The 72,089-nt window shown below is 34.2% G+C and overlaps 3 protein-coding genes across 7 annotated transcripts in view; all 3 read left to right on the top strand.

Annotated features, from left to right (window-relative positions):
• Positions 1–5,903, top strand: part of LOC111642292 (adhesion G-protein coupled receptor G6-like) — a 7,069-nt gene extending 1,166 nt beyond the window's left edge. The window contains exons 5-21 of the mRNA XM_023388626.1: positions 1–19; positions 85–297; positions 363–647; positions 714–882; positions 949–1,127; positions 1,966–2,067; positions 2,137–2,264; positions 2,918–3,043; positions 3,110–3,216; positions 3,289–3,682; positions 3,776–3,937; positions 4,022–4,146; positions 4,495–4,757; positions 4,832–4,901; positions 4,963–5,156; positions 5,227–5,336; positions 5,401–5,903. The exon at positions 1–19 is cut by the window's left edge and continues 169 nt beyond it. Of these exons, the coding sequence (XP_023244394.1) occupies positions 1–19; positions 85–297; positions 363–647; positions 714–882; positions 949–1,127; positions 1,966–2,067; positions 2,137–2,264; positions 2,918–3,043; positions 3,110–3,216; positions 3,289–3,682; positions 3,776–3,937; positions 4,022–4,146; positions 4,495–4,757; positions 4,832–4,901; positions 4,963–4,993 (2,373 nt within the window). The 3' untranslated portion in view covers positions 4,994–5,156; positions 5,227–5,336; positions 5,401–5,903. The remainder of the gene's footprint in view (positions 20–84; positions 298–362; positions 648–713; positions 883–948; positions 1,128–1,965; positions 2,068–2,136; positions 2,265–2,917; positions 3,044–3,109; positions 3,217–3,288; positions 3,683–3,775; positions 3,938–4,021; positions 4,147–4,494; positions 4,758–4,831; positions 4,902–4,962; positions 5,157–5,226; positions 5,337–5,400) is intronic.
• Positions 5,904–17,991: 12,088 nt separating this feature from the next.
• Positions 17,992–40,765, top strand: LOC111642262 (protein ABHD4-like). Of its 5 annotated transcripts, none has more exons than XM_023388594.1 (8): positions 18,036–18,189; positions 18,396–18,519; positions 22,803–22,963; positions 26,483–26,767; positions 30,608–30,868; positions 32,642–32,756; positions 36,488–36,674; positions 40,159–40,765. In XM_023388594.1, the coding sequence occupies exons 3-8, from the start codon at positions 22,822–22,824 to the stop codon at positions 40,327–40,329; spliced, it is 1,161 nt and encodes a 386-aa protein (XP_023244362.1). In that variant the 5' UTR covers positions 18,036–18,189; positions 18,396–18,519; positions 22,803–22,821; the 3' UTR covers positions 40,330–40,765. The 5 variants fall into 5 exon arrangements, with proteins under 5 accessions (XP_023244384.1, XP_023244355.1, XP_023244362.1 ...); XM_023388601.1 differs by having other exon boundaries at positions 18,055–18,073; XM_023388587.1 differs by lacking the exon at positions 18,396–18,519 and having other exon boundaries at positions 17,993–18,189.
• Positions 40,766–44,124: 3,359 nt separating this feature from the next.
• Positions 44,125–67,849, top strand: LOC111642254 (Na(+)/H(+) exchanger beta-like). The gene is made up of 12 exons (XM_023388577.1): positions 44,125–44,546; positions 47,812–48,272; positions 48,353–48,606; positions 48,676–48,893; positions 48,964–49,163; positions 50,459–50,548; positions 50,623–50,696; positions 52,014–52,220; positions 52,291–52,456; positions 62,154–62,382; positions 62,464–62,607; positions 65,557–67,849. The coding sequence occupies exons 1-12, from the start codon at positions 44,327–44,329 to the stop codon at positions 65,964–65,966; spliced, it is 2,673 nt and encodes an 890-aa protein (XP_023244345.1). The 5' UTR covers positions 44,125–44,326; the 3' UTR covers positions 65,967–67,849.
• The last annotated feature ends 4,240 nt before the right edge of the window (positions 67,850–72,089 follow it).

The following is a 72,089-nucleotide window of genomic DNA, read 5'->3' as shown; positions in this document are numbered from 1 at the left end:
TTGGAGCGTAACCATACAAGTAAGTAGCCACATCCGGTAATTAATGCCTGAGGATTTTTGGTAACGACGCGCGCTTTCTCCAAGATTACGGCTGGTGGATCGGACTTCGGAGATCGGACGAAGGATTCATTTGGGAGGACGAAGGCGAAACCGTTCGGTACGTGGATTGGGGGGCGGATACGGATTTCGGACCGAATTACACGGCCGGATTAGTGAAGATCGTAAGATACCGCATTTTCTGGTCTCTGGACGATCCAGAAAAAGATTACTTTGGCATCTGCGAATCGACGGTCGAAGGTACGACCGCGAGAGAAATTTATATTTAGGCCAATTATTTAAATTTAAAAGCGTAACTTTTGTAGATTCTAGAGTTTCCTGCGAAATAATCGTTGTTTCCGAAGGTGTATTCAAATGCCTTTGTAGTAAAAGTTATTACAAAAGTGTCACGTGGTATAAAGATGGCGTTATCGTCAATGGAACGAGAGGATTGACTACCGGCGGCGACGAATATTTAACCGTACGAAATTTACTTTCTACAAATACGAGCTTAGCCCGGGGTCGACTCCAGGGCTATTATTGGTGCCGGGTGGATCAGAAGCGACCTTTCGTCTCCGTCGCTTCGCCCCGGATACTTTTCACCTTCAAAGGTAAGAAGATTAACGTTTCTCTCTTGTACAATTGTCAATAAAGACGATTAATTAAATACGCTTTAGACGTGTGGACGTTCGTCGGCGAGTTCGATTCTTCTACGGACTTTCTTCGATTAGATCCGAGCACGGAGGAATATTTTATTCGATGTCGGAACATCGGCGAAAAGATCGAAAAAGCTTTAACTTCCGTCCGACAGACTGCCGTACACGTACATCGACTATCGGAGACAAAGTGAGTGTGTATTTATATATACCTATATTACCTTGTTGTAACCATTGATTTCCGCCTCGGTTGCAGGGGTAAAATAAAAGTAAACTTTTTCATCTACACGCGCTCTTCGAGTAAGAAGAGAGAAACAAAAGTGGACGAAAATAAAGAGAAGTTATTAAACGAACTGCAGAACCGAATGACCCGTAGTTCCGGTTTATTATCGGAATTGAAAATATCGCCGGAAAGTATTCGAATAAAAAATACAGGTAGGTCGTTTATTAATTGACGGCATTTGACTTTTACGCGTACGTAATCTTAGGCCAGGAACACACATGCGTAAAATTGTGCGGCAGAAAACTGAATCAGAAATCAGCTTTCAGTTCAGTTTCTGTTTTACGCTTTTATGCCAGAACACACATACGTAAAAATTCTGGCCGAATAGGAAACACCACTGCCATCAACAGTACTAATTTTATTAATTTTTTCCTCTCATATAGGCTATCTATCCCTTTGTACAGTACCTTCCATTTTTTCTCCGCTTCCACTATTATAATACAGAAAATTTAAATTAATAGACTCGTATTCCGAATTCAAATAAAGAACGTGTGATCTAAATACTAGGTTTATATATCGATTCTACTAGACCTACCTGTTATTTGAAATTTTGCACCTATAGCCAACCATAAACGTTGTTTAAATACAGTGTCTTTATACATGACACTGATTTGGTCGAACGAATTCAATAAACTCCTCTATTTCATTTATTTTTCGTTTTTTCGAGACCGTCACAATTGTAGGGTTAACCCTCATTGCCGCCATTGTTAGAATAAAAACCACGTGTCTACTTTGACGTCACAGGAAAGACTTCTCTTTATTGGACGAATTTTGGCGTAGAAATTTTTCGGAGTAAAAAGTAGAGACACGCTCTACTCTTTTTTCAGTTATGTTTCGGCCAAAATTTCAGAAAAATTTTTACGTTTTCTGTTTTATGCTAGATTTTATGCCGAATTTTACGCATGTGTGTTCCTGGCCTTATATCGAAAGCCTCCAAATAAAAATGATTTAATTCGGAATTGATAAAGAACCGTAAATTTTCCTTTTCAGACGGTTGCTTTTCGACGACAACGGAGGTGGGCGACAGAAACGTAACTTGGCCTAGAAAAAATTTCGGTGAAATCGCTTTACCCCTAGAAGACTGCGTGACCGGTAAAGCTTACGTTTACGCTCTCGTACTCGTTGTAGCGCTACTAAATGCTATTATTTTTTGATAATTAGACAGAGGCGATCCCGTGGTTAGAAGGTGCTTGGGAAATTTCACTTACGGCGCTTATTGGGGTCCCGTGGACGGAAAATGCCGGGGAGAACTCTCCGTCCTCACTCTACAATTGAAAGAATTATCTACGGTAAGTAAGCGCTGCCAATTCTTATTTCTTTTTAAATACAATAAATTAAAGAATTTTTTATACAATAAATAATTGTAAATATCCAATTTTACTCGAAATAAAAAAAAAATATTTTTTTTTAAGTGGAGAGAACTCTCGTGACAATTCAACCTGCCGAGTTCCTTTTCTCCCGTTCTCCCGCAAAGTGGGAACCCATCCCTCCCACTCCAGTTTTCTTCTGTGAATCCCCTCCCGCTCGCTCGGTTCACCGGTTCAAAAATTTCTCGAGGATCACCGATTCTCGATGGCGTAAAGATTTCGAATTAAGTATTTTATGCGTATAGAATAATAATTTTGATAAATTAAAAATTTACACTTACAAATCCATCTTTAAATTGGATATACGAGGACGGAGTTAGAGCAAACTCCAATTAAGCTACAGTTGATTAAGCCTCTTACCGCTTTGTTTTATTTGTTGGTTTTTGTTGACAAAGGCATACTTGGCCACAGTGTCTTTTTGAAAAAAAAGAAAATATTACAATGGAATAAAAATAAAAATTATTTCTCCGTGTGGTTATAAATACAAATATATAGCCTAAGGGTAAACGTATATAATTGGATAATTATTATCGATTTTCTTTACTAAAATATTATTTAGTTTCTTAAAATTTTAGAGCGATGAAGTAAACGTTACCAAAGAGTTAAGTAATTTAGTAAACGAGTGGCCTCGAATTCGAGCAATCGACATTCACTACGTGGCTACTTGCTTGGAGAAAGTTTCCACCAAACCAAATTTCCAAGTAAGAACTTGTGTTATTTTTCTGTCTTCGTGTCGGCCACATTTTATTACAGATGTATAGTTTCAGAATCCACAAGAATCGTTCGAAGAAATCGCCTCGACCATCGACAATTTAATGAAGATGGACTCTTCCGTTTTGGCCTCGGCAAATACGAAAACCAACGCTTCTTCCAGGTAAGGTCTTTGACAAAACAATTGTCTGTAACAGACAAAAGTTGTCGACAACAGATTAATCTCGATATCCAGAATTACAGCTTCGCTGGAGAGTATGCTAGAGGCCAATAACGTTTTTATAAATACAAGTAACGAAAATATAATTATTGCTTCTCACCCGCTGACCTCGGAAAATGTGGAGGTCGGAATATTTCTACCCCTGGATACAAACCGGGTGAAGAGTTTACACCAGGATACATTATTAAATGACGAATATAGAGTAAGAATACGTCTCCCTCCGGACGTGTCGAAAGAGAAAGCTTCGTCTAACGCCACTTTTAATTACGTCGTATACGAGAACGATGCCATGTTCTTCACCCACCGCACCGATCGAGCCGTAGTCAGTGACGTTCTGTACGCCCGACCGACCGGAGCTCCCGTTCGTTTGCCTGCCAAAAGAATAGAAATCGCATTTCGAGTGTTCACGGTAAACTTCCGAAGGGAAAATATCCCGCATAATATAATATATATCTATATAAAGCGGAAGATGAGCCCTTATAATGTTCTCGTCGGCTCGCAGGTTCCCGGTCAAATACCCCGCAGTTCGAGGTGCGTTTTTTGGGATTATTCCGCCAACCGTAAAATGGGAGATTGGTCCGATCTGGGTTGCGAAATAACAAACCGAACCGCCCGTCGAGTGGTATGTCATTGCGATCACATGACTAACTTCGCCGTTTTGGTGGTACGTAATGGATTTATTTGTATTTTTAAAATGTATTTCCAAATATTACGACGACTGAAAATTCTGCAATTTCAATTGGTGTAGAATTTACATCCGGATTACGTGGAGCGAAAGATACACGCCGTAGTCTTGGATATTTTCACCTACGTGGGGTGCGCGCTTTCCATAATGGGGCTCGTATTAACACTAAGCAGTTTCGTGATGTTCAAGTAAGTTAAAGTTTGCCAATCGATTTAGTAGGCTATAAATGAGATTTGGAAATTTACTAGGATAGCAAAACTTTACTTAGGACATTATGGCACGAGATTAGAAAAATAACGAACTTTACCGGCTTTATACATAACGGGGGAAAGTATGGCGATACGTAACTTTTACGGGGGGAATTAGTTAAAACATTCTCATCGCCGGGGAAAAATGTGGGCGTTGCGAGGATAACAGCTATAAGACAGGCGGATAAAATGTTATTAAAAGAATAAAATTACATTTTACCGATTTACAGTGATCATTTACGGTTGTTAGTTCGAAAAACTATAATCTAATTCCGAAAATATGTTTAGAAAACTGAGAAAAGGAGTGGTGAGCAAGGTTCTGTGCAATTTGGCATCGGCCATATTGTTAAGTCTGATCGTTTTCGTTTCGGGAATCGATCAAATCTCGTCCAAGAGGGGGTGTATATTTGCGGCCGCTCTCTTGCATTATTCGTTGATGGCCTCGTTCTGTTGGATGTTGATAGAGGCCTTGCAGCAATATCTGAAACTAGTCAAGGTGCTGGATACTTACATCCCCAAATTTATGCTCAAAGCATCCGTTTTTGCCTGGGGTGAGTCTTCAACTAATTATTTTTTTAATTAAAATGCGTATTGGCCCCTCTTACAGATATACATATTCTCCTAGGAACTCCTTTACTCATCGTGGCCGTAATAATGTCCGTCGATTATAAATTGTACCACGGAGGAAAAAATTAGTAAGTGATAATTTATTAGGAGAGACTCGAATTGAAATTAATTAAATTTTGTTTTTCCTAGTTATTGGCTTCAAATAGGAGCATTCTATTAAGGATTCCTCTTGCCGGTGGGAATAGTTATGCTGGTCAACTTGGTGGTATTCTGTTTGGTCTTTTATTCCGTCGCCTGGGCGAAAAAGCCGAAGCTGAAGACGGATGACAAGAAACTGGTTTTGGTACGGGTAAGGGCGGCAGTTTGCATTTTAACCCTTTTAGGTAAGCGCATTCTCATTCGTCGTTACGCTAAACGTAATTACGGTAGAAATAAATGGTAACTATTACGTAGGACTGTCGTGGACGTTGGGTTTCTTCGCCATAAGCAGCGCGAAATTAGTGTTTAAATATCTGTTCACCATTTTCGTCACTCTTCAGGGATTCGTCATCTTTCTGCTTCAAGTAAGTTCTCTTTAATCGTCGACAACTAGAAATATTCTACAATTGAAATATTATAATTTCTTAGATCGTCTGCAACAAAAGTGCCAGAGATTTATGGATAAAGCATTTTCGACGAAAACGCTCTGTCGGCGTAGAAGATTCTGTCATGTTCAGTATTATCAGGAAAAACAATCGATAACAATTTCTTTAAATCTATTTTACTGTATTAAAACGTGTTTTGAGATTGTGTATTTCGCAGTATTTTTAACTTTTCATTAATGTTTGAGAAGGACGTATTTTCTAAACGGGTTTCATACGCACCGGATGGGTGGTCGGCGGCCTGCGATCGGCTCGTAAGAAATCTTTGCGTTGTATCCGATTTCTGCGTAATATATACCGAGTTTATTATAATTTGCGATAAAATTTAGTGGCGTAACATGTAAATATCGCTCGGTTTACGTGTAAAGCCATAAATAGACGAGTAAATTTACCCGTTACACTTTTATACGAATCCGAAATTATAGAAATGTAAACCAACCTCCTCGTCACCTTTCTCAAACACGTTCATTAAAAGTTATTGCATTTAATCAATACTATTAAATATAATGCAAGATACCAGTCGTGTAGTAACGACAAATTCATTAAAATTGATAATAGTCGATGCCATGACTTTTTCTTATTATTCTTATTTTCTTTTGTTTTACTAATAATCTGCTTGTTTATTTTACGGTGAAAAAACGTATACGTTGATGTGAATTTCTATACATTGTCGTACTTCTGTCACTGTTATTACAAGTACAGTGTAGTAAATCGCTGCTTTCCACATATTTAGGAAAAGTGTATCTAGTACCTTAAAAACAAAAAATTCGGAATTCAAATATAAATAACATAACGCATGCATTCGTTACTGTAAAAGACTCCCTCTCTTCCGCCACCAGTTTACCCCTCCACCGTCGTCTATCCTCAAAGGTAAAGTGCAAATAAAATTACATTTTTTTATCAATTATTATTCTATTACGGTTATTTATAAATTTACAACTACAAAACGCATTTTTCAGTGTTTTCCTTACTATAGTTATTTTGTTTTAATGTACTACTTAGCTTTAATTTGAGTGTATTTTTCGTGTTGAAACGAATTATTTGGTTTTACATGTAATCGTATGGGAAAAATGACTCACTTTACGACATTTTCACGATACGATGTCAGTTTCGGAACGGATTAATTTCGTATCCTGAGGTACCACTGTAATCTATTGACATTATTGACAAATTTGTGAATATAGGAATTTGTCAACAATGCCAAATTGTAAATGAGCCTATTCGTTGTATTATAAATGAATAAAATAATTGATTTCCGCGGGTTCTTGCTCTTTTAATATCGGGTCAATAAACTGATACGAGAGAAATAATTTATATTTTAAACCAACCTCAAAGATTTATGGAAATCTTTACATTTTCGATGATAAATTTTCCAGCATAAACCATTAAATTAAATTACGTTTTCAACATAAGTTAAAACCCACGAAGCCATTTAGAATTAAAACGGTAATGTTTATCTTAATTTCTAATCGAGAGTACAGTTCGTCGGGAATATTTATTTATCTGAATCGATAGACGATAACAATGTAAGTCAGCAATACACTGGCGATGGTCAAGATTAGACTTTTATCCACGGCAAACATTCCCCGAGCAGAAAAATTGGGAAATTCGTGCCAAGTTTTCACGTAGAAGCGAAAAGAGTATTCTTGTATTTTGTCGGCGTACAACGTGGATCGTTGATATTTAGCGGAACAAAGAGACTTTCCTTCTTCGGAAATACACGAAGTAGCAAAACATATCTGGGCGAACTGAATAAACGGATAACAGGAAATAAGGAACACTTTCGCGTACTGTATTCAGGTATCGTAGTAACGGAAATTCAAAACCAGTCCGAAGTTGACCATTATGTTTCGTCCCACCAAAACGGTCCACAAGAATAACTGCAGAGAATAGGCGTTACGAATCTCGTTCAAGTATTCAATTAGCTCCTGGGTTTCCGTAATAATCCGAGAGATGCTCTTGGCGTTTTCCTTTCGTTCCGTCGTCTCCCGACGAAGCATTCGAAAGGCGTGTGCCAATTCCTGGCAAATGGTTTCGAAGAAGAGAAAATTCAAATTTTGTGTGGTCATAATTACCACCGAATACAAAAAGGTGAGAAACGAATAAAGAATGCACCACGAATTTTCGCTTATTTCTTTATAAATGAATTTAATATTCATCTCCGACGCGAAGTCGCTTCCAAAAATTACCACGGCGGACATATTACTTATATTAATTAGAAGAAAATTAAGCAAAATCGCCACCACTCGGACCGTCAGACGTTTCTTATCCACTCCGCTGCCGCCGGAAATTCCGTGAACGTTGCGAATCAGCCAACCAATTTTCACTCGGTCCAGATGAAATCGATAGTACGTGACCGTAGAGATTATTTCAGTGGAAGTAAAAAATCCTCTCAGGCAAATTTTAATGAAATCCTCTTTATCCGTGACGTTCTTGATTACTCTGAAAGTGGAAACTGACACCAACATTATTTCCAGGACTAAAATCACCGTGGCTCGAAAATGGAAACCTTTACCTTCTATTTTTAAACCGACCAGAGACATTGTGATTAATAACGGATTCCACGTTTTCATGTGTCGAACCTCCGCCTGTAATTTCATTTGAGAATTCAATTATATTGTCCGGATATATAAAAGTATGACGAATGTTATTATTAGAGGAGAAAGTGGTATTATGGAACACTGCGGGTATTATGGAACCACCCCATTTCGAACTGATAATAAAGGCGAACTATAGCGGAATGTGGCCGAACTGAACTAGGCAGACATCCATAGCAAAGGGTAAACCCGTTTTACTTCGGTTAAACAGTTGTCCGTATTTAATCAGCGAATTTGTTTTTTTCAAAATTCGCAAGTTTTGAATGCTAAGTGAATTTAATTATTTTTGAAATATAAATCGCGTAGTTGTAGGTTCACCGGTGCACGTATTTCGTTCCAGAGACTTAGGGGTACGTATTAATCTGTGTGATGTTCACGTTTTTTAAATTTTGGTCTCGACAGACATAAGTTAATTCGAGATGGCGATGCGTGAAATACGGACCCCTTTGGTGCTTTTACAGTAATATGGAACTCAACTCCTCCGAACTTTCTATTTGCAAGCAGACATTCGTCCGGAGCAATTTGGGAAAAAGACACTAGGTAGAAAGTCTGAAAATATCGAAAAAGAGCTGCCGGAATATATATTGTTGATGGAGGTCATATTTTTCTATTATAAAAGCATTTTTGCGATAAAATGCATCGGAGTAAATAATTTGGTAATTATTTAACATTTTTTGTCCTTTCCTATTTGTTTTTGGCTACATTAAAGCATTTTTTTGAAAATATACAGTAAGGTTCCATATTACCACCCGATTTTCTTTAAGCCTACTTTCGGACTTTTTGTACAAAAGCCTTCAAAAACCATACTTATAATTACACTGGCGAAAAATCCAATTAGGAACATTTAGTTTACTAGTTACCGGTACTTTTCGCACAAAAAATGTGGGTGTAGTTATGATACCTTGTTTACAATTCACTAAAATGTAATTGGGGTTCCATAATACCACCTTCTCCTCTATTATTACTTTTCGGAATCGCGCTTCGAATTTCTCTCGCGAAGTAAAGTTACGAACTCTCGCGACTTACGACCAAAGTGAAAACTTCATAAATGTTTTGTAAAATTGATGAAATGTAAATGCCATTCAAAGAACTAATTATGTTTTTCCCGTTATACTTGAGGAAAATCAACAACAGAAAGCAATTAACTGAACAATGGTAACACTGTTTACATTTCTATCGCAAATATTAATAAATAAGAAAGTGACGATGTGTTTACATTTAATGTATAAAAATAATTTGTATAAGTTCTTAAAATTTGAGGGTGGAAAACTGGCCTCTATTTTAGGCGTTAGAGACGTGGAGAAAACCCGGAAACCGCGTGGCCAGCCCATCCGAGCGATGCGCGAACCCAGGACCGAACTCCCAGTGTTCGGGCGACGAACACCGCTTGGCCACAGGTTGTACTTCAGCGTGTTTGACGTTGATAATAAAAAAATTGGTTTAACGGGTTATTTCGAAATATAAACACGTCTGTTATTGTTCTGGCTTTTCATAACACCGTACTGGCAAAGTAATACAAACACTATTATGTCTATTCGTGTTCCCGAATGCTGGTGTATTACTGGAAGTAAACAAAGAAAATAATAAAAAATTTTCAGAAAAGAAATTCACTTTTTTCAAATTTTTCCTAAAGCCAGTGGAAATTTCGGTTTGTGTACTACAATAAAATACGCGATCCTTCATTTCTCGACGGACATTAGTGTCAGTTTTCGACTAAAAATCTCAAATATTCGTACACGCAAATGGATTCAAATACAAAGCAAAGTATGGAAATGAAACACTTGAAAAAATGGAATTTATTATTATTCGTTATGTGTATTTTCGATTTGAAATTAGACGGTAGGGGATTTCGTTTTCACGGCATTTCTTGCAGCAGCGGAATTGATAAGAACTGTCTGACGGTCCGAATTGTGGCCATTCTGCTTCATTTTTTTCTGTTTAATACGTGTAATGCGTTAGCCGTTGTCTTTTACGGGAGTGATTTCGCATCGGATTTAAATATAAAATTTATTTACGAAGAAATAAGCGAGAATTCTTGGTGTATTCTTTATTTGTTGCTATCCTTCTTGTATTCGGTTGTAATTATAATGATACAAAATTTGAATTTTCTCTTCTTTGAACTGATTTGCCAGGAATTGGCCAACGCCTTTCGAACTTTACGTCACGAAACGGTGAAACCGAATGGCAAAGGGAAGAATATTCCTCGGATTATCGCGGAAGCCAGTGAACTAATCGAATGCGTAAAAGAGACTCGCAACGCGTATTCTACGCAGTTATTCTTATGGACCGTCTTGGTCGGAGGCAACATAATTCTCAGATTTGGTCGGTTTTTGAAGTTCCAAAATTATAACACTTGGATTCATTACGTGAAAATTTTTTTGATTTCGAATTTTCTGTTTTTCCAGTTTGTCAAAATTTGTTTCGCCGCTTCTCGTGTTGGGGAAGAAGGCAAAGCGCTTTGTTCCGTGATAGATCAGAAATCCAAATCGTATTGCAATAAAGTTCAAGAATACGCTTTTCACTTTTATATGGAAACTTGGCACGAATTTCCAAATTTTTCTGCTTGGGGAATGTTTGCTGTGGACAAAAGCCTCATTCTCACCATCGCCAGTGTATTGTTGACCTACATTGTTATCGTCTACCAATTCAGTGACGTCAAATAGTGTTGAAGCAAATTCCTGTAGTATTCGGCACGACAGTGACTAATTTGAATTTTCCAAAAACAGTATAATTAAAGAAAACATAAAATTTTGTGTAATTAGTTTCTGAATTCGTATACAACGTTTAGGAATTTAATATATCGTTTTAACGATTACAGTCCGAAATGTTAATTTCGACATACCGAAATTAGGTGAACACATTTTTGGAGGCGCTTATATTTTCAAATTTAATGAGTCAGCACTACTAATTGAGTGGTCTGAATTATTTCTTCTAACTCAAATTTATTAGTTTGTGTTTAATTCTTTTAACTGAAGAATGTATGAAGACGATAAGAATCCAAAGAACTTCATTCCTTTCTTCCTTTCAACCGAATAAGTGCGACGTCGTCACACGGCGAGTTCGAGAATCTAAAACTTTTTATTTTTGAGCCTTAATGAAATCATTATTTCTTCATTAAAATATTCTGTTTATTCCTTCCTTATCAAGGAATTGAAGCTACAATTTCTGTTCAAGTGTGTGAAATTTCTCAGAAATCGCCTGCGATATGTACGAATTATTTAAGTTCATTATTTGGAATAGAATAAATTTGTAATTTTATGCTATAATGTTTGAAATCGTAATTGCATTTCCTAATTATAGATTGTTTTAATAGATAATGCTGACAATAAAGTATTTTTTTGGTGCAAAATAAAATATGTAGTATATTAAGACTATGTCTGACTTTACAATACCGTAATCTTTATTAGTAGAAATGACCAGCAAACATATGGCAGTAATATAATACCTGCACTTCGTAATTTCTCCGGAATTGAAAATTTGATCTAAATCACGCGAGAGCATTCACCGGGAATCTTCCGTGGCTGTAAGTCATAAAAATCCAGCGACGAGTCGCGTAACTTTACCGGCTAAAAATATTAGCGTTTAAGAAACACCGAGTCACATTAACACGAGTGCTAATGGCGTTAGGCATTATACGTTATAAAATTTTATTTAAAAAATAACTTTTATATTATTAATTGTTATAAAAGACAAATAGCTTAATTTCTAGGATAAAGATAAAAATTTTTTTGAATTGCAAACGTCAGAAAGGACTAAAATTTTCATTAAATTTGACCTCGCTTGAGAGGTGGCACGTGATATTCTCTATCTCCTTACTCCTTCGATCTTTACTCGCTAAAAATTACTAGCATCCATGCCTCTTATATACAAGTTTCCGTGCGAAATTTATTCTATTCTGAAATATTAAAGGAACTTATCACGAGCGTACACGTGTATCCACTATTTTTCTTTGTTTTCTTTTTACTCTTTTGGATTTAGATTTACAGAAACAGTGTTTTCTTAATCATTAAGAATCTATTTAACTCGGAATAATCAGCAAAAGGTAAATCTTATGATTTTATTCTTGAATTGTAAACAATATAAAATGAGTCGAATAAATTATTAATGCCACAACGCATTCGACTGTTCTCCACCATTTTGTATCTAGCTGTTTCATTTTGGAAAAGACTGGTAACGGTTGTTTGTCAAACTATGGTATACGAGATGAAGCGTGAACGACTCGCCCACATACACCATACTGCACATTCTTACCTCTAGAACAATTAGAGTAAAAATTATAAACAAATGGTTTTTATTCTTCTTTATTCTGTTTTTTATCTGTTATTAAAATACCGAAGGAGTGTAATAAAGTAATCGCTCTTTATAATGTTCGTTGAGTAGATAAAAATCTACGATTTTACTACCACATAACCCATTGCATAGTAATTATGCACAGTAAATGCGATACATTCAAACATAAAAAATTTAATTAGTTTTAATTTATGAAATATTAATTCATCTGTAACACATCTATAATAATATAAAGAATTAAAAATTTTATGCTGTATTTCATGTTATATTTTATTAAAATTAAAATAACTTAATTCTTTATTGAGTAAACAACAAAGAAAAAGTTCAACGTCGATCCAATTTTAGAGATACAGTCGACCCCCTATAACACTGTTGATTTTTCCGTTTTATATGAATTACATGTTGTACGAGTCACTTAAGTTTTACGAATACGTGAGCCGTTTACAGCCCGGCACATGTATTTGTAAAATCTAAGTGACTCATACAACATGGAATTCATATAAAACGGAAAAATCAACTGTGTTATAAGGGAGTCGACTGTAATATAAAACTTACTTTTTGTCTTCTTGTGTCTTTCCTCCAGAATCGCCTTCCAGTTTATCCGGTTTGTCTGTCAAGAATAAATTTTCCAAAATGCACATTAAATTTGTCATTCCTTTAATATCTAAATATTAAAAATATTAATTAACGGTTGTAAAATAGAAAACTGTGAAAAGAATTAATGTAGTCGAATAAACAATTCCAAGATGGATACACGTAAATACAACTGGTAAGTAAATTGAAGAATATTTTCGTGCAAACTTAAAAGAAATAAATGCAAGGAAATAAAACCGGAATAACTTTTCTCATTCTTCTTGACTTCTCTCGTGTAGTCGTCTACATATTAATTGTACGAAGACGATCAAGAACAGCAGCAGTATCAGAAAATTGTTTATACAGTACTTATTTGAGCTCGATACTCGTTTTCTTTGCTATTGTTCATAGTGTTACAGTATTGACACGCTAGGGAACAAACGTGATTGTTGCACGTAAGTATTGTATTATTAAATAAATTGTTACAAAAAATGAAATATAATAGTTTTATAAGGGACTAGCTGTTACCCGCGACTTGGCCCGCGGAGGTTTTGCAAGCAAACCCCATTAATATTCAGTATTTCAACAACAAATATAATTGTTATATAACCTACCGCCGAGAATGATGAGAATTGCCGAAAATCAAACAAACTATTTTCAATTTGATCAATTTTCTGGAACGTTTACAATCGTTTTATAATCGAATCAATATGCAATAACAAATTCGAATTTAAAACGGTTCGAACATTCGGTTAAAAATTCGAAATATATAAAAATGTTTATAACAATGTCTGAAATGTTATTAATTTAATACATTTAAGTACTTAATGAAGACTAAATCGCATGTAAAATAGTAACAGTAGAAGCCGTTTTTCCGGTTAAGCCTTAAATGCTCTCCCTATCCCGCCGCGGGGGAATTTCGAAAAATTTCTTCTAAGTGTGCGTTTTCGTGACGTAACCTAACTGTGTACCAAATTTCACCTCTTTAGGTTCAGCGGTTTGTTCTGGGCGATAATGAATCACTGAGTCAGTCAGGACAAGCAATTTTATATACATAGATAAAAGTATAACAATAAAATTATCCAGATGGAAGGAATTTTAAATGGAAAAGGTATAAAATTACTAATGTGGTAATGAGTTTACGTGTGGCGTGGCTAAGTGTACAGTTTTGGCGGACGTACGCAAAATTTCAGAATTACATTTCGCAATTTATCGAGTTTAAACTTTAAACCTCGACTTATAAATTAATAAGAAACTTTTAATCTTTAGAATTTAGTAACCAAATATATTTATTTACAGGGTTATATATACACGTATAACGGTTCGTTAATGTATAATTTCATCAGAAAATATATCTCGCAATCGGGAAACGATTCATCGTTTCTCGACTGCAAGATATATTTTCTGATCGAAATCGTAATATTTCACCTCTCCGTATTCCTACATAACGACGAACTTTAAGGACGATCCTACGTATCCCTAATAATCAAACATCGCTGCAAACTTTCATAATTTTTCGACAAAAAGCACAGGAGTTATTAAGCTTCAGACAGGATGAGCAAAATCAACTCCCCCCGTACACACAAACACTAACGTCTATATATACAGAAATTACCGCAAATTTTTACATTTCTCGACGTTTCGGGGTTTCCAATCCAAAAATGTAAACACCTTGGTTTTTTAACTAATCGTAATTGCCTTCTGTTATACGGGGTTTAACAGCTGAGAAGTAAAATTAGAGAAAGACTTTAATAAAGGCAATTTTAATAATTATAATTAATTGTATGTGAAAAGTCTATAAACAGAAGTTAAAAACTTCTCTTGTAATGGGCCGACATTATCTCGAAAGCCATCTTATTGTTTTAAATATCATAATGATGGGAGTCTATGTACAGTACAATATTCAAAGTCGAATCGAGTCGTATACAATTTATGTTTAATTTGATCGATTAATTTTTTATTAAATATATGATAAATTAAACAGATGAAAGTTATATAATAGAAAAGGCTACTTGAATTTAATTGCAAGTTGGAACAGAAGTTTTCGTGGATAGATTTAAACGGGATTAAGGACGTGGCCAACTTAAATTTAAATTTAATTTTAACAAAATCAGTTAAAATTAATTGTTGTAGACACTGCAGGATATAGAAATGTCAGAAAATTTTCTATAAATCGAAATGAGAATGCATTAAACTAATGAACTTGTGGAAGGGAATAAAACTGTAGCAGTGAAATCACGGGTACTTTTGAATCGTGAAAGTCACTCCCAATACAAATTGCCCAATATTAATATATTAATTACATGTGAACTAAAATTACACAATACAGTACAATCTCGGTAATCCGTACGTTCGCTAGTTCTACACATTCAGTAATCTGACAGTAGTCGATTCTCGGGGATTATTGCTGCCAATTCCAAGTTCAAACTGCAGTTCTTACTAAATCTCACTAAACGTAGCGTAATACCGATTCCGAGCTTGAATTTTCATCGATGTTTAGCCTAACAAATTTTTAAAAAATAATTATCGTCGCTATTGTATCGTTAAAAACTGTTTTTAAATTATTTTATTGCTCACGAAACAAACAACCACTCGTAATTAGAAAATTAAGTCTCGATTAAATACAGGCCTCCCTTCAATGGTGGAGCCGTTGATGCCAGCTAAAACACGCAAAAATTTAACAAAAATAATATTAAAGTAGCCGAGACGTAGCCAAATATTGTAGCGCCACATCACTAGCGGACATTTGAAATTTGCCGACTAGAACGGTCGGTTAACCGATGTGACGGTTGATCGCTAGTCGGATAATCGATGCTCTACTGTAATTAATTGATCGATGATCTAAAGGTTGAAGGGGGTCATCAGGAAACGAACCAAACGGCAAAAAAAATATCTGGAGAAGGACGAAGAGTGTCTCATTGTATTAATACCTCCTTTCCATGCGGAATATTGATGATGATTGATTTTATTCTTATTGTTTCTTATTAAGGGTAACTAGCCCTGGCGAGGCGCGAACCCACAGCAGACTTCTTAGTGTTCGGGGAATGGAACCGCTCGGCCACTAGTTAATGGGGCAATTTGATTATTGGTTTCCTACTCTACTCGTTATATCGAAAGAGAATTTTACTTAGTAGATTGTGTAGAATGAGACAAATTCTAACTCATTTCGATTTAAAAGTTTCATTGCCTCACGAAAAATTATAAATACTTTAGAAGTGTGATTTCCCTTTGATTAAAGAGTTAGCAAACCTCTAAAGAAAGACTGGGAGACATTTAATATATCATCATATAACATTTTAACACATTTTTTGCATTTTAAATTTGCTATTAAGACCGTATATGTTTTTAGAACCGTTTCATACAGCGGACATTCGGTAATATCGGATATCCTTTTACCCAATTAGTCCGTTAAATCCAGGGTTTTCTCTATTCTAAAACATACTGATTGCCTGATTTACAAAGCAATCGTAATACATTTTAATACTAGATTACCAGCATTTAAAATATTTCGAATTTATGCAAGGTATTTACTTTTTATTCTAATTTTTCCGATATAACGAAATTACTTGGCCATAAGACATTAAGATATTCTTCGAGACGATTAACGCGACTACGTATTTGAATATTGACACACGCACCTTCTTTGTCTCGTGTTAAATATGAGTTATCGCGGTAACTCCTAATTCAGTTAAGCAGTTATACTTTGCTAATGAAGCATTATTCTGTCTCGCGCTTCCTTAAAATTATTGCATGCATTTCCTTAAGCACACTTGTATAATTATATGTTTGTTAATTTAAAGTCTCCATTGTTTTATTTTCTCTACTAATTGATAAGTTGCTGTCATTTCCTTTGTAACTATTACGGTATTTCTGACACTAGCGCGATTGTTAAATCTAATTGTCAGGACTATTTAAAATAGATACTGTTCTTGCACGATGCAATACCGATCGCGATTGCAACGAAATAATTCCTAGAAAGATGACGTAACTTAAAGTCATTAGAAAGAAAGTGAACGGTGTAATTTTATCCCCTCCAGAACAATTTAGATGCTAATGGCATTTTACAAAAAGCAGAACAGGTTTGGAAACGATTAACTGGGTGACGAATATATCAAAAGTTTAAGCGAGTTAGAAACTGCTTTCTCGATTTCATTGTTGTTTCTTTAGTTGACAGGTAAGTGACTTAAACGGCGGCATTTAAAATAATGGCGATTAATCGAAATTCTGAATATTTACTTTATTTTAATTTTCTAACAAATATCGCACTTCTTGTAAGATTATAAAGGTTTAATTTATTCGGATTTTTATATTTATATAAAGAAAAAAAATCAGTTCAGAGATGGACACAGCCGCAAAAACGAACCTTTTAAGTGGAAGCGCCACCGATTTTCATCCCGCCACTAATTAATGTGTGATTTTATCGACAGATCTTTAAATTATTTTATTTATGAAATATTATGACGAAATAAAACGGTTAATTTATAATATGTAAACTTTTTATTTGATTACATTTTATCAATACAAATGTAGAAGATGTTCGGGTAGGAGGCCGCGGGCCTGATTCACTCTGTAATAAACTGATATTTATTATTTAAATAGTTTAAAAGTTATGTAAGAAGTGATAAATGCTGCAGATAATTTTTTTATCTCGATTGACAAGAACGAAAGCCGTTTATCTTTAAGAGAATTGCGTAAATGACGGCCTTGGGGTACAAAACTTGTTTGCTATTCTGAAGGTAAAGAAAGTTGGAAATCAAAATAAATAATTTTTCATGTTTTTTTTTCGTTTCGAAGTAAACAAAACTAATGTTTTCCCCCCTCTATATAGAAGTTATATTTTAAAATAATTTTTACGATTATTCGCAGGTATTTGGTATAATGGTACGACGGTAACACTCAAGGTCTTCTTCCGAGGACCTTGGGTAACAGCGCCCTCTGGAATTAGTATATATAATTATGTAATATATCGACATAAAAATATCAACGTGTATATTCAGTTAACTCTATTATTATTATTTGTTATTTATAATTTATGTTAGTTTTGATATCATTAGTATTTTGTTTTGAATATTTTACGATTCGTAACTAACTGTACGTATTTCAACACTAATCGTCGTGATTTCGTCACTTTCCGTGACGTCGTGGAGGTGAAGCACGTGACGTTTAGCTGTTGTAGGAGAAATCGCGGGAGGAAAGCAAGTATGCTCGTGTGTGCTATTAGTCATTCGTTGTGTGTTAATTTACCTCGACAGCATGACAAATAAAATTAATACTGCCTTTTTTACCACTTCTATTAACTTGTCTTCCAGTAAAAAGTAAGTGTAACGATATCTTTGCATGATAATGTATTAATTTTAATATAAATACCACGAATGTGACTGAATGACCCATAAAAATAATATCACTCGACCTCCATACACTGTAACCTACTTATTACTTAAACGATTGGTTTCCTACCCTTAACCACTTTCACCTATTCAATTTAATTAACTAATTTCTGATTTTTTTAATCATTTAAAAGCAAGAAAATGTTTTACGTGGTATTTACGAATGTTGAGTTTTAAAATACTCCCTTCGGTAATTATGATTATGTAGAAACTTCTTGAAATATTGGAAAACAAAGGAAATGCTGGAAGTAAATACCGGTAAGTATTTTACGGCTTATGTTTTGTATTGACCGCAGTTGTTAAAGTTCTAGAACCCGTTGTTGTGTTGCTTGTTTTTTGAGCCCTTGATGTTCAATCAATGCTTTGCAACTTGTATGTAGAAATAACGGTACTTATCGGTTAGCGGGGTGCCGGTCGATCGATGAGATCTAACTCGAGCGTATTGGGTTGATGGTTGGTTCAGAGAAAATTTCTTAAATGGATAAGTAACTTCAAACAAATCGGTCGTTCGCAAATGGTTCGCTGCCTCCCTTGTGCGGGGCGCCCCTTAGACCCCGAGGCAAACTTATATAACGTCGGGTCGCATGGGCGGCAAGTACTATGTATGGTAACTAAACTTCCAATTACGTTTCGATTGACGTCCAAGGGTGTAAAATTTACCGGGAATTTGCTACGCTACGTTACCGAAGAACATCCGAACCCACTCCATCTCAATGTTAGCTCTGGTGAATTTCGTTTTGGCTACCGAGCCAGAAAATGGGCTACTAATAATGCAGCGGGGGATGTGGGGTTGCGTATTTATCCATTTGGGAAATCCTCTCTGAACCGATTATCAACCTAATACACGCGAGTTGGATCGCATCGATTGACTGGTGTCCTGCTAACCAGAAAGTACCGAAATAAGTTGTGCTTCTGCAGAAGGAAACGACTTTGAATGGTTCTCTAATGGTATTACCCGGAACTCTTCCGCAGAACTCCGAGTGGCATTTGTGTTGTCGTCATCTTTTCGTTGGATACAAAATAATGTTGCTAGAGCTCTTCTGGTCCCGATGACATTTTTTATAGCATGAGAAGAATGGATGTGATAAGAATACCGTGATTTTCTTTATTCAAATATCATCTGTTTTTTTTTTACTAAATTATATATATAAAAAGTAAAAAAAGTATTGTTTTGAACGATATTTTATCTCTAAGAAGTTATTGGCACACTAAAGTTTTATAGATTGTATATTTAAATGCAAAAAAGTACAAAAGAAACCTTGTCCGGGAGGGCTTTTTGTAAGTATTGACTCCCAAAACTTGCTTCTGTAATCTCCTGTCAAAGTAGTTACCTCGGCTATCTATACACAATTGCCAACGTTTCTGGAGGTCTTGGAAGTGAGCGCAGAAAGCTTCAAATGGGATGCTTGTTAACTCATTTGTCACAGTCCATTGGACGTCTGCGATATATTGACGAAACGTCCCTTTTGGTTGCCACCCTTTGTCAGAAAAGTGTGAATTTTTTCTTGTTTCCACGAGTGAAAGAGCAACCGAAAGGGACATTTTGTCAAGATATCGCAGATGTCCAACAGACTGTGACAAATGAGCTAACAAGCATCATTTGAAGCTTTGTCCACTTGCTTCCAAGACCTCCAGAAACATTGGCAATTGTGTATAGATAGCTAAGGGGACTACTTTGACAGGAGCTAGGAAAATTGTAATTACTTGGTAATTACAATTTTCTATTTTTTTACGAGCTTTGTCCTGAAACTTTTCTGACAAAGGGTATATCTTAGTTTATAATAATATATTATATAGTTTTATGTTATTATATTTACAAAATACCATTTTCATACTTTAATGATATTAAAGTATTTATAAAAGATAGGGTGTCCCATGTAAAATGACTTCACTCACTGGAAACGATACAAGTGAATTGAGGCCAAAGACACTTATTAGAAACATTATTTGTGTACAAATTTACAAATGATGCTAAAAATGGTGTCTTTACCCATGTGTACACATGTATTTGTACAGACTGACATTATGAATATCAATGTCACTATCCTCATTTTTTCTGCAAATGCTTTTCTTCAGTTTGCGTAAGGTGTATGAGGTAAATCCTAGAACCATCCTTTTTAAAATTTGTTTTCTCGCAATCGAATTGTCATCATTTTAGTTTTGTGTAGCAGAGTGTCTTTGTGCTAAAAATGTATTCGTGCCAGGGATACAACTGCTTGAATGGCAGAAATTCCTTTTGCAAAATTTTAACATAATGTTTAGTTATGATAGTGCCACGACAGATAAATAAATGATGCAATAAGCTGACATACAGCGCCAAAGCATTATTGACACTAGTTTTTGAATGAATCGTTGCTAACACTGATTATTGGCTTTATTTTTCCATTCACTATCTTTTGACCAATCAAACATATGGTTTTTGGAATACTGATTTGACTGACTAAATTGCATCTCCAAATTTGTGGGTTTCAGTTTTTGTTTAGCATAATACAGACTGAATCAAATGAACAAAACAACCTTGAAATTCCAGCAGTATTCAGTTTAATAAAACTAAAGTTCTCAACCATATTTTAAAAGTTATCTCAATATAGCCCTTAGAATAAATGTGTACAGTATTTATTTATTTTATGAAGAACATTTGAATGGAAAATAAACAGAAATAGAATCTCTTGTTGTGCTCTGTCTGAAATAATTTTCAGACTTTATCCTTTAATATCACTTCTGTAATAGTTGCTGTTACGATAAGATCTGGCAACGTCAGAGACAGAGGGACGTGCAAAACAGACAGCCCTGACTAATATATAAGAGTGGAGACCGTCCGGTTCAAGTAGGACCCCGAATAAAGCATTTACAGTAAGTGTCTGTATTCCTGTTTCGCAGGGGTCTTAAGTGCATCATGAAGGGTGTATAAACGCTAAGTAAACCATATAAAACAGTTGCGTTATTAAGTGCATTATTAAACAAACTTTTTCAATTAAAAAATGAGATTATGTTTCAAACAGCAGTATAATAATAATAATAGTTTTATTGAAGATGGTCTTTAATTAAAAATAAAATGTTTTAATATATTTTCAAAAGCTTTTTGACAAGATATCAAGTGACGTAGATGATACCAAATGATCAGTCACATGTTGCTTGACATTATCTGATATCGATAGTTTAAAAGTAAAAAACATACAAAATATTTTAGCAGATAAGAACAAGTGATATTACTTGATGTCAGTCTTAATTCTCATCTTCTAAGCATAGCAAACGAGTTTAGATATAACTATGTCTACTTTTTACTGCATTAGTCATGCTTTTTTTACTTTCTGCATGCCACATAAGTGTTTGTTATTCTCTGAGAGCTAGTTTCACGTATTGCTACTTTGTTTTTAGAGTTGATTTGCTTGAATATTGCTTTATAAATGTTTTTATATTGCATTATTTTATTCTTTAGTTTTAAAAACAATTTAAAGTTAAATTACAGTTTATTTTAAGCTTTTGTTATTTACCGAAAATGTTCGGCACTTATCAAGATATTGTGGAATACAAAATTTTATTGAAACAAAACAAGTGAACATTGTACATGGAATTTAAAGTTTTTACGCAGTAGTTTTGTACTGTTACATTCAAATATGGAAAGTATTATTTTAAAATTATCAGATTTTATTATTGGGTTATATATTTAATTGATAAGAAATCAGTTAATACTGAATTTAGCTTTACATTTACATGATGCATCTTGTGATGATTTAACAAATGACTGATAATTATCCATGATTTCAAAATAAAAAAAAATATGAAGACACAAATGATATTTGTTTATGTAACCTGCAGGCTTATTGATCTAGGGACTTCGAATAGAATCGGGCAAGTGGCTCTGGGAATTTTTCGGGGGGTATTCAAACGTGAATATGTTAGAACCGTTCGTCACCACTCAATTGCTCCATTTTGGGATCGGTGGAATCCACTTTGGGTAAAACTGAACTGTTGCACTTTTCTATATTAAATTTTTTAATGTGTTTTTTCATTAGATAACATAAAATGAAACATGCTTTGATTTATTTACAGATACAAAATAATAGTTCAATGTTTTGTAGGTGTTTGCTATTTGTATTTGCTTTGTTGGCATTAAAGTTAATTCTTTGTCATATTTTATCTTTAATCAGTCATTAAATGATATCTAGTCATATTTTTATGAATGATTTATTTAAAAGAAAATATGATATAGATAAAAAATGACATCATACAACAAATTAATATTAAAATTGATAAGTTTGTTAGTATTAGTTTGTTGACTGCCAGATATTCGAGCAGGAACCTGGGATCGAATCTGAATGTGTAGAAAAACCCCAGGAATTTTTAGGATTGTCTGTGCATTGTTTTGAAACCTGTCCCTCGACATCCATTGTGGGTCCGGTTGAACCCGAAATTGACTTTATAAAAGGTTCTCTTAATGCCCGTGGGGCAGAAAGCGTTTTAAAAAAGTATTAGTTGGCCAGATGACAAAGGTTAAAAATGTGTGTAAATATTTATGATAAATTTTTTTTTCCTTACAGAACCATTGGAAACGATTTTATGATAACCTTAATTTATGCGATGGTCAGTTATCTAATGTCTTGGATGATGAGCTTCATTCCTAATCATTTCTTAAAACGGTTTCGGTGGTGCCCTACGTCCTTTGAAGAACTGGACGAAGCCGAAAAGAACATCTTGAGTTGTATGTATAATTTATTTATTAATAATTCAGATAATTATTTCAAATTAGAAAATTCTAATAATTAGCTTTTAAATTTTCTGTCTTTAAATAAAATAAACAACAAAAATGCTATTCGGTTCGGCGTTAATGTTGCAAAAAATTATCTAGCATATTTAAGATGGCAATTGATTAGAATGGGGGTCACCAAAGTATTCAGTTTAGGGGATTAAAAGTTAGTTGGAACTTTATTGGAAGCAGTTTGTTAAATTATTAGTGCAATGGGTTATGTACGTAACAGTTCAGGATGTAAATTTGCATCCTGTAAATAAAAGTTTTCTATGAAAACTGTGCAGATTAATATTGGCTTGCCAGACTTGTTGTTGCTATCTGTATTAGCACGTAAAGGGAAAGGTGGATAAAAGATTAAGATATTCTTGGAGAGGTCAACAGTCAAAAAAGTTTGGGAGTCCCAATTAGAGATATTGTTGATGCTAATTTTCAAATATCAACTGTCAGATTTTAGAGTGTAATTAAACTTCATAATTTGGCCTATAGGTGAGGCAGATAGACCATCATTTCATCTACTATTAATTAGAAATTAAAATGAATTAAGTAAAAAATCTAGTAGAAAACATTAACTCACAAGTGCAACACTCACTTCGACTCCTTACTGCGCAAATGCAAGTAAGTACATTGATAGTTAAATGTTTTGACATCTTTCTAATCTTTATTTCCAATCATTTATATTAATTTAGAAAATAAAACCATACAAATTAATCACTCAAAATGTTTAATTGTGACTTCTAAACAGTATTAAATGCTTCATTTTTGGTTAAACGAAATAAAGATGGAGTTGTTAAAATTTGTAGTTAACTCAATTTTAATGTATGAAAATCACAGTTTTTAAAGTTTAATTTATATCTTTATAATCAAAGCAATTTATCTAATTTATGTTAGACAAGTTTTTATATACTCGCAGATAAAAATCTGAAAATTCTATTATGATATCTAAAGAGACACATCAAATGTTAATATGTATTAGAGCATGGAATTTGGACTACTATAAAATATTTTTAGAACTGATAAACCAAATTATTATTTTACAAAGTGTATAGTTTGCTATGCACTGGATAATTTGATGCTTATCTAGGGTTTTGAATCAAGTATTTATGTATATAATAATAATATATAATTTTTTATTTTACTTTCCCTGCTTTTATAACGTAACACAGGAAAGTATTGTAATTGTGTCAAATTTGAATTCCAGGTTTTGCGAATCTTGATATTTTGAGACTTGAACCCAAAAATCAAAAGTGGGAAAAATTCCATGCGTGTTGGCATGTATTTTCTTTAATATCTCAGGATGGGATAAAGATTAAGAAATAAAATTTGGCATGATAACTTGTACGTAAGGAGCATTGATGCAATTAAATTTCAGAATGTAGAAGTTTGGGGATGGGAAGATACGGTGAGGTCACATCCCGTGTCTTGAATGGGGTCGAGCTTAACAAACGTTTTATTCATTACTGGCATTTACAATACTTTTAAAAGTAATCTCTATTTTCAAGATTAAACCTCTTGTTTTTTAATTTTTTTCTAATTATTTTTTATAATTCTCATAAAAAATTATAGAAATTAAAATGATTATCAAATTCTAATGCTTGTTTTGCTTTTAATCTTCTCTTTAGCATCTTCATCATAGTACAAGTTGGATATCATTTAAATTAAACTGAGAACTAGGTTTCCTATAAGACATAGTTTTTGTATTACTCAGTAAAACAACATAAATTTGAATTTTTTTTTTACCTTAAATACTGAAAATCTAGTTTAAATTATAATAAATCTATTTACTTCCTTCATAAAGCTGAATCTAATCATATACTATAAACGGAATGTCAGTCAATGTTATCTTAGAATTTCTTATAAAGGTTTATCATAAATTAAATTCTTCAAGTTTTTTTTATATTGATGTATTAAAATAGATTTTCTTTGTTTAACATTAATTTGAAATACGACCTTATAAATGATTTAATAAAGAAACTGGATCTTCATGGTAAACAAGACAGACAATCGTGAATGTCACCATCTGTCACGAATGCAAGAACCATATCTTTCTTGGAAAGGTATAAAAATATTAGGAACAAAAAATAAATTGCTAATGATAAAAATCTTTAACAAATTAGAGAAGTCTCACAAGCATTTTAAACATTGCGTTAATGGTCTCTGGGCATGTTAGAATGCATCTAGAACACAGAATCATTAACACACTGGAAAAGAATTTGGAAAGGAATGCCATATTTGAAAAACAGGTTTAAAGTAAAAAATATTTTGAATAGAAATGAAGGCTAATGAAATAGATGTTCAAACATTTTTAAAGTATTTTGTACATTTGCAAGTTATTAATTTTCTATTAAAAAAAATATAAAAATAAACATTAATAAAACAAACTAACGACAAATTATTCGGTATCTAAAGAAATTTTTATTTATAATTTTTGTTTAAAGTTTCCTTACACGAGACTGAATTTGTAGAGCATTTTGTGTCTAGGCTCTAGTCAAACGGCCTTGTAGATTCTATTTAAACCTGGCAATGAATTTAGAGATTAGTTTTTATAACTGATTAAAGGAAAAACTGGATTGAAAATAGTAGCATGATTTTAAATATATCCCTATTTCTTTATATTTTCTAAATATAAATTGGTTGAAATGCAAAAACAAAATTAATATTAATTGTTTTTACTATCTGGTTCTATACTTAGATTTTATTCTATGGTTTTTGAATATATACATATGTATAAAAATAAATATTCAATATTAAAGCCAAAAATCCTTTATAATTCAGCATTTAATTTCTGATAAAGGATTTTACATCGACTTCATCCAGTTTAATGTTTCATTAATTAAACAATATTACCAATTTTTTCTTAGATACTTTATCATTCAAAAGGTACAAATTTAGAATATGACAAAATATTGCTAAAAGAGTCTAATTATAATGTTTGTGATACCTTTGATTTTTAAGTGAGATGAAAGCAAAACAAAATCTTTCAGAAATATAAACTTTGAGCTACCACTTAAACTAGACAAGTTATGAAATGTATCAAAGTATCCATAATAACATAACTTAAAGTATAAACTGCTATGTATGTTTTCATAGTTTGTTTTTTTTTTTTTTTTTTTAATTATGTTTGACACTTAGAAAATAATAATGTTTATCGTTATTGTTCAATTTCTACTCGAGGGGACTCATCTTTGTTACTTTTGTGGGTACTTGTTCGTTTGCGGGGCGATCTTGATTTCTTTTTCTTCTTTTGTTAACGGGAGAGTTGCCCTTGTTTTCGGTATGATGGAAGTAAATCATCATATTAAGGCAATTTTCAGCTTAGAGAAGTTACAAATGCCATATAATGCACTCTACATACAATAAATTTTTATATCATACAAATCCATTAATCAATAGTTTTTCTATAAAATCTTGCTTTGTAATATTGACATAAATGTTTTCTCTATTACTAATAAGATTTCATAAATTTTATTTTAGATGTGAAAAAACCATTTGTTGCAGAATACGTTAACATAGGTACGGAATGGGGCTACAACGACAGCGACATCAAAATATGGACTTTAAAAATGAATACGACCTCCAGACAGACTCCCCTAGTCATGATTCACGGGTTTGCTTCCGGAGTCGGTCTGTGGATTATGAACTTGGACGTACTCTCTACGAACTGTCCTGTGTATGCTTTTGATTTACTCGGTTTTGGAAAGAGTTCAAGACCAAAGTTTAGTAAAGATGCAATAGAAGCAGAAAATCAATTTGTTTGCAGTAAGTATGAGTGGGTAAAAATCCACTTTCATGAATTTTACTTTTAATAAATTACAATTGGAAAGTTGAATCAAATTGATAAAACATATCAGTGTGAAATTTTCAATTAGTTCTTAATTTGTTTAACCTTCCATTATTATACCGAATCTATATATATATGACTCCTTTATATAATCAAGATGCATTTATCAATTATTGAAATATGAAGTTTTTCTCAAATTTTTAATGAAAATTACATTTCATGCTAATATTTGCATAAAAATATAATAAACAGATAAATTCAAATTTATATTTATTTCAAAAGAAATATATTTTATGTATTAGCTGTGATAACAGTCTTTGCTCAGCAATTACATATTGAAATTTACTCTAAATACATTCTATAGCCTAAGAAGGATTCATACATTCTCACATGATACTTGAACAAACAAACTCAGATATGCATTCAATTATATATATATAGATAACACATTTAAAGTTCAATTTATAGCCTGTTAGCAGCATGATATTTTGAGTATACTGGAGTTAAGTCTAGCATTGCAGTTAATATTAGGTCATTGCAAATGAAATGGCTGTTTTTTAAAATTTAAACTTCCCAGCCTTGTAGTTCAACTTTTTTCCATGTGAATAGTGCTGTATGTTTGCAATTGGAAGAGCACACACATGTTAATTTCAAAATGTAATCTCATTTATATTGTGAGTTCCACATGTTAGAGTACTTTTTCTGATGGCATGGAAAAAATTAGTATAAGCAGGGAGAGAAGACAGCTGAAGCGACTCAAACTAACAATAAAACCTTTGGTGAAGGTTTTGTGTGTTAACAGACTACCAGGCATTGGTTCAAAAAATTTCATTTCGGGAATACAAACTTCAAAAATCGAAATTGAAGAATGTTGTTGAATTGACTGTAGAAAGGTTTAACATACTGGACATTATTCAGCCATTTCTCCAACATCTAAACATGTTAGGGAAAGTCAAGAAGCTGCCTAAATGAGTACCACACAAACTCAGAGAGATAAGAAGCATCATTTGGAAGTCAGCAGTTCTTTCATTATTTCTTACAAAAATAAAAGTTTTCAAGAGAAATTCTTTTCCATCTACCTTATTCTTCAGACTATAACTTTTTTTATACATTTGGACAGTTTTTGGCAAGGAAAAAATCTTCAAGGAAAAGGAAAAAAGTACCTTTAATGACTTGGCTTCTCATTCTCGTGATTTTTATCAAATTGGCATTAATGCATTTCTATTGAATTGGGAAAAGTGTAATAATGTTGGTGGAGACAATTTTGACTGAATATGTAAGTTTTAAATTAAATTAATAAACATTCAAAGTCAGAAGTAAAATCAGCCATTTCATTTGCAGCAATCTAATAGTTAAAATTTGATAATCTCTAATGTGAAATATTACTGCATTAGCATCAAACTTTGAAATCAAATATCATTCAATTTTGGAGTTACATTGCTAAACCAGAATTCATATACAAATATCCCCTAAGCCCAATATATTAGTAATACACCAAACATCTGCCAGGTTAAATTGGGATACTTCACAGTTTTTATTTTAATTAATTTTTAAATAATTTACTAGAGGTAGGTGTTACCTTATGACTATCTCTAGTAACAAATTATGTTGCAATCATTTGGCATAGACCAGAATTTGTACCAAAATCTTCAAAATGGAAGTGATAAAATTAAATGATAGTTTAAATTGAAACTTTTTATTAAAATATTCAAATGTTTATGAGATAAATGTAGTCAAAACAATTCAGAAGTTGATGGCATTGAGATTGCCTTGTGTCGTTAGACATCATGACACCAATCATCAATGACATTGTGATTTAAATTAGATTTCAATGTATGTACGAGAAAGATACTACTACTAGTTTTTGGTATGCAGTGCAGTTGTATTTAAATCCAATCAATAAAAACTGGATAAATTGACATTTATGTAATATAAGTGGCATCCAAGAATTTGTCTTTAAAGGTGCTTGAATGAAATTAAATAAAAACAATTTATTAATATAATATGTAATATTGCATTGCATGTCTTTGCTTCTTTTGCATAAAATGCTGTAAAAAAAAGGGGGGGTTCATTTTGGGGGGTCAGGAACAGATAAATATATTTTATATTGTTTCTATGGAAAAATTTGTTTTGGTTTCTGAACAACTTTCAGGAACAAATTATGTTCGAAAACTGAGGTTTGAATGTATTTAAATCATATTGTACAGCCTTTAAATCACAATACAGGTAGCCCTCGGTTTACGCCGCTTCGCAATTTGCCGTTTTGCGGTGTAATTCCCCTATTTTCCCTATGCTTTTGATTTCAGTGTCGACGTATTTACCAAGCCGCGACATTGTACATTCATTAAAACAAAGATTTTTATATTTATATTTATATTTTAAATATATTTATTTATATAATATATTTAAATATATTTATTTTTTCTGTTTAATATTACTGGGTATGTATACATTTGCATTAAATTAATATTAAAATACTAAACGTTTAGGTACCCACGAGTCAAGTTATTAAACTTAATAGTCCAATAAATGGCGTCTGAATCTATAGCGCCAATGAAGGTATTCCGTATCAGTTTATTCAGGAAAACACCTTACGACACAGTAGCACTTCCAGAGATCACAAACTATCGTTAGTGAGACAAATCTACTTCTCATTGACCAGACGATATCTACCTCTTGTCAGTCAGATGATATCTATCTCTCCTTAGCCACTGTGAATTTTCCCGCTCAAACTGACCTTATATATGCGCTACGGCGACTGGTAGTCGACCAATTAATGTCTCCACTCGTTTGTAGCTCTATGTTGGGTTAGCGTATCCTTTCAACTATGGAAAGTTTGACGGATGAACTTTGTGAGTTAGACAATGATTGGGAGCGAAGTGCAAATGTAAAAAGGAGCATTGTCGCATCCATTCGACCATATTCCGAAATTCTCAATGAAAAAAGAAAAATGTAAACAATTAAAGATGTTTCCGAAAAATGTGAGAGATTCGAAACTAAAATCTTTTAATAAAAACATTTCACTTTATTTTATGATAAAATACATTTAAAAAATTAAATTTATTTGTATTTTGTATTATATTGTATTAATAAACAAAATTATTTGCGTATTTTTTACTTATGTAGAACCTAACCTTATACCTCAGTGTAAATATGGGTTTGTTTATCGCCGATTCAATTTGCGCCAGCTTTTGTAGGAACGGAACTGTGGCGTAAACCGAGGGCTACCTGTATATATTTATAGCAGATGAAAATTGTTATATGTAACATTGGAATTTGATGTTTCTATGATCTTTGATTGATTGCATTGGGAATAATTCAGCAAAGATCTTGTTTGATGATGGTTTGATATGCCTGATTTTTTCAAAAATTTACAAAAATTTAAAGTCATTAGCTGTATGCCAGTTTTATGTATTTTATGTATGAAAAAGTATCTAAAGTAATTTCTTAAGCCAATGCACAAGGGGCAAAATAAAGATAATGGACATCAACAATTGGCAGTTAAATTAATCTTTAATGCGTCATGATTGTAATTTTGCCACTTTGCACATTGGCTTTTAATGTTTCAATACAATTTTCACAACTTAAAATTTTTTTCTGTATGAATAATTGTTGTCTAAATGTATTTGAAATTCCTATTGAAAACGCAAACCTCTACACAAAAACCTTTAAAATGTAGCCTTTTTCTAAAAAGGCTACATTTTAAAGGTTTTTGTGTCAAGGTTTGAATATTAAGTGCAGTTACAGAAGAATCTATTGAAAACTGTAATATTACATAGAAGAAATAAAATTTTACATTCATATAAATTTTTTGTAAGGTATCGAAGCATGGCGGAAGAAACTCGGATTGCAGAAATTTTTTCTACTCGGCCACAGTCTGGGAGGATTTGTTGCGGCCGCTTATGCGCTGAAGCATCCCGACCGCGTGGCTCATCTGATTTTGTGTGATCCGTGGGGTTTTCCCGAACGTCCGATATCCATGTCTCACAGATACAATTTACCGACGTGGGTGAAAGTGGTGGTTAATTTCCTTCGGCCGTTCAATCCTCTGGCCAGTCTCAGAGCCGCCGGTCCCGCCGGTAAGATATTTTAATCTAAAATGTTAAATTATGGTTGTAAACAATAAAATTTATAAACTGTGCCACCTATATTTTTTTCCATCTGTTTAATATATTTATAATCTTGAAGAATATATATTGATCCTAATGATTGAAATTTATGTAAAATTAGTATATTCAATAAATCAGTTAAATGAAATGCATTATCTGTTGTTAGTTAATGCATTTCATTTATTTGTTATAATGTTCCAATTTAGTATAAAATCAGATTGTGAGATTTTATAAGTTTGGTTATGAATTGTATTTACTTAATTTGGTGCACGTCATTTGTAACTAAAATTTTAGAATTTTAAAGCTCATTTCGTAGGATTATTGGCTAATTAAATTGTATACATCAGGTGGTTTTAAAGTAAGTATCTCTATTTGGAGCTGTTGGTAGCTTGAAGGATTAATCCAAATGAAACGAAACCAAAGTTGGTACACTTTTTTTACTTTGTTCCATTCTTATTCCCCTTCTTAAATAGTGCGTGTACCAATTTTGGTTTTATTTGGGTTATTCTTTCAAGCTACCAACAGCTCCAAATAGAGATAAATACCTGGTGTAATATAATATATTTTTCTATAGTTTAGCAAAATAACAATAATGAAGCAAGTTCCAAAATCTAAATATATATTTTATAAAAAATTCATTAAATATTTTCCTTATTTATAAGTAAATTATTTTTTCCTTAAACTCAAATAAGCAAGGCAGATAATGGATGCTTCCTGACAGATTTGTCTGATTTAAAATTAATCTTGGATTGTTATCTTATTTAATTTTTCAATAATAAAATGTGGTTGAGTTGAAATTTTCAATGCCTTATTTTTGAATTTTCTATTTTATTGTTTGTTTCTACTATCTTAAGTAATGTTATATCTGAAAGTTTTTGTGTATACTTTGTCTTGTTTGAGCTTTTGTTCATTCGTAAAATTCTTTAGAAACAAAGAAGTAAACTAGCAAATATTTTCAAGAGGAACCCATATACCCAGTACATAGAGAATTAAAGAGTACAGTGCTTTAAATTAATGGAGTTGTAATTTCTAATAGAAGATATCATTCAAACACTTTTGAATCAATTAATTTGTTGTTAGGAAGATTTGAAAATAGAATTGCATAATCGCGGTGCAGTTACTGACATAAATGAAACGTAGAAGACATTCCTGTTGCAACTAGGGGTTTTTGTTTTTAGTACTTGGACTTTACATGTGCTTAAAAACTCCGTGTCGGAGTCTAAAGTTTGCATATTTTTACGGCATTAAGTAGAAATTGTCAGTAAGAAATCATCAAAATATTACTAGTATAGATGTAAGGAAACAAAATGTAGTTAGTAAAGATAACTTGCTAGTTGTATTTTTTGTTTACAAGTTAATTAAAATAAAATTTAACTAGCAAATAGTTTTGTGTAAATAATGAGTCAAGTTAACTGGTACATTTTAAGTCAAATGCATAAAAAAGGAAAGAAATATTAAATGTATAACAAGAGAATTTACAAATTTTAATTAATTTGATCCAGTATTTACATTAAACTGTTCGATAGTTGTATTTTATCATACTGTAACTAATTTCTAAAGAAAAAATAAAAAATACAATTTATTATTGACAATACTTTGATATATTAATTATTAACAACTATGTTCAAATACGTTATATTTTAAAAGTGATTGTTGAACCAAAAATAATAATTGACAAATTATATTTTTAAAATTTAATCTATTATAAAATGTTGTATTTATGTTGCGCTTAAAACTTTCTAGGTCCCATTTTATTGAAGAGGGTGCGTACGGATCTGAGAAGAAAATTTTCTTCCGTGATTAACGACGAAGAGGCCATTCATAATTATTTATATCACTGCAACGCGCAAACTCCGAGGTAAATTTAAAGATGGATTACCTATTTTGGGGGGAATTTGACAATGGTTACATTGATACAATGTGTTTGTTTATAAGTAAAATTTTTTAACAAGAACAAAAGTTTAGATATTTATATTATGAGAATTTCAATAGTTTGTACACATTTGAGCATAAAAATTGACTTTTCGTCTACTGATTAATAGTGAATTCTGTCTAAAATGGAACACATCAGTATTAGCCAGAACAGATTTTGTTTTAACAGCTTTTCATTTCATAATAAGTTATTTCACCAAGTATCATCAAGAAATTATTAATTGCTATATCCCAAGAAAATCTGTGAACCTAGAAAAATGCAGATGAGTTTGGTTATCAGAGAAATACAGACTAAGATTTTTGAACTTATTGCTAAATTAGAATTTATTTTAATTGCTTAGTTCAGTTAAATGATGGCTTATCTTGCTATATATAATTTTAAAGATAATAACGTAAATATTTTATGATCCTAAGGTGTGTTGAAAACATTGAAATGTGTACAAGATTTCCAGTGCCATTTGGGTCATACATCTGTATAAAAAGTCAGTACTGACAGAACTTTATTTTAATTGTCCCGTTCCCTACAATATATCGCACTTAGTTGACGGTTAATTTGTTAACTGTTGTCAAATTACAATTTGGAACAATTTATTTTTTAGTTTTTATTTAAATATTATAATGCTGTCTAGAAAAATAATTACGTTAATTTTTATTGTTATTTGTTTTAGTAATATAGTGTGAGATCCACCGGGACGTGGAACTAAATTTACGCCGCTTACTGGCCTATTCCGTGAGAAGAGTCTCAGTCGTCAACAAGAATGGTTTTCCTATTTAATAGAAAATTGAGTGGCGGAGGGTCTTATGGTTAAGTTAGAATTTAGGGCGGAAGTTGGTGATGGCGAATTCACCTTCCTTATGTCAGGGTCCCGACACCAGTTTGTCAATTAAATTCCGCGGACAAACACATGTGTGAGATCTGATTCAAACTCAAATTAAGAGACATTTTATTTATAAATTAAATAATAATAAATTTAATATAACATAAGAAAATAAAAACTAATACAAAATATCAAATGAAGGAATGCTAGAAATGCGACAATTAAGATACACATCGAGAGAGATACTACCCTATTATGACCGATACAAGATCGAGAGAGAAATTACAATATCGGTATAAAACATACAACCTGGTTTAGTTGTCGTTCGTCTTCTTTTCTGTAGGCAAAGGATACTTTGGAGATAAAGTTCATTTACTTCTTTCCATGGGAGATCAATATGTGCACAAGATCAAAGTATAACTTCTAAGTGCTAACTCTGGAATTACTCTCTGTGACTCGTCTAAGGACGTTGGTCATCAGGAGGAAAACCTGTGGAGTCCGGACACTTCCAGATCTGTCGATGAACTCCCCGAATTCTGACAAATTTCCTCTATATGTCAAGATCGGCCAATCATCTGCCAGAAACTCTTTCATGTGAACGGATGAAAGGGGAATCAAAGAGGGGTAGTTAGTTCCCATCTGAGCGAGATTTTTAGCAGATAAGGGAAAAACAGAGGATGTAGGAACTTCCCTCAAAGGAAGTAGCATCTGTTATCTATCTTTCCTATGTTGGAAAACGTTACTTTCTCATCAAAAATGAAATAATATTTTATGACAATATTTAACACTATTAAATAGTTATTAATTTTAGACCCATGGGCCTTTCAGAACTCACAGTATTACTGGATTTTGTTTAATTTTAAGAATATTTTTAAGGTGTTTTGTTTTAAAATAACACAGTATATAATTGGATGAGACAAGTATTGACTTTGGTATCAAATATGACGATACACATGGATAGTGAAGCAGATAGATGACAGATGTACTCAGAGATTATGATTTGTGTTCGAATTAGAATGCAAATTTTGGCCAATGTTTGACTTGAATATGTCAAGACCTATCCCTTGTCACCCAGTTGCCACCCAGTCAAAATTATTTTTAAAATGCTACTGTTTGCATTTACTAATGTGATATTAACTTTTGCATTTTTCATGTTTATGGAACAAATTAATTAATTACTTAAATATTTATCTTAATTAAAAAAACTAATTTATTTATTACTAGCTGTGCTCGCAGTTTCGCCCACATGGAATTCAGTTTGTGACTATAACAGTATCAGTTAGATGTCTTTTAATTTATACAAATGTTTTAGGAATGCATACAGGACAAAAGATATTTGTTATTTTAAACGACAACAAATAGGCAAATGTTTGGCACAAGTTCGGACACGTGCACTGCCTATCTCGGCAACCGCGCGACTGCGCTGTGCAGTTACCTATCTCGTATACGTACGCATCTTGCCCCTCATCACCCGCTGACATCAAAAATATAATGCTTACCTAGATGATATCTTTTAATTTATATGAATGTTTAATGGAATAATATACAGCCTATGTCCACCCTAAAGGTCCATTCTAAATATTGGTGAAAGAATTTTTGAAATTGGATGAGTAGTTTTGGAGATTACCTCCTACATCCAAACTTACAAACTTTACCTGTTTATAATATTAGCATAGATAATAACCTATGTGATTCTGACACAATGTTAAACATTACAAACATCAACTACCTTACTACAAACAATAATGCAACAAATAAGTTTGTATGGTACCTCCTATTAGGAATTATATTTTCTTTAATTTGCATTAAACATCAAAGAAAATATTATTATTCTACTGTAAAGTCTACTCTATAGAACTGCTAAGAATAATTTTAAAAAGTGAAGATAAAACCAAATAAAAAAAAATTTGATGTCTCCACGTTGATCAATTTACATATTTAAAAGTGGGAAGGAGTCTCAAAAGAAAGGTCAACATTTCTTTAGAAATTTTTTAAGAAGACACTTGTAGGATTTTACTGAAATTTTGTGACAAGTCACTTAACTGTACAACTGAATCAGAATACAAACATTGGATTCAATTTTCTGAAACACTGAAACAAACAAAAATAGATACTGGGACTAGAGTTGCTCATTATTTCTTATTTTAATTACAACAACTTTTTATTTATTCAAAAGCATATTTCAAATGAATTTGTAAGGCTGAAGTAATTTAATTTGGATATCATGATGGGTACCAATAAACATCATTACTTGGAGCAAGAATTCAGAAACTAGTTACCATATTTTATAGAATATAAGACATGACTTTCATCCAAAAATAAAGGCTGAAACAATTGCCCTTTGTCTTGCAAAGTATCAATCTCCTATAGGCTAATGAATTCTTTAAGTCTTTGGATAACATCTACCTAACTCAACTATTGAATAAAAGTGTTAGTTTAATTAAATGTATTATGCTGTAGCCAAGCAATTTTTATGTATTTATGTAAAATATTTTAATGATAGGTTGCAAATTACTTCTTTTAAACTCCTCTTCCTTCATAAATAAAGAACACATTTTAATTTTACTTTTTTTAACCAAACAAAGGGCAAAAGTTTTCAGCCAAAGGTCTGGGATGGCTAAATTAAATACACTAAATACTTAGTTTTTGAAACATTCTTTACCAAAATGTGGGTATGTTGTGTATGCTGTAAATACAGTAATTGTTCTTGATGCATTCGTTTTACTGTATTACATATTTTTACTCTAATTGGAATCTACCTTTAAAGTTTTTAAATTTTTTTTGTATAAAAATTAATAATGTAAACTATTTACTTATATTATCTTTTTTTATATTCTAGTGGGGAAGTGGCATTTAAAGCCATGACTGGCGAATTCGGATGGGCGAAACAGCCGATGATATCACGAATCGACAGTCTGAGACCTGACGTTCCTATTACTTTCATCTACGGATCTAAATCGTGGATAGACAAACAGACTGGCATTTTAATTAAAAACAGTAGATTGGATTCCTATGTCAATGTTCAGGTAAGAAAAACTGAAATTTAACTTCAATCAAGGGTTCAATAATTAAACTTAAACTTAATTTTACTTCCACTTTCCATAACATATACCGTATTTACTCGGGTATAAGACGATCTCGCATATAGAACAAGGTGTGACTTTTAGAGATCAAAATTTTAAAAAATTAGATTTATTAATACAATTCTAATTTTATTTCGTTTAATCACAAAATATCAAATGCACACACCTATTAAGGCAAACAACCATGTTTGCTTTAATATGTGATGAATTGAAACAAAACCAAAACATTATCGCAAGATTGGAAAAAGTTTATTTTTAATGATTCAGAATGTGCTAATATTCATTAAAAATAACAATTTAACTAAAAAAAAATAAAACAACTACATTTATAATCATTGCTAAGTGACCTGTATTTCATTAATGTTTTTATAAATAACAAGAAACTATTTTCGGCGAACGAATGAGATGCAACGCTGTTTTTAATTGATGGATGTAAGATTAAACCAATAAACAAAGGGATGTATGTCTTAATTTGTTTACAGTAGGTGCCAACTTATGATAAATAGACTGTAGACCTATAATGACAGCATGAAGTAAACATGGTTCACAGAAATTATTGCGAAAATGCAAAGAATCCTTAGTTTGCGCGTATAAGACGACCTAGGTTTTTGAAGCAGTGAAAAATGAATAAAAACCTCGTCTTATATGCGAGTAAATATGGTATATTGCGAAGGCATGCAATCATTTGTATAGATTGCATAGGAGTGTATTTTGAAGACTGACACTAAATTGAATCATTACTGTGAAAAGTTATTTTTACGTATATAAATTCTGTCCCTAAAACGTAGTAGTTACACCTTGTGTGTGTGTGTATATATATATCAAACTTTCACTGATGTAGAAAATTTATGTCTCGTTAAGAAAGTAATACAATCAAGTGCAAAAACATCCACCAAAAGAAAAAAGAAACAAACTTTGTTAACAAACAGTAACTCGTCTTTAATAGTTTAAGTATTTTCAGTTTTGAAGGCAAAAATTATTAGAATTTTTGAAATCATTTCTGTTAAATAAAATTTGTAACTACTGTATACTTAATTAAATAGTTAAGCCAAAGGATAAAATGGAGAGAGAAGACTTACAGAATGTAAATAGAAGATGATTGTATGTTTGAGGTGATTAAGTCAATTGGCCTGCTGCACCAGGAAATTTGGTATAAATCTGGGCAAGCAAGTTCTCTGGGAATATTTTGGGGAACAGTTGGTCCTCAATATATTGAGCCCCTTTTCTCTTACTTCCCATTACAAGCTTGGCCAAACCTGTGACGGATATGGAAAAATGCTCTGTTAGTGCTCACGGGAAAGATGGTTTATAAAGTATTGCCTATAGAAGGTATCTTAGATCAAAGGAAATGTGTGTCAACCTGAGTAGTAGGAAAATCTTGAGAAGAAATTAGTTGAAAGAATTAGACTTTTATTAATTATAAAACATATAAAACCAGAAATACTTTCAGTATATTTTCAATATCTAAATATCTACACAGGATGAATCTGTTTAAAATTTATTACATATTTTTAGTTAAATATTATGAAAACAGTTTTATCTCAAGACTATTTTTAATTTTGTCAATTAATGTATAAATCTGAGATGTTATTGACTTTTGTAACCATTATCAATAACTTTTCAAGTATTAATCTAAGATACAAAACCCAAATGATGTTTTTGGAGACTAGAATTTACTCTTGTCCAAACTGTTGAGTACATGTAGCTGTTTAAAAAGTCAGAGGTTTCTGTGTTTACTTTCATAGGTTATGCTAGAACAATAGTATAAATTATAATAAAATTAAATGAAATTAAGTAGAAAAAAGAAACCTGTACAAAGTATAATGTGTTTGCTTGCAAAATTACGACAAAAGTTAATACTGTAGTCCCAATTATCCGAGGTAAGGTAGGTCGGAGTAGTGGGAGAATCTTAAAAGCCATTGCAGAAAAAATAAACGCCTGCACCTGCTTAAGAGTCCATATGCTCAAGATAGAAGAACCATGTTTATTTCTACCAGAGCTCTGTTCTAGAGATTTTCGCTTCTTTGCAAATCATTGCCCCGAGGGCTGGGAGTGCCGAGCGAGTGGGAGAAAAGGACGACCCCTTTACGTAACGGTCGGCATCCGTTCAAGTTTGTTTGTTTAGAGATTTGATGGCCACCACTAGGGATACTTGATTAATCAAAAATTAGGATAACAGAAGGTGTGGTTAAAAAGTGACTTACAAAATACAAGAATGTTGTTCTAAAATTATTTTACAATGATTATAATTAAAACTTCTTTCATCTTTCTTAAAATTCATACTGTCACGAGAAGTCGCCAGAGTAAATTATTTTTAAAACTTCTAACACAGTCCAAACTGTACTGTACAAAATATTTTTGTTTTTATTGACAAAATACTCGTCCATAATTCATATTAGTTAATGTGGAATTCAAATAAGAACATTAAGAGGGCTTTTTTGATCTTACTCATCACGAGTTTTGCCAGGGTGACAAAGGGTAAGGCCCGACATACCCAGAAAAGACGGCCCATAAAAAATTCCCAGGAGTTGCCGGCCCAGATTCTATCCCGGGTTCCTCACGGCGGCATAACGGTCCCCTAGCCACCTCGGCCATCCGGCCTTCAACGGAGATCATCCTACACACAACAGAGTTTGATCTTTTAACACCAAAAGTATGCAATTTAAATGAGCCAGCATTAAAAAGTAGAATAATTTAATACTTCAGAAATTTAACTCCAGAGCTGAAAATTATAAAATGTTTTTATTGGAGTAAAATTATTTACATCTCTCACCCGAAAATGAATAAGCCAAGCTCCAAGTGGTTTGAGTTGTGAATATTTTAGGTTTTACTCTCGAAAAGCGTTTATTTTTCTAAATTTTATTAAGTCGTAATGCAGGAGATTTAGATTATTAGGAATATAATTAAATTTAATTTATTAAAACTTATATCTGAATATTTTCAAGAAATTAACGTGAAGAATCGTATCAAAAAAGCTCATCAGAAACTAACTAACTCCGGAAATGTCGTGCATTAATTTAACGTCATGGTGTTTTCGATGGCGTAATTTCCGGCGGAGTTGCGAGATTCGACTCACTTAATCCCAAATACAAACTGTAATTAGTAATTAAAAGTCGTTTTTGAATGAGTGTTTACAAAATGTCGGAAGTGGATCGATTTTAATTACAAAGAAAGCCGTTAATTTATACATTTCATTATAAATTAATTACAATGTAGGTCGGAGGTGTCTTTCCCAAAAATTTATACGAATTTCTAACAGTATCCTTCTTTCTCGGATATTTAAATTTGAATGTTGTCGGCACTCGACCGATCGAATCGTCGTTATCGAAAGAGGTAATAAGACGTCGATTGGTCGAAGAGTAAGCGTGTCTCGGCGACGATTGGCCGAGGAATGAATCCACTTCTGAATACTTGCGTTTCGTTTCAGGTGATACAGCGTTCGGGTCATCACGTGTACGCCGATCAACCCGATTACTTCAACAGATTAGTTCGCAAGATCTGCAACACCGATTGGCAGACCACGACGGGGAGGGTCGATAGCGAGACCGAGCCCAGCAGCGCCGACGAGAACGCCCCCGAACGGGAAAGCTCAGAATAATTTAGATAATCTTCCATCGTCCCCGTTCCGAGATACTATTAAATAGTATTGTAAATAACTGTCTAGACATTCGAGTCTTTAAGGTAGACTACGTCATTCCCGAGAGGCTGTCGAGCCGGTTACCCGGTTACTTCTGCACTCCGATTACGTCATCGTCAAAAACTACCTCGCTTACGTCATCGGCGAAAGCGGGTTTCTCGGTCGGCTCGATCCTCCTCTTCGCCTCCAGGTAGAATCGGATATTTTCCCACGGCAGGGAATTTCCCTACAGACGAAGCTGTTAGATTTTGAATAAATTTTAACCCGAAAATCCGAGCTTGAATGTAACGGAGTTACGTAATCAGTGTTGTGTATCTCGATGTGTGACGTCACTCGAAAAGATTCTTTACGTGTTATTGTATACGAAACGTGCATTACAATAAATGTGTTAATGTTACCTGCGATGGTAGTCACTTAATCAAAATATTACGCCGCCATCTTGTTAAAAAAAATGGCGCCCGATCGAACGTAAACCAATCGCTGAATTTTCTCCTATAATTAATTAATCTACTGCAAGGTATTATTTATTGTATATCCTTTTCCGTCGACCTTCGTAGAGTCGAAGGGTGGTTTAAACGATTTATTTTTCCGGGTCAAGGAACCAATCGATTTTGCCGTTTCGTCCTTCGTATCGATCCACTTTAAATGAATATTTATAGTTGTAGTTAACTGGAGTTCGGAACGTCTGATAACCGTTGCATTATTTTTCAACTGTAAGATAGACTCCACTTTATTCCACCATCTTATTTCAAAATGGCGGACGTATCGACTATTACGGCCGGCAATTTGAAACGATTTCGCGACAAACCGCTTCTTCCTCGTCTAAAAGTTGTAAGCCACGTGATCTTTATAAGTAAACACAGCGAATTATTTATAGTTTGCATTATAATCGTATATCTTGATATACACGTTGTCCTTGAGTCGATGCAGATTTTACCAGGGGAGAATACCAGAATACAATAGAATCTTCCCAGACATCGTCACGTTGTTGCGGTTACATTTTGTTACATAATAATTCGTGCTCCATTATCTTTGCCCGGGCGTGTTAATCTCTTCGTGACGAGTTGCAAATTGAGGTTTCGAGTTTTTAATCTCTACGATTGTCCAGTAAGTTGCCGTTTACGTACAGATTAATCTATCAAACTACGTAGAATTGTTACGCTACGTGCGTAATTAATAATTTAAATGGTAACATTTACACCGTGTAACCTCTAACACAAAATACAAGCGCGGTAACACCGGAATGGATATAAAGTATGGAAACAACCTGTCGTCTCTCCATTGTTTTGTTTAGTGATTTTGCCTTTTAGCCAAGTTTCTAGAGAGATTTTTTCTTGGCATGTAAAAGTAATTTAGAAATAATACGTCATACAAGATTATTTGTTTTTCGTGTTACTGGTTATGTTTGCCAGGTGTTGCAATTGCCATTGATTTATTGTTATTGGTACTATATCCTTTAAAACGATGTGGTTTGTCATTTAGTAAAATCACTGTTTTCATTACCATTACGTATTAATTTGTTCACTTAATCGTTAACCCGTTACCTTCTGACAGTTCGTACAATGTAGAAAGAAGGGTGGTGATCATAAAATTACTTATTTTTCAGAAATAGCACCCGTAAAATGATCCAAACCTCGCGAATGTTTGGCATTTTTTCTACGTACACGAAATGTCTTAAATAGACGAGATGAGAAAGCATTTTAAAATCGGTAGTAGTAGTTACGCTTACTAATCTTGTTTCCGCGGTAATTAAGTGACTACTAAAAAAAATGAATGGAAAAAACTAGACAATGAAGAAATCTAGATATAACACACATTTAGGATATTTCTTTAAATGGTGACATCACCAAAGTAGCGAGATAAACACTGTTTTAATTTACGTTAGTAGTCTGTTAGTATATCGAAGTACACCTATAATAAAGATACAGGAAGCTTTATATTGCAACCAATTAAAAATGTCAAGGACGTACAAAGGAACCTTATAAGAACTATAATTGTAACCTAAACCCGTGCAAAATTCAAACGAAAGTGTGTTACCAAAGTCTCCATCTGTTTCCCACGAAACGTAACTTTTCCCGCTATTTCTTAACCAAACCAAATAATACATTTGTGTTTGTGGAGATTTGTTTGCGTGTTTATCCTTGGCTACACTTAAAATAACCGTAATGCCCATTTAATTTCTAAGTATGGCCTTCGTGTGGACACCACAGATACACCTGTCGATAATTAATAGCCTAAACGGTGATAATTCGAAAGTTTTCATTTAAATTTAGTATCTTTAAATAGGAGGAGCAAATCGCTCTTCTGCACTTTAAGGTCAAGTTCTGCGCTCTTGTGAAATCTTCGAAACACGATCCAGAAGATTGCATCCCGTTTTACAACGTAATAGACAATCTTCTGGATCGTGTTTCGCAAGAAGGTCCATCGACGATATTTAAAGAACCTTCGGTTTTTAAATGTAAACTTTGGAAAGTGGTTTTAAGAATTTTTATAGATGCAGTATTGCGCATTGTGTTTTCGACTGTACGACTGGATCCTCGATGGGGGTGGATCGTTTAAAACAATAAGAATTCCTTGGCCTTTCGTCTTTGAGTTGTAAAAATGTGTAAATCACATAATTAAAGACGAATAAACCATAACAAGGAAAGTACTACAAATGAAATTAGTAGCCGTGGTTCCGTAGTTTTATCTTCCTAGTCGGGAAGATTACCCCGCTGTGTTTTCACTCCAGATTAGTGTTTCGATCCAAATAGCCTCGAGCAAAAGACAATAGGGGGTGTAATTTATAAAATTAACAAGCAGCAATTAGTTTGCATTAATCTAAGATAATATAAAGGTGTAAAAAGCTGTACATTACGCACGAGGCGCTTAATTGTACAAAATCCAATTAGTTAATTTTCAGGCTTTTAGCGAACGGATTAATGCCTTTTACTGATAATGTGGGAAGCAATAAAGACTGCAATTAACATTTTAATTTTATTGACTCAGATGCTAAAATATGACTTATTAATTAATATTAATACACCCGGTATCGTCCTCGCCTAGAGAGCTATCGCCAGAACGAATTTGTATCCCTCTGGTGTCGAATAATGGCCCGAAAATAATTAATTTTTTAAGACTTTAAAATCGTCCTTCTAAATTGTTTCCTAATAATAGAAAATGGCCTACTAAAAGACAATTTAAATAAAGGAAAATTTTATTTGAAAAAATATCTAAAATACGATAATTTTTGTCATCGACCTACTTGTGAAAGAGCTTTTACGTATTAAAAAAATAATTATAAAAATACAAATTTAGATTTTTACAGATAAATAATTCATTACGTTTTAAGTCGAGCAGATACGATAAATCAAAATATCGTTTTTTAATGGTGTATCATACAGCCGGAAGGTTCCGGATTCGATTTCTCTTTTGAATTCTTCAATCAAACTTCACGTATTTATTGGAGTAATTATATAAGAGGAAATGTACGTTAATATAAAATTATTAGAGATTAACACGCTAATTACTTATGTTAGACCTCGAGCATCATTAATACTGTTAGATCCAAAGGAAATAAAGTAAAACGATCAAACCGCCTCCCTGGTAAAAAATGTAAATTAATCTGTTAGTTATAAATTTCTACGACAGGAGGTGCTGTCTTCGATTTACCCCGACATCTGTTCGCTAACTCGTGTACCGAAATTTCAAAAATGGCGACCGCTCAAAAAATAACGGTGGAAATTTCTATAACAAATCATTAATAATGTCGTGGCGGTCGTAATTATTTTCGTGTTTGACGCGCACCTTTACCGGAAACGGAAATAATAACAAAGTTATAATTAACGAGCGCATAGAGAGACTCGAATATTTACTCTACCCTTACGTCATTTCCGACGGAGGCGGTGTCGAAGCCGAGCAAACCAATGGGGGAGCGATCATCCGGGAATGCGCTCGGCGGTTCGCGGTCCTCGGGGGTATGGAAGGAACGCGACAGTGCAGTAGAGACATGGGGTTGTTCGGTTGCGCGTGGAGGCTCTCGCTGGTGGTGTTATTGTTCGTATGTCACCGAGTGTCGTGCTCTTCCGAAAATCCGAGCGAATCGGAGAGGTTTCGAGTGGCATCCGTCGACTTTGCGCACGTGTCCACCCCTTTCATTATTTCGCTATGGATCGTCATCGCCGGACTGGCCAAGATAGGTGAGTTTCTCGTGCCATTACTTCTAATTCGAGATTGGGAGGAAAGACATCGTCGTCCCCATCCTCCCATTCATTCGCCGCTTACCTTTTTATAATTCTTGCCCCCCCACTGCCACGTGCCTGAATAAACGAAGACGACTCATAAGGCATTTGCAACCACGTGATCGGGGTACGGAAGAAAAACCGAACTCGTTCGTTCCGCGTGACAACCGGTCTGACTACCTGTCGACGTCGTCTCCTCCACTTTTCGGGATAGGAATGCGCCCTTCGCCCTCCCCTTCAGCTTTCTTCGGCCCGTTTCCGACTCGACATCGCTTCCGGGTCGATCTCGCACTCCGGATCGGGTTCCGGTGGGTGGAGAAATCCGTCCGTCGCTCGGCATCCTCCATCCGGTAAGGACACGCGACGATCACGTGACCGGCGGTCTAACCGGTTCCGTGTCATTATTTATTACCACCGGTTCCAAATAGCGACGAAATATTACGTTTTCGGGTCCGCGGTCTGAAGTTCCTCAAAAGGTGGTACGCGGTCAATAATTTGCTAAATGCGCATACTGGAAAGTATATTTATAAAGTATCAAATAGTAGAACGCGAACTACAGCTTGGAGATATCGACTATAATTCGTCTTCATTCGAATCGCCGTTTCATCTTATCTATTTACTGTATAGTACACTCGCACGTGGATTTCTGCGCATATTTTTGCATTACTTGGGAATTTCTGATCTACGTACAAATTATATGGCGGAGCTTTTTCGCGACGTAGTTTCCGGTTTCGGATCGAAATTTGGCCGAGAATTCGGAAGTGACGTCACCGGCTTCGTATTCCCACAGCGCGTGACGTTTTCGAGTTACGGTCGAGAGCGTATCGATCGCGACTTCTCACGTTTCGGCGAGTCTCTCTCCCCGTCGACATCTTTCCAATCCGAAAATCCTCACGAAAGATTCGAAATTTCCAAAATTCAAATCGATTACGTTTACATCCTCCATCGATTCTCTTGGTATAACGATCGATTATCGATCGATCTTCAAAATTAAAATTCCTTCTCGAGTGTCTCGTGACGTGACGAACATTCACGCGCATTTTTGTCAAACCAGTGACGCCAACGTTCTCCGTCCGGCTGCACTAACGTTATCGTCACGCGGCAAACGGATTTATTTCCTGGTACCGCACGCGCTCACCAGCAGGCACGTGCTCGTACCGGTTTCCTTCTAACGTCGGCGGTAATTAAGATTTATTCCCGTTTTTTACGGAAATATTTCTCGATTTAAAAGGGATAATTTTGCTTCACGCGCGCCACGAATTCGTACCATTAACTGTACCGTGTTTGGTGCAGCGGCCAACAAAAGCTTATGCGTAATAAAAATGAATCCGGGTGTTCCCATTGTTTGCTTTGTTCGCCCCATTTTTTAACCATTGTGTTTACTGCCGTACGCAATATTTAGCGCTATTTTAAAGCGTATTGTCGTTCAGATTGTTTCTACGATAAAAGCCCAATAATTTCCCTTACGTAACGAACTTCGGTATAGCGTCACCCGAACATTAATTTTGAAATTATTAATAGCGTTAGTATTCGACGGTTCCCGGTTAATTACACCCGAGATCGTTAAATGTAGGCCGAGTCTACGAAATTAACCTGATTTTAGCGAATTTTTCCAGTGAAAACGTTTTTAAATCGATGCAGTTCCTCGAAGTGCAAAAAAAATTGATCTCCGGGGTCGATAAAACGGGGGAAAACACGGGAAGATTCGTTGTATCGTCGTATTCGATTTACCTTCGAAATTACGAAAATTGCTTTTCATTGTTTAATCGTCACCAAAAATGACAGAGGCTCATTAGTTTGTTCTGTGTATAATGAGCGTAGCAATTGTTTAATTAAACTGCGAGAGAATAGAATAATGTACTAAATACGGCCTACCAGACTTTAAGTTCGAGAAACACGACACTTTCCTTCTCCGTTTCACTTACTTAAATATAACAAAGAAGAATGCCCCGTGTTTCCGTTTGTTAAAAGCGTATTTGGCCAATCGCGTGACAATTGCTAGAAATTCGGCCATCGAGTTTTCCCGTTTCCTTACCGGAAGTCGCTCGAATCTAATGTATATTTAGCAGATTACTCGTGTTGTTTCGTGTTTATCTCGGAGATCGTTTCTTCCGTCGTGTGGTGTGTTTTCTGGCTGTGGAAGAGGTGCCAAAGGGCGTGTAACCGATACTTTTCTTACCTTGGGTCGTGTTTTACGCGACACGCCCCTCATACCTGCGTCGGAATTTCTCGTTTATTAATTATTCCTGAAATTCTTTTTCACCTTGAAAATCCTTAAAGAGGAAGGAAACTCTCTGTTTTTCTTTGTTTCGCGTATTTATGGCTTGTTCCCCCTCTCGAATTCTTATACGGGATGTTCGTAAAGCGCTCGACTGTGTGGATTTCCAGTGTTTTACTGGTGTTATTTAAATTATAAATAATTGCTATAAATTTTCCATCGATTTTTGCTAAATTTAAGCTCAAAATCGAGGGGGGAATCCGAAATTATACGAATTTGGCATTTTAAATCATTAAAAAAAGTTATAGTCGGATTATCGGAGGAAGATACTAGTACTGTAATTGCTATTGTATCTGTGGTAACGGGCGGGTTCATTCTAAGACAAGTACTTTTATAGGAAGTTGGCGTCAAAAATTACTAATGTGCAAATATTTTTAATTGTTTTCCTATTGTTTACTGCAAAACGTTTATTCTTAAATTTCCTATAAATATTTTATTTTAATAATTATTTAGGAATGTCCTTAAAATACAGTAATCTCACTTTTATTATGTTACGTGATAACAGATCTCTCTTTACGTGTTCTCCACCCGTAAACCCTTTTCTACGTAATAAAGAGCACGCGGAGCGGGAACACAACTTTATCACGTGATAAAGAAATTTAAAGCCGAACACAATAGCGAGAATACAAATATAGAAATCGAAGAGCATCGACACGTGTTTCACTCTTCTATATTCGAACAATACCAATAATTTGCGTTACGCTCGATGTGTTTCGAGCGTGTCTAACTATCCACGTGCTTCGGAACCGTTCATTTTATTCGCGGGTGTGACACAATTTCTTCCCCCTTCCCCGCGTAATTACGGGTGGTGATAAATCGAAGCTGGATGAGCTTCTCGGAAAACAAAGTCCTATTGCGTTTTCGCCCCCTCTTCATCGATATCCCCGGATAACTTCCAAAAGAGAAAAATAACCCTAGACGATGACGTCACTCTTTTCGTTACAGGTTTCCACGTGACTCCACGAATATCGTTGATATGCCCGGAAAGCTGCCTGCTGATCGTCATAGGGGTGATCATCGGCTTCCTGCTACACTACACGGGATTAACGCAGGTGGGGCCTCTGACCCCCGACGTCTTCTTCCTGTTCATGTTGCCACCCATCGTGCTGGACGCGGGTTATTACATGCCGAACAGACTCTTCTTCGATAATTTGGTCACTATCCTGCTCTTCGCGGTGATTGGCACCGTCTTTAACGCTCTGTCGGTGGGCCTCTCCTTGTACGGGGTGGGCCTGACGGGCCTCTACGGCCTGAAATTTCCTCTGCTCGAGGCCCTACGTTTCGGTGCCATCGCCTGCGCGGTCGACCCCGTGGCCGTTTTGGCAGTTTTCGAGGAGATCCATGTCAACGACGTTCTCTATATCGTTGTGTTTGGGGAGTCTCTACTCAACGACGCCGTCACCGTGGTGAGTATTCTCTTTCATCGATCGTTCTCCGATCGGGGACACTGGCCAGGTGCGCTACACGAGTCCTATTACATTCTCAGGTGTTGTATCACATGTTCGACGAGTACTCCAAGATGGGACAAAACATCATTCCCGTAGACTACGTGGCGGGCGTGTCGTCATTTTTCGTGGTGGCCGTGTGTGGCACTCTGGTGGGCATCGTCTGGGGTTTCCTGGCAGCCTTCGTTTCCCGTTTCACCCATCACGTGCGAGTCATCGAACCCCTCTTCGTCTTCGTTATGTCCTACCTGGCCTACGTCAGCGCCGAACTCTTTCACCTGTCCGGAATTTTAGCGTGAGTAGGACGCATTCGTCCGGGATTAAACACTGCCACGCTTCTCACCTTTAAATTAATCGATTGCAGGTTGACGTTTTGTGGCATCACGATGAAAAATTACGTGGAAGAAAACATATCCTACAAGTCTCACGTCACGGTGAAATACGCCATGAAGATGTTGGCCAGTTGTTCCGAAACCATTATCTTCTTGTTTCTCGGAGTGTCCACCGTCAACGATAATCACGTGTGGAACACGTGGTTCGTAGTCATGACCATCCTCTTCTGCACCGTGTACAGGATCGTCGGTAAGTGTCCGGTGTCTTTAAGGCGCGGATTCGAATCTCGTATCTAAATCTTCCCTTCTGTTATCCGCAGGAGTGATGTTGCTGACGGCAGTTGCCAACCATTTTCGACTTCACAGGTTGAACAGGGTGGAGCAGTTCATCATGGCTTACGGGGGGTTGAGGGGGGCAGTGGCCTTCGCCCTCGTACTCGTCGTGTCCAACGAAGGGCCTACCAAAGACATGATGGTGACTACCGTCATCGCTTTGGTCTACTTCACCGTATTTGTACAGGTGAGTGTCGATTTGTCACGCGATACCGCGTGTGCGCCTTAATTACTTCGTGTAAACATCTTAATAACAATAAAGTAGCCTAAACGCGCAAATCTTGGTGTAGGCGAGCGCAAACCTTAACTCGGATCGAACCGTTCGAAAATTTAAATTTGGTCGACCAATCGGGAGCGAAGAAACACATTTTTGTTCTGTTACGTCAGTTTTTAATATGTAAAACCCAACCTTATAGCATCTTCATTCGTACTTCGCAAATTGCCAAATTCTCGTTTCGTACGAATCGGCGACGGCAAGTTTTATAGATTTAGGGTGAAATTTTCGCGTGTGGTGATATTTCGGTGTTAATTAAATGACTTGTAAACAACTGGGAGTGGTATTCGGTTGCATAATTTACACGCGATATTAATTACGTATTTAAATATACGTGGATGAAATTTATTCGCATCTGTATACGAGTCGTACGCAAACTCTCGTATGGGACGTAAGACGTTACGTGCAAATTTCCTTCTCGTTCGGCCAATTATTGACCGGGAAGGGACACTACTTTTAGAACAGAGAAGATCGAAGATAACATTGGGGAATTTGGTTGGAATCTTACCAAAATCATAAAAGTTGCGAGCCGCAACTCCTCGATAAGGCACAGCGTAAGACGAGATCGTCACCGAAACGCTCTACCGACGCCTACGGCACTTAAAATAGTAACCCTGGTGTTACGTATTTTTATCACCTGTAGATGCTACTGCCGTTTTTCTGAGCGTTTATCATCAACAGATGCGAAATAATTAAAAGTTAAGAGGGGTGCCAAGTGCAATCTGTTGTTCTGTCTTCCACAGATTTAGGCCAAGTGCAAATTCGTTTTTTATGGTCGCGACCTTACGTCGTTCGAATCTACAATTAGACGTCTGGTCTGGCCGCGGGAGGGCGAGATCTTCTTTCCCCGTTTCGAAGGACCTGTTTTCTTCAATTACGTAACAAAATGTGTTTTCGAACGATTGGAGACGCCGGTTTTCCTCGCGTGACGTCGAGTCGATACTTTGTGACGTGGGGTACGGCAGGGTCGAGGACGATTCTCATCGATCCCAGCGTTTAATGTACCGTGTTAGGGTACTTGAAGTGACGAGCGTCTCGTAATCGTCGTGTAGTGGTTTTTATGGTCACTCGATATTTTCCTCCTCCCATTGTTGTTTCTCAAAGGGTCATTTGTAGCGAGACAATAGAAGGAAACCATAAACACTTCTCGAAAATTTTTACCAATCTCTAAACTGACGTCACAATTTAAGTAATTTTTACATTTGCAGGGTATGACCATTGGTCCTTTGGTGCGTATTTTGAACGTTACGAAAAGTAGTAAAGTGAAGCCGACCATGAACGAAAGAATTCACACTAGGGTAAGCGTGGCGCGTAACATTTCTCCCCTAAATCTCCGGGGTTGTCACGTGATTAAAATCGAATCAAATTTCAGCTGATCGATCATCTGATGGCCGGCATCGAAGATATTACGGGACAAATCATGGGAAATTATCATCTCAGAGACAAGTGAGTTCCATTTTACTTAAGTGTTAGTCATAAATGGGGTTGTTGAGTCTATAACTACCTTTTTAATTATATTTATTGTACAAACTTTGATGCGATGGTATATTATTATGTACAAACTGAAATTTTAACTTCCTTCCGGCGCAAAAGATCCATCGTAGTTTATTTCCGAAAGCGTTTCCTGTTTCCTGTCAAGTATGAGATAGCTCCGTTACGAAATTCCCCAAATATACCCCGCAACAATGAATAAAAATGTCGGACTTAAGGGGGGTAGAAACTGGCGAATTCGTTAAAGCGGGGCTTACAAAAATTCGAAGTTAGGAATAAAGCTTAAGCACGTGGTAATCAAACACGTTCCCGTGTAATTAATTACAAAGGTGGGAAATTCGACGTAACGCCACCCATGGTCACGGCGAGAATATCTTTGCATTTAGTGCACTAGTAATCTGCCGGTGACGTAATTGTGACACCTCCGTCACGTGACGAAGGGAAGCCTACATCTCTAGTGTGACGTCGCGTGATTAGTCCTTGGTAGTGTTGCCACCCGCTATTCTATTCGGGAGGTGGTTAATGCGTCGACCTTCGACCCGATCTACTTCCGTCTTATCGCGTGCGGCGGCAATCTACCGGAATTACATTGGGAAGCCGAAAATGTAGGTTAATCCCTTCGGCGCACCCCGAGGCACATTAACAATAGGGTGCTTCTCCGACAGATAGATAATGCGCGAGTTAATCACAAATTAACAATCGGGAATACTTCTAAAAATAATAATGGCGAGTGAAGTGTCGCAAGCACCTCGTTTAACGTTCGTCACCGTTCCGTCTCTAATGTTAGTGTTCCATTTAGAGCATTGCAACGCGCTCCATATTGTACAGGGTCGGTCTGTAGTATATCGGTGAACACTAAGAAATTGTAATTTAGTTTTTTTAAATGCGCTCCGTTCGGCTTCGACACTATAGCTATTTAGTGTAGAGCACTATTTTGTACCATGAGCAAAAAGAGCGGATTGTCGCCTTAGTGTTTAGTGGGTTAGGACTAGTAAACGAGTCCAGAATGCTTTGTTTACCAGTCGTCACCTGGAAATATTCGCTGATAAGAAACCGGAAACGAAGGTCATCCACCGCTTTATAATCCGGGAAGTAAAAATATGGTGGAACGATTTTTTTCTCCGAGGTACACCGCTTCGGTTTTTATCTTCTCTGGTGTTTCCACGAACAATCGAAACCGCAAAGCAGAAAACTTTCGTTGTGTTGTAGTCACTACGAATTCGCGACTAATTAATCAATTTACGGTCTCTTCCATTGTGTCTTCTGTTTCAGATTCAAGTATTACAATAACAAATACCTCCGCCCATTGTTGCTCTGCGATCACGTGGTGGCCGAACCCAAAATCTTCGAGACTTACTCGAAATTGAACATCGCCGATGCCATGAGCATGGTTAAGAACAACGTTTCGATGGCAGCGCACGAAAATGGCTCCCTGGCTCACGTCTTCAGGACATTCACGCGAGCCAACTTAGCGGAGGGGTGAGTGAATCTCCACCCGTTAAATTGGGAAATGTGTAAATTTTATGACGTTTCTTGTGTTTCGTTTCAGTTTCGGAGGAGGTCGCGACAATCCTTCTTTCGATCGTTCGTCTTCTCGTCCCGATTTTCTCAACGTCGACATGGCGGAACTCAATTACTCCCCCAGTTACAAAGACGTGGCGGATGCGGAATTGCATCACATCCTATCCGACGCCATGTTTAAACCTCCGAGAAGGGTAAGTGTCGTTTTCTGTTACGTAATCGCTCTTGTAATCAGAAAAGCGACCGTCTTAGGGATTTCGTTTAAAAACTAAAAATAATAAATCCCGCGGTGGTCGACGGTACTTTCCTCTGTTTTTCATCGTCACGCTCGGCAGATAATTGCTGCGGGTTGTTAACCCGTAACAATGTGAAAAAGTTGGAGTTACGACCGTAAACATCCCCCACGTCCCGGTAAGACACTAGTCGAATCGACCAACGGTGGAAACGTTAAATCGATTCCTGTAATTAGCGCCGTAACGTCGACTGGTGATGAATTTTGGCAATGCGTTTCCGTACATTCCAGATCCAATTTTCAGTTAAAACGACGAGGAAACTGTTCCGACGGCACGGAACGAAGGAAAATTTGCCGGAAACGACCCGGTTACTCCATTAAAAATCCCCGTTTCCTACAATTTTTATGTTTCTGTGCAGGTTTTGATAGCCAGTAGTTGGTTTCCAACTGCGTAAACATTAATTTCGACGTCACTTACAACTAGTGACGTAAGTAGGTAGGAAAATGTCACATCGATATATTTTTAAAACAAGAAACTTGGGAATATAACCGTTAAGTGTAATTTAATAGCGAAACGTTTCTTTGATCGATCTTCCCGTCTTAAAATAGACCAAGATGGCGGACGGTCGAATTCCTGCATCTAGCGCAGTTCTTAATTACTTTCGCCAATTGAAGACCCGAATAGTACCTTACGTTACAGGAAGAGGACCGACAAAAAAAAGGCCAATATCTGGCTGTCACTTCGCAATAACTCGGTTAGAATCGTGTTTAGAATTTATCGGATAGATGCTTCGGGGTATTGCTGATACCCTAGAATGATACTGTTACAATACAACAAATACACTTACTCTTATCGTTATAGAAAAGTAACTGATAACGGTAAGAATGCCAACCCCAACTTTTTCTACAACGTTAGTTCCATGAAAATACCGTTCTGTGTGTGAAGCAGAACCATAAAAATTTTGTATTTAATTGTATGTCACGTGATTAAATACATAATTTGGATATTGATCCCGTATCGATTAAGGAAATTTGAGACCCTCAAAAAAGAAGTCGTCAGCCAGTGGCATAGCAGATAAAACTGCCAAACGTTTGGTAGCTGCTTGAGGGTTGGCATCCTATCAACGAGCGTGCCATTCAGTTTTCTGGATTTTCTTCATCCGTCTAACACCTAAATAGGGTCCAGTTTCCACGTAGCCAGTCTTTCCGAGAAACGTCCGTTCCCCTTAGCAGATTGCCCATGTGTTGGGTTGCTGTGTCCCAATATCAACCAAACCAATTACATTCGGCACCAGACCTTAGTGAAACTGCAAATGATACTATGTTCACACTGTTAAATAGAATTTTAAATATGTACTTCATTTGTAAATTCACATGTAAATAATTAAGTTGGCCTGTCCGTGCTCTATACAAATGCCTACTTTTCCTAAGCCTAAGTCCTGCTTTGGGTACAGTAATTATTTCTGTTATTTTCAAATATTGCTACGTCGTCCCGAATCTACACCTCTGCAAACGTTAAAATGCTACGTCTTTGCATTTAGCGTTTGCAGAGTTTATAAAATGAGCTTGTGCCATTTAGTAAGCCTTTGCGTCGATTAAGCGTAAAGCACGAGTTCCCTATGGCAAGGTCAAGATTTTGGCGGGTTAGATTTATGACCCAAACAGTCTGCAACGTAAGCAAAATGAGAATTGCAATTATTAAAATTGAAAGCAGTTCTGAATGGTTATCGGTAGCCATTCTGTGTTCAATTTATTAGAAATACTAAAGTGTAGCATGCCACAAACAAATCATTTTGTCAAACCATCCACCTTTATGCAATTGTACAAACAAACAATTACTTGTGATACTAACTTAGTTTAAGAATAAATTGCTTCTAGTACCAAAAAATATTACCAACTGATCTTCCAAAATAAATACTGTATTAGATTTTTTTTAATTCTAATGGAATACCTGAGAGTCTACAATAAGAAATGATTCATTTCTCTTATTTATAATAGAAAAATTAGTTGTTATTCATTCTTAAATATAAAATAGTTATGCCATATAAGAACCGATTGCCAACATGACGTGGTGAGACTTCAAACGATATTTTAAATTTGGCCCGGTGCTTAGGATTTATCAGTAAATTACACAAAACCTTTGTTTTTGCCGTTTTGAAATAATGCAATAAATTTAATTTCTTATCCTCTCCGAAGTAAATTGCTCACAAATGACACACTTTTGAAGTACTTTGAGCAATTACAGAAATAAAAAAGCTATTACTATTCTCTAACGGTTTATACCCCAATTCTAGATGATGTGCCTCCTCTTAATGCCTTTAATAAACTAGAAAGACAACTCTGGATGGCTTATTGTTTTTTTCTTTTATTTCCTTTTAATAACTTATTAGATTTGCAAAGTTTAATGTAATGCGTGATCAAAGTAGATCATTCAATATGTCAAAGTGATTGTGTTGCAGTGTCGCTAAGCACTTTATGCCAAATAGTGTTTGAAAGTTTCATATTTTTATATAAGTTTAGACGAAATCTCTTTGCGTCCCACAGTTCGAGTAACATTGCTCTAGTGTGTCGGAACGAATGACAAAATACATCAAACGTTAACGTTGAGTATACTGTACCAACTATGTTAATTTTTTACAAAACACACTTTATAATTCATTTTTTCTTTACAATAGTTGTAACAGTTGTATAATTTCTAATCTGATGATACCTTTGATATTTTCCTATTTTAACGTCAGTTAGTTTTATAGTATATTGGTTCATTTTCCAGTTTTAAAATATTGTATTTATTATTATCTACAAGTCTACTTGTTGTCGGTTAATCGTACGTTGTAACTTCTGATAAAAGTATTTGAGAAAAAACTCCAACTACGGTTTCTTTCTTTTAAGATTATTGAATTATTTTGATTTCTTGATGGTGATTAATTTATCTTATGAAGTAGATCATTCTTAAACACAAAAGTTTTATATTTTGATTTTAAAATTTGTCTTTTATTGCATTTTTGTCCTTACAAATGATTCTGTAAAAAATCTCATTTTCTCTTCACTTAAGTGCTTCAGGTTAGACATTTAAACAATATTTTTAAGCTGTTATATCTAATATAAAATTGATATAGTAAGACAGAATTTAGAAATTTGCAGATTTTTACATTATATTAAAAGTGCATACATTTGTTAACTGTTTCCTTGCAACTGTACAAAGCTCTATATTTATTAATATTACTACATTAGTTAATCATCATTTCCAGTTTATATGAAGTACACAATGCTTTAATTTATATAAACTTACTATTCTCAAAAATATGATAATGTAGGAACCATAAAAACTATCATTATATTTTTGAGAATAGTAAGTTTATATAAATCAAGAAACGAAACAACTCTTATGTCCACAAAACACAACAATCTACTGTTGACACGACCACAGCTGCCGTCTTCAAAATGTGTTAGCATTATTGTCTGAATAAGTTCGTGCTATTTGAAAGAGTATTATATGTAATGTTTAAACAGGATTTTGCACGGATTCTCACTAAACTGTAATACAAATTTCATATATAAAACAAAAAACTTTAGTTGACATTATCTTAAAACAGAATTTAAATATATGTCATTTTATATATGAAATTTGTGTTACAGTTTAGTGAGAATCCTTGTAAAATCCTGTTTAAACATTACATATAATACTCTTTCAAATAGCACGAACTTATTCAGACAATAATGCTAACACATTTTGAAGACGGCAGCTGTGGTTGTGTCAACAGTAGATTGTTGTGTTTTGTGGACATAACAGTTGTTTCGTTTCTTGATTTATATAAAAGTGGGCAGTTTTATTAAGAATTTTATGAAGAAAAAATTATCAGATTTAATCCCTTTTTTATATAGTGTTGTTCCAGGAAACATGTGAAAGTTGTCTTTCTCAAGATTTTACATTTTTTTTTTTTTATTCTTAATGTTTTAAAATAATTGAATAATATTTCATTCTTCCTCTCCTCCTCTCCACAAACTAAAGATTGATGAGTAGCAAACAAGTCCACCATTCACTTCTATTTGGTGCTAGTTGCTTAATCTTGCTATAAGGCTTTAATCTTCTACATTTCACTATATCCCAGTACTCCCTTCTTGGTTGTCTCTTACTGCTTTTCTCTCCATTACTCCCTCAAATAATATCATCTTCAACCATTCTGCATGTCTTAATAGATGTCCTATTGTGCTGTTCCTTCATTTATTTATAGTAATAAGAATGCTTCTGATTTCTTCCATACTCTAAAATCTGCTCATTGGACAATTTTTAGTCCATGCTACCTTTGGCATTCTCCTCCAATGTCGCATCTTTTTTACAAATTCCATAAGACTTTGCAAAGCTTCCCAAATAATGGTAGCTTTACACACTGTCTAATTCTTTCCCCTCCGGTATTGTTCTGGCATGTCTTTCATTTCCTCTTGAAAAAATCATTACTTTTGTGCTTTGTATGACTTATTTTTAGATTGCATTTGGCCTTTAGTGCATAAAGGCCTCTCAATGCCTCTTGTAGATCTTGTTCACAGTTCGTAACCAGAGCTATGTCATCTGCAAAATGCATTTTGTTGAAGATTTTACTGTGTTAATTTTGCACATATTCAGTTAGTGATAAAAAGGATATATTTGAATTTATCATCAACTTTCTATAATTTGGGAGGAAATTCAGAAAGTAATATTTTGCTTGTTTACTCAACTTTAATCTCTATCGAAAGATTTTTAAAAAATATCATAAACATGAAATAAATGGTAAAAACAAAAAGAGGAATTAAGTATTTGAAAACAAATAATAATAAATCAGAATTTACATAATGGATGACCTTAAAAGTCAGATGATGTCTGGTTACTTTCGAGATGACCTTAATTAGATTTGCAACCGGTTTTTTAGCATAGAACAAAAGTAAATAAACATTGCAAAATGTAGATGTAAAATTTACAGATGCATATTTATAAATACAACAGCAGTTAAAGTAATCGTCCAGAGATTCTAGGTCCACACGCAAACAAAATTTCGAAACACTTTTAATAGACTCCATTTGATGTAGTCATTAAATTTCGAGTAACCCAGTTTGTTATAAAATCATCATTCTTGGTAACCCGATTTGTCGCATTAGAATTAAGAATATGGTTTTGAGTAGCAAAAATAGGTTATAATACCTTTAACTGTATTTATAAATTAGAGTTGGTTGTACAGTAGAGTCTCGAAAACTCGGCACTCGATAACCCGGCAGTCCGGATAACTCGGCCACATCCTGGCAGGGCAAAAAAAATCCTTAGTTAATTAATTTTCATTATAGACAGCTTTATGCCTCATAAAGTATTTTTCTGAGGTCTGTCTTATCAGGTAAATTACTGTACACAGCGTATTCATTAATTTTCATTTTTATGTAGTAAAGGCTGTATGCTTTCATAAAGGACTTGCTTTTCCTTTCTTTAAGGGTATTTGGGCAGTTTATTCTCTGTTGTATTCTCAAGTAAACAATACATACAAGTACAGTACAGTATTTTCTGAGGAAACACTCATACTTATTTTTTTTAACCCCATTCCCGATAACCTGGCATTTTCACAAACTCGGCCATACTTCGGTCCACATTAGGCAGAGTTTTCGAGACTCTACTGTATTTTGATTATTATCTTCAATTTCTATCTACTTAAGTAAAAATATCAAGTTGTAAATAAATTATAATAGATTTTTTTTATAGAGGTATTTTGAGAAAGTATAACTTTTAAAAATTATATGTTCCAAAGCCATATAAAAGATACCATGTGTGAGAAATATTTAGTGTAATGTTATCCACTAACTGAATACAAATATTGCAACTTTTCTCTGTAATTAAATGTGTCAGTCTGTCAACATGGAGTTGATGTAAAATATCCTGTATGCATACTCTTCTACTCTCTTTGGTCAGGATTAGTTGACACTGCTACATACTATAAATTATTATTTAGCTTGACAGAATTTCTATAAACATTAATATGTATAATAAATCAACTTTATATATTATTGTTAATACACCTACAACTGCCGTAAATGATCGGACTAAATTTTGGATATATGAAATAGATTAGAAACACTCTAGTGCCAAATTCATTTCTAATCTATAATCATATATCCAAAATTTAGCCCGATCATTTACTGCAGTTGTAAGTGTATTTGCTTAGATATCGGGTTTTGATTGACATGTATACATATTATTGTTATATATAAGCTTAAAATTATGAAAAAACAAAATAGAAACGGTGGCATCAGGAATTGATGAATCGTCACAAAATTTTTCAACAAGTGAGCAAAGCAAACAGGTGATGAGTCAGGTAGAACAAAGGGAGCAAAGCAAGTGAAGGTTTGAATGTTTGTGAATTTTATTTTAGGAAAAGTCTGCATTGGGAACATGGGTGAAATTTTTGGAACAAATTAGGGTAAAAGAAATAAAATGCATACAGTCTGTAACAAAAGTATAAACATATCTGTTTTTTTGAATTTTTTTAATTTTACGTTAAAAACCTATAAAATTATTTATAGCTAAAGGTTTTAAATATAATTTAATACATTTTGATAAATTTTTATATTAAAGTAATTACTAGTTTAAAAGTTATTTCTATTTTCTAATTTTGGACTGTAACAAAATTATATTTCAATTCAATTTACATGCGTTCCATTCTATTCCTTTTCTCTTAGATCCCGAATATGGCTACTTAAACAGCTGAAATCATTTCAAATAATAATTTTTCTGGTAAAGGTTTAATATTGTTTTTATTGAAAAGTCAAATAAGGCTTTATGAAGCAATGTTAATGTTTTAGTTAAGGTGTATACCATCACATTAATATCAACTGAGCCCTTTTTCACTATCTTATGAAGATTATGCTTTGATCTCATATAAAAAGTAAATGTTTTGTGAGCTTTACTGTACATTTAATATCATAGTTTATCTTGATAGATTTTCTATCAAATTTACACTGTTGACCATTAAAATTGCTGCACCTGGAAGGAAAGCAAATAGCAGAATCATGTTTATTGTACGCATACAGAATAATGGAAGGAAGACATGATTAAATTGACAGGTAATCTTGAAATATAGAGCACCCAGCATGTTGTACCTTTCTTGCATGCTTCCTTCGTGGTGTAGTAATTTTAATGGCCTGCAATGTAGACTATTTCAGCCATACATATCTGTATAGCTCCTGTTGCATCTTAAGCTATAGCATCTATGATTTACATTACTACAGTACATTATTTTTTTGTTAGTAAAGATAACATTAATTTATAGTATGGTAGTAACCACTATAGATTTTACTTACAGTTCAATTTGAACTGTAAGTAATTGTAGAATAAACTGTAAGAATTGAACTGTAAGATTCACATAACCATCTTGCTTGGTTTTTCCAATGCTGCTAACACAAAATAAAAAATAGCCCAAAATAGCAAATAAATTAATATATATTTTTCATTGCCTACTTATTACTGAATAAACTTTTTCTTCTGATTGCTTTTTGTCCATTGTCTTGTTTTGTGCTAGCACACTTTCCCAAAATGGACTTATCACAGTGGATGAAAGTGTTATTCTGCAAATTACATGTCTCAAGGTCAATGTATTTATTTTATGATATGCATTTTGGATTAACTGCTTCCTCTTCAGTTTTAATACAAAGATTTTTTTTAGGATTTGTAGGCATATGCACATGTGTTATTAATTTCATAATAAAAACTTCACAATGTATGTGACACAACTACACCCAAATAAGAACATTTTAACTAGGTTGAAAATTTGTACAATCTCCAGAAAAATTGATGAAACCATAATGAATTCATAGTACAATTATACTCTAATAGAATTTACTAGCAATACCCTCTTACACTTCTGCATTGCCTTTGGGTGTGTTTCCCTCTAGCTCACAAGTATGTGCTAATTTGTTTATTTTTCCTCTCTGCTGGTTAGGAATCCCTCCCAAGATTCATATCTTTTCTGATACATGAACACAGTTAAATTTATATAAGAAGAGAAAACTCCTTCATTCACTGATGGACTATTTATTCAAAAAAATCAGACTAACTGTCCTGGTTGAACTATTGAGCCAGATACTGACAACAAACAATAAAACAGAACTGTCTATACATATGCTTGGATGCATCCCTATCATACTAAGCATCAATAAATAGTTTCTCGTATTCTCCAGCTGTGCTATAACAACTGGACAATCTGCCATGAGGTGTTATTTTATACAACTGTGGTCAATAGTTATATAGTATAAACAATGTCATCTATAAAAATACCATCTCTCAAGTTCATATTTTGTTTAAATGATCCATTTAATTTTATTTTAAACTTTATAAACTATTAAATCTGCTTTATGTTTGATATTTTTTAATACATGGGTTGGAAATTTAATAGTGGCAACAGTGCTATAGAAACCTAATGCAATGCAACCACCAGCTAATGCCACCTAGAGCAAATTGACTTTATCATCCAACTCCAAGCACCAGTGCAGTGACAAGAAGGTCTGTTGCTATCACCTGGTCTAGTCACGATGTTCTCAAAGTTGGATAAAGATTGAAAGTTCCAGAGGTTAAACTGCATGAAAGTATTGCCGAGAACTCAGAGGCTTGTGGGAAATCTGCATTATCATATAGAACAGGGCTTCTTAAACTTTTTTTATTCACGACCCCATTTATGATTGTGATTTTTTTCGCGACCCAAAAAGAAATAAAAAATAAAGATATACAGTATACAAATTTGCAAAAACAATAATGGTATACTACCACAGTTCACTCTTGTGTTACAATGGAGCAGTGACAACTGAATACACTGAAAAGCGACAATACTACACTAGTTCACACTACAATCAGTGTTGCTGAATCGTTGTCTCGCTGCACCAGAAGTGACACAAAGCGTGCCATTTTCAAACTCTCACAAATTATTTTCAATATTTTGCATTAAAATCGCGCAACCCCAAGATTTCGCTAAGCGACCCCAAATGGGGTCACGACCCATAGTTTAAGAAGCCCTGATATAGAACAATACAAGATGGGTAAAAGCTTTCAACAAGGGACACGAAAACTAGAAAGATGGGCCTCGTCCAGGTTGCCCCCGTGCAAGTGAAAAAAAGTGAATACCATACCCCTAGACCAGACCATAAATGCACAGTATTTCTCTACATTTTTGGAACACAATCTGCAGTCAGCATTGAGAGAAAAGCAGCAACACTTTCAGCAGAACCCACCCATCTTGAATGACAATGTTCAAGCTCATGTTGCTCAATATGTAGTCACGTTGTTCAGTCGCTGGAGATGGGAAGTTCTCTGTCATCCACCATATTCTCCGTACTTAAGCCCCTGTGGTATCGACTTAGTCCCTAAAAGGAAGGAACCATTGTGTGGAAGGTGGTTCAGAACAATTCCAGATATTCTTCAGCAACAGACCACTCTGTTCACGTGATCAACCAAACAAGCTCTGCCGATGGCATCTTGTGACTTCCGCACTACTGGTGACTACATTGAAGGAGAGTAAAAATCTGAAATATGTATGTTTTTTGTACAGATTGCAATTTCAGAGTTGCCACTATTAAAATTCCAACCTTCATCTCTCTCAATAGGAAAGCAAATTTATAAGTATAGCGTACAATAAATATATAATTTTCTTTCACAGTTTCGAAAATACAGTCGAGATCACATTCCAGACAATAAAAGTCATCCTCCTTTTCATCACCACATTCGCATGCAGATACGTCATCTAGTAAGTGAAAATAACAGACATCGCCGGAGATCTCAGCCAAATAATTACTTAACTGTAAATAACAATAACAATAATGATGATACTTATTCTCGTAATCACAGTTTAAATACGTTACAACTTAGTAATATCAAAGAAATAAAAGGTTAGAAGAATTTGCATAAAATTTAACTAGTTATTAATGTCATCTGTAAATTTCCATTTTTCTGTGTGTATACTTTAACAGAAAAAGAAAGAACAACCAGTAAAGTGAGTCTTGCCAGCATCAGTTCCGAAACGAGTTCGAGTCCCAGTCAGGACGACAACGGAATTATATTTCAAGTTCCAAATCATTCTCCTCAGTCTCCCAATTCCGAAACTTCTAAGCAAAGTACGTATTTGTGTATATCCCATAAAAGTTATGAAAATGGCAGTAAAAATCACGGCTCCATACTGACCATTGATTTTTATGACATTTACTGACATGTAGTTAAATTCACTTTATTTTAAAATAACTCCTAGTAGCTAGAAAAGTTCAACAACACACACATGCTTTTACTTGCTACTTCCAGCACTGATGTTCAATAAACATCAGATAGATAAATGGGAGAAAAACAAATGTTTTTGACTGCTTTATTGGACCTCTTCAGGTTACATGAACTTTTTCACACCTTTTAAATGAGCTTATGTGATTGTTGATAAAAATATTCTTTAATCAAACTTCTTACTAAAGTTCAAAATATGAAATTTTATACACTTGAATGACATTATATAAATTTTTCTCCCATTAACAGTATCTAACATTTATTAAACATCAGTGCTGGAAAAAAGCATCTGTGTGCACACTTTTATTTTAATGCTAAAATAAGAAGTTCAGTGATTGGCTCTTGAATCCGTTTGCCATAGTGAACTAAAATAGGATAAAATGTACAGCTGGCTTCTAATGAGCTATTTAAAAGTTGCATTTGAGAGTCATTATATATAGAGAGAAAAAATTACTAGAAACTTATCAGTTTCCAAAATACAAATTTAAGTATAGAATCAATGTATAGAAAATGAATGAGAGAGTACTAAAAGCAAAGCACATTGTATATTATCAATATTGTACTTGAATGAGTAACTTAATAATCAGATTATTTGAGCAAAATCAAGGAATGGTGATAACAGTTCAGGGGCTCTTGCTTTTTCATGTAGCCAAAAAAAATTTTATTCTTAAATGTAATGTTTTAAAAAGGTTGAATAGGCATAACCTCATAATTATAAAATTTAAAGATTCAAAACAAACAGAATTTTTTAATTCAAATAAATTCACAATCTAAATTGTGATTAAAATGAAATACAAAAAAAATTACTGATGAATATTTTATCTAGTTCCATAGTATACATTAAGCATACCCAGTCAACCCCAATTTTGATTTTTCCGTTTTATATGAATTCCATGTTGTACGAGTCACTTAGGTTTTACAAATACATGAGCCGTTCACAGCCCGGTACACGTACTGTATTTGTAAAATCTAAGTGACTCATACAACATGGAATTCTTATAAAACGGAAAAATCAATAGTGTTATAGGGGGGTCAACTGTATTTCAATTAGGGTTTTATTGTTAGTGCAGGGAAGGAAATCTAATGTTGCAAGACTTTTATTTATTTTCAAGATTACAATAGGAAATTATTATTTTACATATACAACAATTAAATGGCAATACTGGTAGAACTCAGAATACAACTTGGTTACTGTTATGCAGTCTCTCAGACTGCATAACAGTAACCATTGAACAACCATTATAACATTGTCTAGGTTTCATTTGAACAACCCATCATATAAAGCATATATTACCTCACTGATCACCATAGCATAATGACAAAGTTGTATTAGCTGCTATAAGATATCATCTCCTACATTAAGATGTGCATTCCAATATGATACAAGTGTATGTATGCCAGTGGTTGGCAGCCTATGGCACATGGAAGGTGTTTTGATGGCACAGCATAGAGAATGACAATTAATGAAACTTTTTCAGTGCTTATTACATAAAAATTTTAATTTATAACTAAAACATGGAATGAACTTCCAGATTTTCATATATGAAAAAAATCGTATTTGTTCTTTTAACTGTTTTCAATACAACATACTACTGTAAGCAAATATTCTCAATGATGAAATATATTATAAATCTGTATGGAAGTCGTTTAACTGAAGAATGTTCAGAAATGTGCGTAATGTTAAAAAATTCAATCAGTTCATAGTTTGAATTTTTTACAGCTCAGATATTGAACCGTTAGCTTCAAAATTTGAACCTTGAGGCAGTCACTAATGTTTAAATATTATTAAGAAAAATTTGACTATAATAATAACATTATTAAAAAACCACGTAGTTTCACCCACCAGTGACTGAGTGAATAAAACCACCAAACACTGGTAGATGGTCATGGGTTTGAGCCTGGCAAACAGGCTGGCCACATGGAGTTTTCTGGGTTTTCTTTATGTTAGTAACACCTAAATAGGAACCAATTTCCCAGAAAAGATCTCCTGGTAGTCATTGCCCACGTGTCGTGTTGCCATAAACAAATAAAACCAAACCCCTTAACATAGTTTTGATTTCATTAACATGCCAAGTGGCCAATACTTGAATAAAAAAATTTTATGTGGCACCCCATGTTATGTAGATTGCCGACCATTGGCATATATCTTCTGCATAGAGAAAAAGGAAGGCTGCTGGATGAGCCAACAGTAATTTGACATTGCAAAGAATGGCTGTATATCAGGACTGTACAGTGCAGAACTGCAGAACTCCCCATTCAATATGGAAATGATCGTTGCTAACATTACCTTGCTAGTTCCATGTTCCTCAAAGATCACAGATTTCAATCTGATAGCTTTTCAGTCTGGGTAAGTGAATGGTTTACCCAGCAATCTGCCTTTTTTTATACAGGAGATGATTTTCTATAGCAGCTAATGCAACTTTGTCATTATGCTGTGTATACTGAAATCCTGCTATGACAACCAGCGACACCATATGTTTTATATGGTACAGTCGATATTTCATTTGAACAACCCTTGTATTTTTAGCTTGGCTTAACTGCCTATTATTAATTAACTTTGGGTTATACTTCAGTTATTCTGGTCTTATTATTTGATTATTAGAGCAGTTTCGACTTTGTTACCTACATGTCGTTAAATATAAAATGTAATCATTCATCATTCTAGAATTATTGCAATTTTTTAATAAGGTTTTAATATCAGTAAAATATTGAATAAATATAATTTATAATCTTCATTTTAATGATAAATAGAAAATATTTTAGTATTTAATACTTAATTTATGTTTATTACTTAGCTTTGCCAGACGAAACAGTTTTAACACCAGTTTCTCCGACCGTAACCGAAACCACTCTTCCCTGGAAACGTCGAGATGACATAACAGAGGATGAGTGTGCAAGAATACAGCAGGAATTTCCATCCTGGATCGACAACAGAGAGTACATGGCCTATGCGTCTCCTACCGACACGCTGTTGGGCAAGTTGAGCGGATCGGAAGAAAAGAGACCCGCCGTGTTCGAAATTTTTAAACTAGATGCCTCTCCGGTAAAGGGCGTACCCCAGAAGAACGAAGAGGCAATCAACACCGTCCTAATAGAGGGTCACCGATCTCCATCGACGTCAAAAGACGGAGTAAATGCAGACTGCGAAGTACAAGATACCTCCATCGACATGTCAAACTTTGTCGAACAACACACCAAGTTATAAAATGGATGCCTTGTGCAAAATTGGTCACAAATATTTTTATGTTAATTTTACTAGTATTAGAAGATAATTGGAAAGCATTACTTAAAACATAGACTGTTGAGGGTGCTACAGATTAAAACTATGGAATATTGGGGATGTCAGTGTTTAAATAATTCATTCCAATTTCATAACTCAAAAAAAGTAAATGTAAATATATGTGTTTACTACATTTAATTCCAAAAAAAATTCAGCAATTTAAGTAGTTTTGCTAGTTAATATTTTTTTTTCTTTTTAAATATACATGAATCTACTCTTTCACTATTTTGTATCTTATATGGACAAATCTGCATATTCTTTGTCATCTTTCAGTATGAAGTATTTAATATGAAAGTGTGTACAATATGTAACAGTGTCTAATTGCAAAGGTATTTTGCACAGGTTTTATCCTTTCTTGGATAAAAATTGAACTTTCTTGTTCAAAGATAATGTATTTTTGCATCTGACAATATTTTGTTGAAGTGCAAAATCTTTTAAAAAGAAAAAATTTAACTTCTGTTTGCCATTATGGTTCCTATTTCAAATTGGGGAACAAAGACAATTTTGTCTTTCCTAAGATTATCAACAATGATTTACACATTACTTTGATTATCCAAATGAATCTTTTGAACTGTAATGGATATTTTTAAGTTCTGGTGTAATCATATTATTCAGACAATGTGATTATGGCACAAATGTGATAAAATTATTAAGTTTTAAAGCAATTAATGTTCCTGTATTATATTGTATATAGGACACAAAACACGCTGTGCTATCGATCTGTACCTGCATTGTAAATACGTACCTTTTTTTACCTCGTTAAGGAAACGTGATCATTTTTATAGTTTGTTGTTAGTTTTGTATTGTTGACGGTTGCACAATTTGTAAAAATAAAGCATTTTTGTATATAATTTGTGTGTATGGCAAAACGTTATATTCATTTACCTCACCCCAGATGCCGAATTTCTCATTCACTCCGTCCACTTCGCGTTCAAGCTTTAAGAAAATATTTTCAAGCACAATCTTGATTAGTGCATTTTTACAAAGTGCTAAAATGTTTTAGCATAATGTGTTATGCAGCCTCAATAAATCAAAATTTTTTTTAAATTATAAATTTTTACAGGAACATTTTATCTTTTATACATATATATTTAATATTAGATTATGCTCTGTGCTTTACGCACATATAATTTCTAGCACAAAATTTTATATTGTTTTTATAGAAATAGCATTCAAATTTTTGAAAATAGCAACAGAATGCACACATATTGTAATTCAATTAAGGAATGTGTACTTAAATACTTTCTCACAAAGACTTAATTTTCCTGTTACTTGTTTTTTTTATTTTAAAAACTATACTTAATGTCATTTAATTATAATGTCACTGCATATCTACAAAAATTTTTTGCTCTGCACAAAAATTGTAATTCTGTCAAGACTCAATATAATTCAAGTCTTGACAGAAGCGCTGTTGAATTGTAACAATACTGGAGTAATCCAGAATTGACAGAGTGAGATTTGACATTATGCAATATTTGAATGCTTCTTATATCCAAATATGCTCAATAATTGTTAAAAGTGAATTTTTAAATTACTGCAAAATGATTTTAAATGAAAATTGTCTCATTATGTACTGTACTTAGCACTTATCAAACTTTATGTGAAAACACCATATTTTTAAGAAATTCTATCATCAGAGCAATACAGAATACTGGATTTATTTCATCTGCGAGTCCCAGATGTGTATGATTCTAAAATACCGTTAAAATCGTGTAATCGTATGTCGATGATAGTGCCATGAATATTTACTGTATTATTGTAAATGTACTGTGAATAACTGTAAATAAAATATATGAATTGTAACTGATTATTTTATATATTACTTAAGCTTAAAATACAGAATTATTTGTACAGAGCAAAATCCAACTATTCGAGTATAAATTCAGAACTGATGGATCAAAATTAAAAATACTGAATTGACCACTATCTGATCTTATGCTGAACAGAGATCTTGCAGTGAGTATCAAATGTCTTTGTGAGATTAGCCGTGGGCCAAGGGGGTGATCCCTAATGACCACTTAATTGGCACAGGTTGGTAAAACCCAATCTCTATGTCTGTTGGATGGCTATTAGTGGAGTGGGGAGGTCACGGGTAAGTCGATAAGTTCCGAGAAATGACTGTTAGGTTTATAAACCTAACAAAGTTTAATCTAAAGAGCTAAATCTAGGGTTGCAAAATGCACAACTAAATGTTACTCATAAATGTGTCACTTTGCAAGGTGCACTCCCGGTTCCCTATAAACTAATTTTGAACATGAAGAGAGAGTTTACCAATTTGCTATTTCAAATACCTCTGAGAATGATATGTTCTCTGTCTTGGTTGAGGTTGAGCCATGTTCGATGCCTTCTTTTCTTATAAGGCGATTCAAGCCATCATCATCTATGGGAAAGTCCACTTTAGGCTGTTCTGGATATGACAGGAGTCTTCTTTATTCGTGGAGTTCGTCATGTGATGTCTGCTGGGAACAAAGTGGCTGGAGGTATTCGCCAGTATATGGCTCCTGTTGAAATCCACCCCGACTTGAGTTCTCAACTCCCTTTATCTGATTTAGCCTGGGAAAATTCATCAGGTGATCGGATGTTTAGTGACAAATCTGCAGGTGTGCGGTCAGAAGTGATCCAGGGAGACAGAAGAGGTGTCGAAACAGAACATAGAATGTAATCTTTGGTTCGTGCAACATTAGATTCATCCTATTTATACAGATGAATGTTGACATTCTCATCCCTTTAACAATAAATTGCTATACTTAGCAGTTGTTGATGAGAAAAATGACATTCAATCCTTTTTCATTGCTCTGATTTCTTAACGCTCACAATGGAGAATTAGGCTTAACATTTTTGTAAAATATAGCAAAATCAAATGCTCAATCTCACATCTTCATTCTCTCTCAGACACATTTGAATTTCATGCTGCATATCTTCAGCAATACATCTTAATATCTCATTCATGATACTTTCAGCACATCAAATGTGCAGGACTTTCTATATTATAATTATTTGTTAAAAATCTTGCAAAAAGAAACTAGAAAATATTGCAGATCATTAGAAACAAGTTTATTTGTTAGTTAGATAATATCTGTAAAATCCACAATGGTTAAGTTACCTCATCTCCAGATCAATCTCTAGTTCAGGGTTCTCTAGGATCTGCAAGCTGATGGCTGCAAATCTAACAGTACATTTCAGCATCAACAAAAAACCTCAAAAAGACAAAATTACAAAAAATTACATTCATGTCCAGAAAATAAGCATAATTACCTAATCCTTAGGTAGAGCAAAAATTAAACAAAACAGTGGAAAATTTATATGAACATTTCCAGAAAATAAAAATTTCCCACAAGTAGTCAAATGTTCAGGCTCTATATATACAGCAGTGTAGCATGCCAATGGGTTATATCAGGGTTCCCAAATTCTTTTGACAATCAACCCCTTCCAGAATTTTCAACTTTTATTGACCCCCCTCTACTATTATGTAATCACAATAGGACAAACTAAGAAAGGCATTTATGTGATTTTTAGATGTTTATTATATAGTTTATTATTTTTATTACATACATCTAATATATTTATATCTAATCAGATTAATTAAGTTCATAAAATTATTTAAATTATCATTGTGATGGGTGTGCCTGGTGACTCTTGGCAAGATTAGCAATGTTGGGTTCAAGATTAGTGAGTTTCAGCCTTAAATCTCTACAGAATTCTATATCTAGCTTATTTCTGTTTTGTTCATATGGAATTAACACGGCTGAAACAGTTTCAGCTAAGAAATGCAGTAAAAAGGAAAGTACCACTTCAGAAAGTTCTGGATAATTTTGTACATCCAAAAGTAACTTAAAGTCACATTTTTAGAAAGTGTCTTAGCTTCATCATCAGCTGACAATTCAATAAGTTTATCTTGAAAATTACATTTGATGTTTTCAACTTCTGCAGAAAATATTTAGTTATTTATTATATTAGTGATTTTTAATTAACTTTTCCATCGACCTCTCTCAATGTCATATTGACTCCTGGGGTCTATATCGACCAATTTGGGGAGCCCTGGGTTATATGATTAAAGTTAAGCATAAGCTTTCACTTGAAGATTACATCCTAGTTGTATGATTGAAAGTTAGCTTTTACTTCACCTGCAAGTAATAGTAACAGGTAGAGCATTTACTTCCTTCTCAAGTAAAAGCTAAAGCAATATGATAAAACAGCAGCAATTGCTTCATTTTGGTAATAAACGCTTAAAATTTTTCAAGTTCCTACCATTTCAGCTTGATTCATAAAGATGTGTGCAATATTATATGTTGGAAAATAAGAAATAGGAAAGTAAAGGAAAACAGAGAATAGTAAAGAAATGTGATGATAAGGTTTTATAGATTTAACGAAAACAATCTTAAATGGATGACAAAATATTTCTTAGAAAATAGCACTTAGAAGAAGTATGGAACCTTATTTCCAAAGATAAAGATGATTCTTTTTTCAATATTTACCAGATCTGTTTCAAATTGGTATTGCTGAAAATTCAAAGTTGATCAGATCATACAATTTGAAAGACAAAGTGCAATGCCCTGGAAATAGTCAAAAAAAAAAAGGAATGTAGAATTTATTAAATTATATTACTTGTTTTCTTGATGGTTTAAGTGTCGAGTCAGCAACACTGGACTTTGACATCATCGCTCAAAAAGAATAGAGAAAAACAAAATTTTAGAATAAAAGAAAATTTAAAGGGAAATTATTTAAAACTTAAGACACAATAAGGTAAAACGAAACAAGAATGTAAAAAATGAGCGTAGGTGTCTTGGTCATCGATAAAGCGCAATCAGAGTCAAGAGGATAATGTCAAATAAACCATCCTGGGCAGACCTTTCTTGCAACCTAAACTGGTCTCAATTTTCACCTTGAGACAGGTAAGAGAACAATAGGGGAGCAGGGAAGGGAAAGCCCAACCAATTAGAAATGAATCGATCCTGAAAAACTTATAAAACCTCCACTGTCAAGGACAAGAAAGCTTCCTCTAGAGAATGCCCTTTTTGGTTGTCACTCTCTTCTCTCCATGCTTCCGCTAATAAGTGCTGATATCTATTGCATCTTTTCTACTCCAAACTCTAACTCGCCATTGCCCCAGGGCTCCACCAATGCAAGATGAAAAGAAAACCTCAGAGACATCCAACCAATGGGACAGCAACATCTGGGAGCAGACCTTGTCAATCATTTATAAGCATGATCTTCGAAAAATAAATGGTTTCTTTGTGAAACACTTGTCTTTTTCTGCCTCCAAAAACACCACCAACAAATACAAAGGCCTTAGACCATCCTGATGAAAGGGAATTAAAAAAAAAACCCTAATCAACAAACTTACAAAAGTAAGTATATAATTAAGGCTGCAAATGCATTTTATAACTGAGTTGGAAAGCATTCATGTCCATTATTATTTTTCTGGTTGCTGCATGTTGTGATCTAGTTTTTGCCACTTGTGCTTTTGAAGTTTCTTCAATTACACAAGCACCTACTGACAGAAATCCATCAGTGTCTTATTTCTTGATATTATTATTCCTTTCTATTCAGAACGACTGTCTCCAACGACTTCATTAGTTCTTTTCCTATTCTATTATTATTATTGGGCTGCAATTTGAAGAAGTTGTAAACCTATAAATTCCCACTGTCGTCCATCCATCTTTCGTTAATCTCAAGAATGGAGTTAGATAGAGGAAAGTCGAGACCAGATACGGAAACCTTAGGAGCACAAGGCCCTGATTAACTATATATGAACTTTTATATATATATATAAACTTAATATATATATAAACTTTTATATATTTCAATTCAAAAACTTTTTCCTGAAAGCAGTTAATATGTGCACTTCTGGTACAACTGGTGCAACTCTACTGTTAACACTGGAAAGCTCTTCTAGAAACATGGCTTTTTGCTACTTTATTGTAGGAACTTGAAATTTTTCTAAAAGTGGATTTACTTTAAAAATTTAACAAACTTCAGTTTCTGCTTCTGTCACTCTTATGGTAACTTTATGTTTGACTCACAGAGATTACTCTAGCTTTTACTTAA

Source organism: Centruroides sculpturatus, unplaced genomic scaffold (genome assembly GCF_000671375.1).
Source record: "Centruroides sculpturatus isolate CEXI.00-Female unplaced genomic scaffold, Cexi_2.0 scaffold130, whole genome shotgun sequence".
NCBI classification, from domain to species: domain Eukaryota; kingdom Metazoa; phylum Arthropoda; class Arachnida; order Scorpiones; family Buthidae; genus Centruroides; species Centruroides sculpturatus.
The sequence above is the reverse complement of the archived record's forward strand: the minus strand, read 5'-3'. Positions and strand labels throughout refer to the sequence as shown.

Coding starts and splice junctions, on each gene's coding strand:
- LOC111642254 (XM_023388577.1), top strand. CDS start 44,327: ATGGAAGGAACGCGACAGTGCAGTAGAGACATGGGGTTGTTCGGTTGC. Junction 50,697..52,013: donor AATTATCATCTCAGAGACAA/GTGAGTTCCATT, acceptor CTTCTGTTTCAG/ATTCAAGTATTACAATAACA. Junction 62,383..62,463: donor TAATATCAAAGAAATAAAAG/GTTAGAAGAATT, acceptor ATACTTTAACAG/AAAAAGAAAGAACAACCAGT.
- LOC111642262 (XM_023388587.1), top strand. CDS start 18,128: ATGACAAATAAAATTAATACTGCCTTTTTTACCACTTCTATTAACTTG. Junction 22,964..26,482: donor CGAAAAGAACATCTTGAGTT/GTATGTATAATT, acceptor ATTTTATTTTAG/ATGTGAAAAAACCATTTGTT. Junction 36,675..40,158: donor ATTCCTATGTCAATGTTCAG/GTAAGAAAAACT, acceptor GTTTCGTTTCAG/GTGATACAGCGTTCGGGTCA.